At 42.1% G+C, this 70292-nt stretch overlaps 6 protein-coding genes, 1 long non-coding RNA gene and 1 pseudogene across 12 annotated transcripts in view; 5 read left to right on the forward strand and 3 right to left on the reverse strand.

Annotated features, from left to right (window-relative positions):
• Nucleotides 1-630: 630 nt before the first annotated feature.
• Nucleotides 631-7461, reverse strand: LOC123474047. The gene is made up of 3 exons (XR_006648666.1): nt 2585-7461; nt 2430-2513; nt 631-2356 (listed from the first exon to the last, which is right to left on the reverse strand). It is a non-coding gene; the product is annotated as an uncharacterized LOC123474047 (long non-coding RNA).
• A 5030-nt stretch (nt 7462-12491) lies between these two features.
• LOC116926088 (beta-1,4-N-acetylgalactosaminyltransferase bre-4-like) lies at nt 12492-14607 on the forward strand. Of its 4 annotated transcripts, none has more exons than XM_045175863.1 (6): nt 12492-12688; nt 12743-12853; nt 12918-13433; nt 13501-13749; nt 13846-14038; nt 14131-14607. In XM_045175863.1, exons 3-6 carry the CDS (start codon nt 13115-13117, stop codon nt 14522-14524), a joined length of 1155 nt encoding a protein of 384 aa, XP_045031798.1. In that variant the 5' UTR covers nt 12492-12688; nt 12743-12853; nt 12918-13114; the 3' UTR covers nt 14525-14607. The 4 variants fall into 4 exon arrangements, with proteins under 4 accessions (XP_045031798.1, XP_045031801.1, XP_045031799.1 ...); XM_045175866.1 differs by having other exon boundaries at nt 12752-12853; XM_045175864.1 differs by having other exon boundaries at nt 12492-12853.
• A 3514-nt stretch (nt 14608-18121) lies between these two features.
• On the reverse strand, nt 18122-18988 carry LOC123474045 (larval cuticle protein 1-like). Its single transcript, XM_045175868.1, has 3 exons — nt 18752-18988; nt 18542-18657; nt 18122-18447 (listed from the first exon to the last, which is right to left on the reverse strand). Exons 1-3 carry the CDS (start codon nt 18971-18973, stop codon nt 18192-18194), a joined length of 594 nt encoding a protein of 197 aa, XP_045031803.1. The 5' UTR covers nt 18974-18988; the 3' UTR covers nt 18122-18191.
• A 2756-nt stretch (nt 18989-21744) lies between these two features.
• LOC116927483 (larval cuticle protein 1) lies at nt 21745-22600 on the forward strand. The gene is made up of 3 exons (XM_045175869.1): nt 21745-21977; nt 22072-22187; nt 22282-22600. Exons 1-3 carry the CDS (start codon nt 21756-21758, stop codon nt 22535-22537), a joined length of 594 nt encoding a protein of 197 aa, XP_045031804.1. The 5' UTR covers nt 21745-21755; the 3' UTR covers nt 22538-22600.
• Nucleotides 22601-27418: 4818 nt separating this feature from the next.
• Nucleotides 27419-31771, forward strand: LOC116926926 (mucin-2). Of its 2 annotated transcripts, none has more exons than XM_045175797.1 (8): nt 27419-27656; nt 27722-27782; nt 27877-27947; nt 28049-28185; nt 28431-28566; nt 28790-31028; nt 31111-31247; nt 31351-31771. In XM_045175797.1, exons 1-8 carry the CDS (start codon nt 27639-27641, stop codon nt 31504-31506), a joined length of 2955 nt encoding a protein of 984 aa, XP_045031732.1. In that variant the 5' UTR covers nt 27419-27638; the 3' UTR covers nt 31507-31771. The 2 variants fall into 2 exon arrangements, with proteins under 2 accessions (XP_045031732.1, XP_045031733.1); XM_045175798.1 differs by having other exon boundaries at nt 27421-27656; nt 28100-28185.
• A 9470-nt stretch (nt 31772-41241) lies between these two features.
• Nucleotides 41242-44418, reverse strand: LOC123466534. Its single transcript, XM_045176696.1, has one exon. The coding sequence runs from the start codon at nt 44416-44418 to the stop codon at nt 41242-41244; it is 3177 nt and encodes a 1058-aa protein (XP_045032631.1).
• Nucleotides 44419-48811: 4393 nt separating this feature from the next.
• LOC123474482 lies at nt 48812-49894 on the forward strand (annotated as a pseudogene).
• An 11282-nt stretch (nt 49895-61176) lies between these two features.
• The window catches only part of LOC116928928 (sodium/potassium/calcium exchanger Nckx30C), a 15328-nt gene continuing 6212 nt past the window's right edge, over nt 61177-70292 (forward strand). Inside the window, exons 1-7 of one of the 2 annotated variants that reach the window (XM_045176638.1) lie at nt 61177-61334; nt 61516-61863; nt 63964-64868; nt 68637-68718; nt 69075-69188; nt 69605-69714; nt 70239-70292. The exon at nt 70239-70292 is cut by the window's right edge and continues 286 nt beyond it. In XM_045176638.1, coding sequence (XP_045032573.1) covers nt 61328-61334; nt 61516-61863; nt 63964-64868; nt 68637-68718; nt 69075-69188; nt 69605-69714; nt 70239-70292 — 1620 coding nt within the window. In that variant the 5' untranslated portion in view covers nt 61177-61327. Of the gene's footprint in view, nt 61343-61515; nt 61864-63963; nt 64869-68636; nt 68719-69074; nt 69189-69604; nt 69715-70238 lie in introns of both variants that reach the window. The other variant, XM_045176639.1, reaches the window with a different exon arrangement.

Raw genomic sequence — 70292 nt, forward strand, 5'->3', positions numbered from 1 at the left:
AATGAACTATAGATTGTTTTCTGCATAAATATATTGTTATGACCAGGACACTTTGACTTCGCTTCAGGAATCAAGACACGAACACCCAAGACAACCAAAACAACAAGACTCCGTAAATCGAACAATTAGTACCCTGGTCCATTCCGAAGATTCACGGACACCGCTTGATCAAAGTATCAGGGATCAAGAAAAACACCTTCAAAAACACTCACTCACAACACCACCGCCAAAAACGCGTGTTCAATCTCGATCGATCCCCACGCTCCTCCCTCCTCCCAAATGCCCTTTTTTCTTCTCCTCTTCTCTCCTCCCCACGCCAGTTCGTCGTTGGTTTCCTGAAAGCCACGGTCGTCTCGCTCTCGTTGTTTTCTTCTCTTTCTCCATGAATTTGCAGGACCGGATCATAACAATATCGAAAGTAAAACAGATGTTGGTCGTCTTTTATTAACGACTATAACGTGAATCATTCTTCGTTACAGTAAACACTGTGTAAATGTTAACCACATCAGAAAGTAAAGTAAAAAAAAACAAAGAGGCATGTCATAAAGATCGTTGTATATATACCAAGTGTAAGGACGGGGAAAGAAAATAGTTTTCCTTACTTTTAATATTGAATATGGGGAATAGTTGTGTGTGATGATTATGAGTTTATTGTTGCACAAAGTTTTTGCCAAAGACCGAGATAACAGTTAACAAGACGAGTCCGATTAAAAGAGACTTACTGACGAAGACTGCAAAGAGACTCAAAGATGAACGAAAAGCGACTGGAACATGACTGGCACAAGTAGGGCACAAGACTGACACAAGACTGACACAAGACTGACTGCTGATGAAGACTGCAGAAGACTGCAAGAGAGACTGACTGACAATCTGGAAAGGGGCAACATTTATACGAAGGAGCAAGGTCACTTAGGGTTAGGTGTCGCAAAGGGAATTAATATTTTGTGTTTAAATGTAACACCTATGTGGAGAATTCACACGTTTGAAGGCCAGGTAGAAGGGAGATTGAAGGCCGGAGCCATCGGTAGATGAACTATCGGCGGAAGAGGGGAAAAGGGTTGTAAGCTTGGGAAAGGAGAAAGGGATGTAAGGAACGCGGCTTACCGTTCCTCACATAACATCCCGTGCCGAAAGATTGCGTCCTGCAATCTATAAAAGATATAGGTTAAATATGAATCGGGAAAACAAAGGTGCGACATTTTTTTTTGAATTTTTGAAGAGGGGACGTGTTTTCCGCAGCGGCGAGAATCAAGAGGTCCAAGAATGCGGAGATCCACCCGGTATCTGTAATGCCAGAAACGTCTGTAACATAGGCAGGTCCAGGGCTGAAATGTCCGTAGATGCATGAGCGTTGAACTCGACGTGGTCTCTTCGGATTCAGACGTCTTCTTCAGTTCGTTAGCTCTTGTGGCTGAGAGGGGGTGTCTAAACCTAGTACACCTTGCTCTCAGAAAGGGGAGAATGGTGACTGGGACAATGTCTATTTCTTAGCACATCATCGCGGCAGTCGAAGGATAATGAGGGATGCACTCCGTCTGGAGGAGGATAATTGTATATAATTTTTGTTGATTTTTGTGTGTGCACCGATGAAAACTAAATTTGATATTAGACCTTTAAAGTTAGTTTTAAGGCTTAGGTTGCTGTGAAAAATAAAATAGTAAAGGGAATTAGAAAAAGAATGGTGATGTCAGCGAAGTCATTTTAAACAGTAAATGCATTGATCGATAGTCCGTGGGTGAATTTCCTTTCCGTGATGGGTCAAATATCCGTGGATAAATATCTTTCCTTGATGGCTGTTGAGTCACTTGTGCTGATGAACATGTTGGTGATAGTAAATTGTGTTTGGAAGTACGATGAGAATGACGAAAACTTGGTCAAGAATCGGCGATTGGAGATGGTTGGTGACGTCGTCTTAATTTCCAATTTGGATTAAGCATAGAGGTATGGTTGAGATAAGTGGTATTTTTCATCTTTACATTGGGCCTTGGGTGGTTTAATGGATCGCTGAATCGCTGAATACAGTAGTGACCTTTTAAAGCTGTAAGGTTCTTTTCAAATTTCTTGAATTGCTCCCAATATTTTGGTAGAATGGACTTAATAAGGGTGTTGGAAAGGTGGTTGTTGAACTGCTTTTTGATGCATGATGGTCTGAAGTTAACAGCAGATCAAGCGGTTGTTCTAGTAAAACAAAGAGCCGAACACTTTAAGGTAGTATTTGTTGGTGAATAGGTAGTATCTTTGATATTGCTCGGTTCTCGATTTCAATGTGTTTGAATTTCTTCAGTTGACGAAAAAAAGCTATTTATCTTGATATTCTTCGGGAAGACTTGATCCTTGTTTTCGTAGTAAGAGATGGCTTGTTGAATATAATTAACACAAACAAGGGATTAGCCTTCATTAGGGCAACATAGTATTTGTATTCAAGTTACCGTCTCTTGGTAGATCAGAGGTTCTATCAGTGCCGTCTCGTCACAGCGAGGGTGAAATGCTCGATACAGCTCAAATGCAATATCCTGGTTAGAATAATAATAGTGTCAAACACGGGAGTGAGGACATAAACACACAGAAGAAGAATCAGACTTACAGTCGGGAATTATATCCAAGATGAGAAAGTATGAGTGAGAGAAATAGAGACGAATAACTTCCCAACAAGGACAGAGGAGAGAGAGTATATAAACGTTTCTTGATGTGTAGCACAAAAGACGCAGAACGATGACGACACTAGAAACGCACGATTGACGTTTGTGACGTCAGGTGGGAGAGGAAAAAAAGACGAACGGGATGCGGAGATATGTTTTGTTGTGTGAATTCTAACACTTCCCCTCAAACCAAAACATGAGGCGATACTTCCCCTTAATCCAATATAGTGGCACGGCATAAAAAAAAAAAGGAATAAAAAAAAATTATTTGTTGTTGCTGTGATCCGCATGTTCTGTTGATGTCGTCCTAATCTTGTGGGACTGGAACGACGCCGATGCGAGATCGATTCAATCTAAGCTCTTGAGGCTTTAGGGGCTTCGTTAGCAAGTCTGCCAATTCATCTTTGGAACGAACGGATAGTAGCTCGATGACTTTGGCTTATACTGCTGACGAACATAGTGGTACTTTATATCGATGTGTTTTGTGCGATCATGGAAGACGGGATTCTGTACCATGAGCATCATACTCTTGTTGTCGCACAAAAGAGGTGTAGGTGCGAGTTGTTCGAAACCTATTTCTTTCAGTAGGCTTCTTAGCCAGGCGATCTCTCTGGAAGCGTGTCCTGCCGCGTAATATTCCGCTTCTGCAGTTGAGTTAGCGGTAGGTTTCTGTAGGTTGCTTGTCCAGGAGACGGGCCCTCCATTAAAAGTGAAAATTAGCCTGGAGGTTGACCTCCTGGTGTCCGGGTAGCCAGCAAAGTCGGAGTCGGAGTAAGCGACGAGAAGGTCCGCCGAATCCGTCTCGCTGTAAAAAAGTCCGTGATTGATTGTGCCGATAAGAAAGGATTCGTTTCACCGCTGACCAGTGAGCGTTTCCGGGATCTTGGTTATAGCGGGAGGCGGCGGTAACGGCAAATAGGATATCGGGCCGTGTCTTCTTTGCTGCGTACATGAGCCCTCCGACGGCTAACCGGTATGGAGTTGAGGAGAGAGGTGTTACGCCACAGCGTAAAGGGCAATCAATCACTGATAGGCGAGACCCAGGGTCGGCTGGAACGCTTTTTGGGTTGCAATCTGTCATTTTAAATTTGTGTAGGAGAGATCGGATGTAGTTTGGCTGGGGAATAAAAATCTTCCTTTCTTCTCGTTTCCTGGTGATTTCCAGCCCAATGAAGAGGTTGGCTGGCTTGGATGTCATCTCGAAGAATGTCTCCAGTTACTGGATGATCGCAGTAGCCCTTTCTTTTGTCTTGGTTGCTTAAATGCCGTCATTCACCCAGATGCCTAGCAGGGTGAGATCATCGGTTGTTTCGCCTTGGTTGAAATATATACATGGGTCGGAAATCGAACGTTTCATGCCGAACTGTGTGATGAACGAATCGAACTTCTCGTTCCATTTCCTTGCCGACTGGACGAGACCATATAGGTGTTTCTGTAGGCGACAGACTAAATTTTCTTTACCGAGTTCGACGAAGCCTTCGGTCTGCTCGACGTATAGCTCCTCGTCCAAATCGCCGTATAGGAACACGGTCTTTACGTCCAGTTGAAATAATTCGAGATCGTGGACCGCGGCAATGGAGTACATGACGCGGAAATAGTCATGTTTTAATACAGGAGAGTAGATTTCAGATTCCTTGTAGTCGATGCCAGGACATTGAGAATAGCCCTTAGCGACGAAGCGGGCTTTGTAGATTTTCTCAGACGCCTTGAACGCCGGCTTGATCTTAAAGGTCCACCGAGCCCATATCAGCGAGCGATTGGTGGGAAGCGACACGAGGTTCCATGTATGATTTTTTATTAGCGAGTCTTATTCCCTCTGGGTGGCTGCCTTCCATTCTGAAACCTTGTTGCTGGTCATGGCATCCTGGTACTGGTCCGGCTCTTCCTCCAGGGTGAGAGCAGTATCGACTGTGAAAGCTGCGTGCATGCTGATGATGTGCTTTGGTTGTGGCACACGGGAGGAGCGACGAAGGATTGGAAGTGGGGAACTGCCAATTACTTGAGATTCTTCCTCGATGGTTCGAATACGCACTGATCTCCGCTTCTTTGCTGGCGGTGTGGTCGGCGTAGTTTGTTGTGCGTCTTGATATGGGAGCGATGGCGATGGTCTGACGAGGTTGACGTCCGTTGCTTGCCCGTGGTTCGCGGCATATTCGAGATCACATATTGCATCATTTTTCTGAGAAAGAGTCGATGATTCGGTTTCTGGATGCGCCGAATCGTGGTTGCATGCGCCATTCTGGGGAAAAACTTCTACGTTGCTTTGCACGGTCATTGGATCGGAAGAAGATAGATGGGGTTGGTAGTGACTTTGAATTGACGTAGTATCGCGGCTTGTGTTTACCTTTTTTGATGACGGGTCATAGTAACGTTCACCTTTTTGTGTTTCAGAGTTACCTACGAAATACACGAGAAGTCAGATGTTCTCGAGTTTACCTTCTCTGATTAGTTTTGGCACCAGCACGTAGAATTCGGAGCCGAATATACGCAGAGTTGACAGATCGGGTTTTACATTATACCAGGCTTCCTGTGGAGTCATAGTGGGGCAGGTGCTGGATAGCGACTGGTTTAGGATATAATCTTGTGATTGGCAGCTTCCGCCCCGAGGTTGATGGGCAGAGATTTGTTGGAGGCGAGGAGTGTTCTGACACCTTGAAATAAAGTGCGGTTATCCCTCTCTGCTAGTCCATTCTGCTGCGGTGTGTGGCGGATGGTGGTCTCGTGTCTGATTCCTTTCTTTCGAAGCCACGACTCGAGTTCGTTTGACCCGTATTCCTTTCCTCCGTCAGTTCGGATGCATGATACCAGCTCCCGAGTCTGTGGGTGAAGTCGATTGATAAAATCTCTGACCCATACGGCAACCTCCGACTTTGCCTTGAGGAAATATGCGGCTCGATAGTCCCTGCAGCCGTCTCAAAAATTGGAGCAGTACAGAGCTCCTTCGATACTTGGGACTTGGGCAGGGCCCCATACGTCACAAGAGATTAATTGACCAATGCGGGAGAATTTGGGTGTGGAGCTTAGGTTGAACGATTTCCGCTTCAGTTTACCCGCGGTGCAATCATGACAGCTCTCTGTTGGGAGCTCAGCTCCGGTTGGGAGGTCGAGCCCGACTACTGCGTCGCTGTGTGCCATTTTGATAATCGTTTGGTAGTTTAGATGTGCAAGGCGTTGGTGCCACTCTTGAATGGAATTAGGAGATGATTTCGTGAGAGCTGAGAGTGATGCGACGACTGGATGTGGGTTGGCATCTCTGGTATTCGTATTAGAAATATTGAGTCGGTATAGAGTTTCGCCGACGCGTTTGCCAGTAAGTAGCAGGTTTCCATCTCGAACGACGTTTACGTGAGATTTGGTAAAACGTATCTCTCCTCCTTTGGCTGTGATAGATCCAACGGAGACTAGGTTAATTCCGAGACTGGGAGCGTATAGAGCGTCGAGAAGAGTGATGGTTTGATGAGCTCCTTCCGCCAACGACGTGATAATGATGTTTCCTGTCTCGAGGATCTCGACATGACTTTGTCCAATTCCACTTATCCATCTTAGTCCCGGTTGGATGGGTTGAAAATTAGTGAATAGTGAGCGTTGATGGGACATGTGTTGGGTGGCGCCTGAGTCCAGATAAAAATCGCTGTTCGGGGGAGCGTGAGATGATAAACATGCTGAGTGAGCGACGAGACCGACGATCGGGCCGGTGAAGGGTGTGTGTTCTAGTTGAACGAAATTTGCGGTCGGGTCTCTCTTCTCGTATAAAGCTGAGTTGGCTTGAGTATTCGCTAGCGTGGCGTCATCTAGCTTCTTGAAATGACATTCTTTTTCCCAGTGGCCGGAAATGTCGCAGTAGTTGCAGTTACCATTTCTTCTTGGGTTTCCTTGATTTGACGACTCGAAGTGAACGTTTCGACCACCAGATCCTCTCCTTCCTCCTCTGTGTCTTTGCCGTCCTCCTTGTGGTGTGTGGTGGGTAGGGTCTCGAATTGTTATTTGAGGAACTTCGGTTAGAGGGACCGGGAGCAAAAGATTGGGGTGAGTTTGGTGGTCCGCCCCAGAATGCTTGGTTATCTGAGCTGCTACTACCGTTTCCACGTCGTCGTTTGTTTCTTTCTTCTTCGTTACATAGCCTTGTCTTTAAATTTGCCAAAGTTCTGTCAGCGGCTGTAGTGCTTTCCCAAGCGGTGAAGAAACCGACAAAAGCGTCTGACAGGGATGTAAGAATCTTGTTGCAGATGCTTCCCTCGTCTGTTGGGCACCCTGCATCTGTCAATTCCTTTGAGAGAAGTTTTATTCTTTCCACGTGAGCTCTTACACCGTGCTCAGCGTTGAAGGTAAGGTTCAGAAATTGCTGTTGGATAGCATGCCTCCTCTCAATAGAGTTTCGCTGGTATTGGCTTGTGATTGATGCCCATATAGCGTTGGAAGTTTTGCAGGTCAGCAATGAACTTTGTTGTTCTTCGAGGCATGTATTAAAAAGATAATGGATAGCCAAGTTATCATCCTTTGACCATGCGTCTATCTGAGCTTGATTGGTGACTTCTCCAGCTACTCGGACCACTGCTAGTCTTGGTCTTGTTCTTTCTACAATGGGAACTAGATCATGTTCTCGTAGTCTGATGAACAGACTGTACTTCCATATGTTGAAGTTCTTTCCGTTAAACTTTACAGTTTGAACGCTGCCTTCTCTTGAGGATATTGAATCCATCTCGTTGTGTTATGCTATGCAGCACGTTAGGGTACAGTATCCTGCACAAAAAGGTGAACACCGATTTATTTTGAAAAAGCTATCTGTGGGTAGAAAATATTAATAGTTTAACTTTTTAAGGAGAGGTAGGGTGGTTTTGGCGCAAAATCATTATAAAGCCACGAGGCCGGGTAATATCAGTCAAGACACCTTTTTTTTTGCCCTAGGTATTAAATGTCTGGAAAAAATGTAGACTGTATCATCGGTAGGCTCCCCTACCCCCCCGCTAAGTAGAACAATTTTTGCGATACAAAATAGAGTCTTTCCATTACTCGTTATTGTCATTATCGGTCGGGTAATCGGTAGCATATGGAAACACAAAATTATTTTTATCAGTATGCTAGTTATCTGTTAGTAAATTGTTAGTAGCTTATTGGATGGAACAGAAGAAGAATTAGACTTACAGTCAGGAATTATATCCAAGATGAGAAAGTATGAGTGAGAGAAATAGAGACGAATAACTTCCCAACAAGGACAGAGGAGAGAGAGTATATAAACGTTTCTTGATGTGTAGCACAAAAGACGCAGAACGATGACGACACTAGAAACGCACGAGTGACGTTTGTGACGTCAGGTGGGAGAGGAACAAAAGACGAACGAGATGCGGAGATATGTTTTTTTGTTTGAATTCTAACATGGCTATTAAATCTTCTTGAACAACCGTTAAGGTAGCGCATTTTGTTAAAGATTCGTTTTCCTCCAATTTTGTCGAGGCTTCCTTTGGGGATTGATCTCCTATCGTTGTTGGAAGTTCAATGGTGATGGAAAAAGATTCGCTGGTGCCTATGCTTGTGTTATCTGGCGTTTGTTTGGCACTGATGATTATAGCTGGTTCTTGTGTAGAAACTTGAGTTTCAAACTTACGTGTAGAAATGTCTCTAAAATTTTTTCCAAATTTCTTCAATTGACGTGTAATTTTTTCGCTCCATACTGTCTTAAACATCGTCGTATTTATCTTGATAGTTTTTTGCATTTTGAATTAATTTTTCAGTAACGGATAGATGGCGCTAAAATGTTGCTTTCGGTTAACGTTGGCACTGGTTAAAATCTTTTCGGGGGTTCGGGGTACAAAGTTCACTGTCACCAAATGTAAGGACGGGGAATGGTTTTCTTACTTTTCCTTACTTTTAATATTGAATATGGGGAATAGATGTGAGTGATGATGATAAGTTTATTGTTGCACAACGTTTTTGCCAAAGACCGAGATAACAGTTAACAAGACGAGTCCGATCAAAGAGACTTACTGACGAAGACTGCAAAGAGACTCATAGATGAACGAAAAGCGACTGGAACATGACTGGCACAAGTAGGGCACAAGACTGACACAAGACTGACTGCTGATGAAGACTGCGGAAGACTGCAAGAGAGACTGACTGACAATCTGGAAATAGGCAACATTTATACGAAGGAGCAAGGTCACTTAGGGTTAGGTGTCGCAAAGGGAATTAATATTTTGTATGTAAATGTAACACTTATGTGGAGAATTCACACGTTTGAAGGCCAGGTAGAAGGGAGATTGAAGGCCAGAGCCATCGGTAGATGACTTATCGGTGGAAGAAGGGAAAAGAGTTGTAAGCGTGGGAAAGGAGAAAGGGATGTAAGGAACGCGGTTGACCGTTCCTTACACAAGTAAATAGTCATGGCGGTCGGCTTTGTATAAAACAACGCATATGTTTTTCTACAGTTATTTTGAAGGTTGAAAATTGATTTGGTGATCGTGTAACATTTCGAGGTAGTTTCGACATATTGAGCATGCCACCGACGTAAAAAATGTATATACTATAAAACAAAGTGACGGCTCTTGTTTGAAATGGGATGTAAATATCCGAGAGGGAAGTGTAACGATGTCTACCCTAGCATTTCGAATTCCAGCATCCCCGCCGGGCTGTTTGTATCCTACGTGGCTTGAAATTTCCGAAAACATACTTTTTGGGCGGTAATTTACATTCTCCGTAGTTGACCGTGCCTGATACTCGTCTTCCATCTGGAAAAAAGCTTTCATCAGATAACTATCGAAATGAGATGCAAATGTACGATTCCTTCACTGTTAAAAAGGTTACAAGTTTTTCGTGGGTTTTAACCAAGAAAAAATTGTCACCGATCGAATTAATCGTATCCGCTACGAAAAATTCGTAGCGGATACGAAATAACTGGGATTTTAAATACATTTTTTTTGTAACACGAAATTGTTGGGGCTTAAACCCCATAAATTAGAACCCAAAAAATCAGTGTTTAAAAATGTATTACAAATAGAGAGAAAAGAAACTAATAGTACATAAAAATATCGTAAAATATAATTTTTGCTCATAATATTATTGTGTTCACGGACTTTCAAATAATTACAGCAAAAGCTTTGCACCCCAAAAAATGTTTAAACCCTTCGAATTCGTCGTAAATTAAAAATTGAAAATTTTACAATATAAATTTTTATCAATCGGTGATGTTCGAAAACAAAATTTTAGGACGTAATATCAAAATCAAATGTTTCAAAATCTTTTCAAACTTTTCGCAAAATTCTTCTACCATCCACGCACTTAAATTGTATTTTTTAAGATATTTGGAACTTATGTTGTATTAAACGTAGCTCAGTGGTAAGACACTGGGCTGAAAATTCAAGGAAGAGATCCAAGGTACAGTGGTTCGAATAGCGTTCATGATATCTATTTATTGAAAAACAATGAGATAAAACCCCAAAATTTGGTAGTTTAATCACGATATAATAGCAAGGTACAGTATAGACCAAGATCGGATGCTGAGTTGCCAAGGCTGAATTCCGACCTGGGGTATTTGTCCTCTCGGGCCCTATAGGAGGGAAATGAAAAATAATATATTTAATTAAGTTGTAGTTAGTCTTATTACAAAATCTTTTGGAATCGTGTGCTATACCTCTGTGCTGATATAATACAAAAAATTTTATCTCCAAAAAAGCTGTTATTTTTCCAGGAAACTTTTTGAAAGGTACTTGTTTACCTTTCCACAACACCCCCCCCCCTCCCCGTATTACAACTGTAGAACAAGAAGCAGACGTTTTTCTAAGTAAATTTCTTTTTCCTTATGAATAAGTCCTTTAGTATAATCAGATAACTTAAAAAGACTAATTGTGTCAAATAGAGAGGAAGAGGAAGAGTAGATGGGGTGAGGAACACACAGGGCAGGGTTGGGTAAGTCTAGACATTTTTTTTATGCCTTAAGTTATTACGCTTTAAGGAAAGTAACTGGTCGGGACATTTTTGCAACCCCCAGGGTTGTGTGTTTTTTTTAACGACAGTTGGAAATGCTGGACTTAGGCTGTGTAATATTTCTTTCCCAAATAAATTAGATAGCTGCCTGTGCACGATTATATCGATACGGATGGCATATGTGTAGAGCCTCTGATTGCGACGCCGTAGATCAGTGTTCGATTCCTCATAAGAAATTGCGAAATATTTGGTATCATTATAGCATTCTTCATTCGAATTTAATTTCTTTAGAACGAAGGAGATTATTATTTTTCAAATTATTTATTAAACAAAAAAAGCACATATTGCTCGATGAAATTTGTTTTATATATGAACGAGAATTTCTCGTAAGGTAACCATAGTAATTCATCACCTCATCTGGAATCAAACACCGATCTCAAGCATCACCTTCAGAAAGACTACACCTACGCCATTGACAACGACGTAAACATTCACAGGCAGCTGGAACACAAGCTAAATTGTTTCGTTAAGCAACATTACCAAGCCCAAGCCCTAAATTTCCAACTGCCGTTTTAAAAAACACACCACCCCGGGGGTTGCAAAAATGTCCCGACTTGTAACATGCCTTAAAGCGTAATACCTTAAGGCACTTTTTCAAAATGTCTAGACTTACCCAACCCTGCCTAGTCGTATCCATCACCCCGTCTACCCTCCCCCTTAAAGAAAAACAAACAAAAAACCCACTACCCCGCCAATAGGTGGCTTTAAAAAATTTAATCGGTGTTCGGATTTTTGTGCAGGATACTGTACACGATCGCCGTATCACTCTCTGTAAGGGAAAACGGCGGGTGTTTACTAAGTGGTTCCAGGATTCCCCGCTAGGTTTGCTAGTCAAGGAGGACGGTCGTCTACAGGGGTGATAGGGCAAAACACCTTTTTTTATTTTTAGAATTTTTATTATCAGTTCGTGTGCTAGAAAAGTAAATCCACTAGGGCTCCTTTTCATTCCCGATTTTTTGGGACCAAAATCAAAATGACGGTCAATTTGAGAATTTTTTATTTATGTTTTAAATTCAACCTATTTCGAAAAATTGCGTCGTTTGTGGCGTTGCCTTATTCTTTTTGTTTTTTATTTCAAAGCAGAAACATACCGTATACGGTGTCAGCCAATACCAAAAACGTCTAATCGGCCGAGTCTATCTCCCGCTCTCTGTCACTCACAGCCACTGCCTCACTGGTCGAGTCATACAATAAAAAACATGATGTAGAAAACTAGGCAACGCCGCAAACGGGAAAACACAATTGATTGGAAAAAAAACCCTATTGACTTAATAAGAATTTGATCTTGATAAATGTCAACATAAAGATAACAGAGTAGCAACGGCAACTTCGCGCTCATTTCAGAGCGATAAAAAAATGCTGTCTGAAATGCAACGTTTCATGATGAGCTGCATACTAACAAAAGATGGCGAAAAAGATGGGGTATATAAGAATTTTAAGAAACGCACCCGAAAATCAGAATTAAATTCTGAAATAATTCACGGGATATCGGAAGGGGATCTAGAAAATTAAGGTGCACAATTGATGAAATAAAGTTAACTACAATTCCCGCTAATACGTGTGTGTGAAACACTTATTCAGTACTAAAATGCGAAATAGCTGAAAATTTTTTTTCCAATACTTACGCCATGGCCATAGCGGTTAAGACCGAGCATCGCGTACTGGATTTCTCTCAGCCTTATGGCGATGATAACGGTCTTTACTTCGTAGTCTGTGGTCCGACCATGCCCACCGAGTTGCAGGTTTCCCCGCCCAGCGGCGGTGTTCTGGCGTAGAGCTAGCAGGATTCCTATCTGTGAGCTGTAGACACCCCTTAGGCGACAGAGATATCATCAAGTCCAAAAGTATATCATCGATTCAAAAATTATCATTACGGTCGCGTGCGGATCATCATTCGTTTTGGTCGGTACATTTGGCTTGCCATATATGCATGCACGCTGCATTAGGGGCATCATTTGTGCAGTGCAGTGCAGTACAGTGCATGTTGACGAAGATAGCCTACGCAAACATTTGGCGGTTGTATTTACACAGCCCACAAGATAACAATATCGACTGAATAGACATCACATCAGGTAGATTAGATATCTAGGTTTCAACATAATACCGTTATTTTTAATGCGTTCTAGATGTCCTAGATCCAATTGGCAGACAACCGCCTTTGCAGCAGTTTAATAAAAAATAAGATCAATGGGTTTGTTATATTTATCTAATAAGATCTGATATTGGACGAAACTAAGGTAAAACCAACACCAATATAAAACCAAATGATCGCCTCTCAATTGTCTATACCATTGATAATAGCGGGAGGTATACGTACACACTCCGGGGCAACTCCCCAAACTCCATTTTTCTAGAAAACCAGCACGCAAAATAATGCCCAATAGATGGTGGGTTGGGAAAAAAAACGTATCCCGAAGCAGATACGAAGCTATCGTGGTCGTCGTTGGTTGTAGCGATTCGGTAGTCTCATAGCAAACCTACCCTACCAAAGGACGGACATGGCCAGCATCTCCCACTTGCGGGTCATTGCTCGGCCCTTGCTAGTCATTTCCACCTTCACTTTGGCTGTGATAGTTTGGTTAAACTTAAATGTAAGCAATGTTACCAATTCTATTTTCGACTACGGTAATCCATCAAAAATTCAGCTGACTTTAACTGATTCAGCAAGCCTTCTTGAGCCAATATCGCAAAAAACGCGTGGTAATAAACAAGATCAAAATCTAAGTGAAGTGGCCGTGAATGAATCCTCCCAGCCGTCAGTTGCTCATCAGTCGCCTAGTGTTACGCAACTATGTCCTCTTATTTCCCCTGAATTAGGTAAGTAAAAACAGCACGTTAGTTTGCAGCGTCAAAGTGTGGCAGATCATAGTTTTTACGGAAACAGTTGGCTGGACGAACATTTCCCTGGAGAAGATAAACACCATTCGAAACGAGGCTGAAATGGAATTGATAGAAGCTGGACTCGAAGCTGGTGGAAGATATCAACCAAAAGATTGCCAATCACGACATAAAGTCGCTATCGTCGTGCCGTACCGAGACAGGAAAGATCATCTGACTGTTTTCTTACGTTACCTGCATCCTTTCTTGCAGCGACAGCAACTCAACTATGTCATTATCGTTGTTGAGCAATCCAGTCAGTAAATTCAAATATTCGCCTATTTTGATGTTGTGTTTTGCTGAGCCCTCGCGGTGGTACATTTTTGTTGTATTTATCTTTATCTGCGAACAGACAGTTCGTCGTTCAACAGAGGAATGTTAATGAATATCGGTTTTAATGAAGCTCAGTTGCAAGAAGAATTTCACTGTTTCATCTTTCACGATGTCGATTTCCTACCGGAGGATGACGGTAATCCCTACACCTGTCCGCAAGAAGGAAAACCCAGGCAAATGTCATTCTCCATAGATTACTGGGACAATTACAAGTACGTAGTCTACTGTACTAGATATACCCAATGTTTTTGCTGTTATTCTATTCCACAAATTTCATTGCCTGATTTCGTTTGTTTTTTCATAGACCGACACCTGCCAGCCATTTCGGAGGAGTTACTGCTTTTTCTACAAATGATTTCCGAAAAATCAATGGCTTTTCCAATTCTTTTTGGGGCTGGGGTGGCGAAGATGATCAGTTATATCAACGTGTACGGTTCAATAAGCTAATCGTGACTAGAGCTTACGAGGACCAGCCATCGCTTGTCCGTCTCGTTCGATACAAAACATTGTCGCACAAAAAAGCTGAGCCTAATCCAGAGCGGAAATTAGTGCTGAAGGAAGGCTCGGTGCGATTTCAAACAGACGGTCTAAACGATCTTCGATACAATAGACTCAGTTTTGAATTGAAACCCCTTTATACTCACATTATTGTTGATATTCAACCGTATGGTGGCCGTAATATGTCAAGCGTATTGTAACTTGTAAGAATCCCTGTAAATCTTAAAATTCGCTGTTTCATTTGAATGTTATGGAAATATAAGCCGGTGATTGTGTTCCTGAATTATTTTCATTTATTAATTTTTTTTTTATCCCATTTTTTATTTCTTATTGATTCCGGAGCACTTTGGCGTTTTATAAAAGCTGTGAAAACTCTTTCGAAAAGACGTTTGGAGACTGTGCAACGGTTAAGAATCTGTTGCAAAGTTTATAATACACAACAGCGATGGGTGGAATGGAGCGGCACGGAGTCGGAGAAGCGATCGTTGACATTGAATGCACTCTTATTCAAGGGCAAGAACACACAGATGGCGATAAAGAGCATCAACAAGTCACGCCCGAGTCACGGCGCATTTATAAACATTTCAAGAACAAAATAATAGTCTACACTGCTGATACCGAATTACAAAATCCGTGACACTTTGCAAAGGAATCGTACATTTGCATCTCATTTCGAAAGTTATCTGGTGAAAGCTTTTTTCCAGATGGAAGACGAGTATCAGGCACGGTCAACTACGGAGAATGTAAATTACCGCCCAAAAAGTATGTTTTCGGAAATTTCAAGCCACGTAGGATACAAACAGCCCGGCGGGGATGCTGGAATTCGAAATGCTAGGGTAGACATCGTTACACTTCCCTCTCGGATATTTGCATCCCATTTCAAACAAGAGCCGTCACTTTGTTTTATAGTATATACATTTTGTACGTCGGTGGCATGCTCAATATGTCGAAACTACCTCGAAATGTTACACGATTATCAAATCAATTTTCAACCTTCAAAATAACTTTAGAAAAACATATGCGGTGTTCTATACAAAGCCGACCGCCATGACTATATTTACTTGGTATATATACAACGATCTTTATGACATGCCTCTTTGTTTTTTTACTTTACTTTCTGATGTGGTTAACATTTACACAGTGTTTACTGTAACGAAGAATGATTCACGTTATAGTCGTTAATAAAAGACGACCAACATCTGTTTTACTTTCGATATATTTATGCAGAAAACAATCTATAGTTCATTTGTCGTCTTTCAATCAGACAAGAGACGCGGTTGGTGAACGACAGGTCTGAACAACGCTAAACCACCATGTAGCAATGTCAGGATAGAATTTTTCTTCATATTTTCATCAATTAACAACCGACAAAGTTGAGATATGCCATCAACAGGTGCTGTGCAGTCGACAACGTATTTCTGTCTTCAAGCAAAGTAACTCAAATAGAGCTTGTCGTCGTTCATCAATTTATTGAGATGATTCGCCATGCACACTGCGTGGACTATCTAAATCTCTGGCGTCTACGTACGATCCGACTGGAAGATATGAAGATTAATCAGCATCAGCGTAAACCCCCTGTACCGTGATCCGTCGGTCGGTACAGCTTCTCTGTCACATCACAATCAGTGCACAGAGAGCTCTCAAAACTCAAGTAGAAATCGTAATAACGATAAGCATGAGATCGCAATCGACTCGATTCGCACAACGATGACTGTCGCTTCCACATAAGCCGTAAATATCAACCGGAATGAAAAGCGATAAACTGTAGATCATTGATTCACGCCGGTTGTCTGTTTTACAATTCGTAGCGATCCAGGCCAAACCACACTGTTCTTTTCAACGACAGATAAATTTGAAATGGATTTTTTGGAGAATGCAAAATGTCCTCAACAACCGGACAACCATTCAGATGCGGGTAGTTCAAACTGGATCGGGATGGTGTATAGGCTATTGTTGATGCATTTCACGCGACCGTAAGATGATGCTGGCATCATTTTAGTTCACTATATGATCCATCGTCATCAAAAAAACAACTGCACTGCTGTGTTCGATCGCAGCGGTCGAAATGCGCCCTCCGAATCCATATTAAGATTCATTCTTCCTCAAATAGGTGGTTCAATTGCAAAATAATGATTTTACGATCAAGATGCTTGGAGCATGCCAACGCTTCTGTCGAGTCTTAAATGGCTCCAACGTGCTAATCGTTTATTAATCGAATAGGTGTTACGCGTAAGATATTTAATCTCCTCACTTAAAAACTATACCTGTCCGTGGAGGGACAACAGATGATGATTTCAGTAAGCTGGTACTACCAGCTTCGTAAGTTTCTATTATTTGCTACCAGGCTGGTAGCAAATAATAGAAAGCTATAACTGCCCCGATAAAGCTACTGGCCAGCCAACAAATGGCAATGTTTCAATCGCCAGCCTATGTGTTTGTATATTTTCTCTGTGTTATAAATGTGTATCATGGCAGAAGAGATGCTGCATTCTTGGTGGTTGAAGTGCAACTGAAAGCCAGACAACAAACAACCGTAAAATACAATACAAAAACCTGTATGGTCATGCTGGACGGCTAGAGTCGAGTCAAGGCGTAAAACACGTAGAGCAAGTTTTTTTTCTTCTTCCATATAGGTTGTATTTCGTAGTTCTTCGGAGGATGAATGGTAACTCTGCATCTGATCGTATGCAAGATCTGGCTACAAAACCTAACCCCGAATTGCAACATGATTTACTCGCTAAATTAGTGTCGATTCAACAAGAGAGGGTAGGAGCAACTTGATTCGAGCAATCGCTTTCAACGAGTTCCATTCTATGAATTGAGGTTAGGCTTCCTCTGTTGACAAAATAACGCACCAACTCAGACCCCAATAACACGGAAAACACCACGGTCTTCGAACTTTTAAAGACGTTGAAATGCGGGAGCCAGTTGAAAATAAAAATCAAATTTTCAAACATCAGAGCAATAGCACAACTAGGAATTTATGACCCATGCCCATGAACCTTACGACTTGGCGTACGCTGTTAAACACGGGGAATCGTAACTTCGTAAGTCAATTCTAGTGACTCCCAGAAAAGCGACAGAAAATTAACAACTAGCAGTTACTGTGTTCAACTGCCCGACGGTCGCACTCAGATCTTCACTTACACAGCCGATAGTTATGGCTACACCGCCGATGTTAAATTCGAAGGTAAAGCCAAATATGCCGAATACGTTCACCCTAAACACAATACTTCCTCTGCTCCAGCCTACCAGGCACCCACTGCTCCCGTTTACTCTGTTTCCAGCCTAGAGGGCTCCCGTTCCCGTTTCCTCAGCTCCTCAGCACAGAGCCTCCCTACACCAATCCTACCTACCCTGTTCCAGTCTACATATACCTTCCAGCACTTATACTATCCCCATTGCTCTCTCAAAATACTAGATCCTAAAATATTTTGTCGACCAATTCAATATATAACATCCGTAGGAGGTCTGATCCAACAACACAAAACTAATTTATTTCTATCCATCATTTTTGGCTTTGCTGAAAGTACGGACCGCAATCCTTTCGTTCAATGCAAGCTGTCCTTTCTGATAACAAATGTGCTATTCTAGTTTCCTCAATTGCCTTGGCAAATAATTATATTTATCACATTTTGCCTACTGCTCAATTTCCGGTCCTTTCCAGAGCCAAAAACCGCATCGAGACATGCTACAATTCGTAATTTACCTATATACAGCGGATCTAATAACGCTATAATAATTTTTTAATGGTCCGTCAGTATCAACCAGACTTTCCAGTTTAAATACAATCTTTGTTTCTGGGAATGCAACATTTTCTATTTGTCATTGTATGTACATATTGAACGTATTGTGAGTTTTCATTTTTTAAAGAACACCGGCAGCCTTCAAGTCCGCAAGCATCTTGACGACGTGTTCCGGCATCGGTGGAGGTGTAGGCAAATGGTCTCCAGTTGCCTGGAATCCATTTTCATCAGCGATCCAACTGACGGTAAGGACAACGCCATCGGGGGAGGTGTAGGAGTAGGATCCTTTCGAAACAGTGCCAATGTCCTCGGGTTTAGGACCCACCTGTTTCTGACTGCCACTCTCCGAAACTTTGGTTCCATCAGCGCTTTCAAAACTGTTAAAACGTTTAAATGTATATATGATTGAATCAAAGCAAATGGTTAACGGTGTAGTGGAAGAGTGAAATGACGATTGCGTCATCAACATACGCAAAAGAATAACTGCCATCGGCGTTCATTTCGCTATTCGATGACACAATTTCGATGGGCTTCTTATCTTCTTGTGGTGCGGCGAGGGCCACGGCCATTAAAGCGATAGCGATGATCTATTCAAACATTATACGAATCAATGAAGCAATAAGTTTGTTATAAGATAATAGACTAAAAAAAGAAATAATTAATAACTGGAGGTCTACTCACGAATTTCATTTTTGCTTGAACAGGTGAATTTCTGCTACTCTTCTGGATAAACAGACGAAGTGTTTGATGCTGGTTCCCACATTGGCATCTTTTTATATTCGGCAGTTGTGTGAAAGTGCCTAGAAAACCTTCCTCAACAGCGAACATTTCAAGAGAACGTTCATCTTTAGCTCCGAGCACCGGAATATGCAAAAACAAGTGAAAGTAAAAACTACTAGACATTGAAAATACCAGTATTTGTATGAATTGCATCCACGAAAAAGCCAATCTTTTCTGAAACTATCTGAAACAATGAAACAAAGATGATGCATTCATTCCTGATTTTAATGGAAGGCACCCATTTAAGGCAAGATATACTATAGAGTTCCGCTTATAGAATGGCTGGTTAACAGAAAAAGTTAGATATAGGCTAAGCGGTGAGAACCCTAAATTGGCTTATCGTTAAATTTTTTAAGGCGAACAGATTGAAGATAGATCAATGTGATACGCTATAGCTGCCAAATACTTTTCAAGACTCAACAACTTACTTTTCACTCGCACCTGCAATATCACTTTGCATGTCATTAAGTTGTTGCCTCCGTCTTTTGCAGCAGTAGTGAAGCCACAACCCAATAGGTTACGTGGGTACTGAATAGTAGACTAACCTTCTCGACTAGTTCGAAATTTAGCTACGGGGTTGATGATTCCATCCAACGCCATTTTGTGGGAAAACTGAAAACCCATAGCTAAATTCCAAGGAAAACCCTGAGTGATCGTAGTGAAAAGCGGGACGAACCGGGATTTTAGATGTAAAAATTTTAATCCACATTGAGTCCTATAAACATTTAGCAATGTCCGCCATATGCCATATTCTTCATTGAAGCGGATTTGCCCGTCGTCATTGCTTATTTCTGAAAATTACTGATAATCATGCAATTCCAGTTGATTTTGACATCAATCAGTCATTCAGAGACATTCATTTTTTCTTACCAACTGGTGAAAACTTAAGGCAAGAAACCAAATGTGCTGATGCGATCAGTCGAAAATAGTCTGTTTTATTAGGCATTTTTTTCTGTTTTTTTTTTTTTTTTTCCTAAGGGGATCTGATAGAAGATAGAATAGCCTAATGTGGGACACTACCAAATACCATTCCAGTCTCAACAACTTACTTTTTCTTCCCACCTGGAATAAAACGACAAGGCTTTACTTATATTAATGCAACAGTGGCCTCAAGGTGATATGGAAGATCCTTTATTGCATGTTATTAAAGTTGTTGCCTACATCTTATAGCAGCAATGAAGTCGTATCATATTCGTCAGTGCTGAATCTATGTTCGACATTCAAAGCACTTAATTAAGTTTTTGTTTAGTAGACTAACAACGTTGAATAATATTCGTTACTATTTTTCCTATAGTAGCCTAATGTTCATTTACGAAATTGTGTAATCGTTCTTCAGAATTGAAATAAAATTAAATATTACGGTGGAGAATGTATGACTGCGTTATCAACGTGCTGGACGATTGCAAAGCTATCAGCTGATGTCATCTTAGATCGGATCATTAGCTGTAGGTCTACTATATACAGGTACGATCCGGTCCTCTAAGCAAATCATTCTAGTGGCTAGCGCAAGCTTTTTTCTTTTTCCCAACAATTAAATTTTATGGGGGTGTACCATTGGGTTCATCTTTTTCGGGGTCCTACACAACTTGCGCCCTGCTAGGCTACCATGTTATCGTTTGATTATGCCACGTTATTCATGGTATGTTAAAATTATTCAAGCTTTTGTTCGCATCGAATTCTAATATAAGAGTTCCACTGCACTGAAAACTTGACATAATGCGCATGCAGTTGCAGTCATTTTCAGTCAGCCAGTTTTTTTATAATAGAGTTGGCTAACGTCCGAAGTTGCCAGTTCGATTAATTGTGAAAAAAATTGGACACAAACTAGTAACAGTTTTTGCATGGCGGCTTACGGAGTTTCGCCCGTTGTAGTTTTAGTTTTAATTTTTTCCATTGAAATTATCTTTCTTTCCATTCATAATTGGATCACGAAATTCCTTCGTTATCAGGTAAACGTGTTTACTTTCTGTAGCAGACAAAAATGGATGTTGTAGAGGAAACTGGCGGGCTGATAAGGGAGCCCGCCAGTTTTTGTCTGCTACAGAAAGTAAACACGTCTACAAAAAAATTAATAATAAATAAAGTACAGTCTATATCGAGGTCAAATAAAAATTACAAGATTACCTGATAACGAAAGAATTTCGTGATCCAATTATGAATGGAACGGAAGATAATTTCAATGGAAAAAATTAAAACTAAAACTACAATGGGCGAAACTCCGTAAGCCGCCATGCAAGAACTGTTACTAGTTCGTGTCCAATTTTTTTCACAATTTCCTCGAACTGGCAACTTCGGACGTTAGCCAACTCTATTATTATAATTTTTCTTAGATTAGCTACAAGGAATGAAGTTATTATAACCCACCCCCTTTTTATGATGTAATATTCAATTTATTATAAGCATCTGAATGTGCTAGAAACTTAACTAAAACAAAACCAAGACCCCCGGAAATAAAAAAGAATAAACTATTGCACAACCGTGCACAACGGAGAATGACCCTATCTGCCCTCAATTAACGTCACCGTTAACTGACGTTTCCCACCTGATTTTCCAAAATCCGAAAATGTGCAGCGCACCCCAAACCTTATCTCATCACCATATATGGCTTCCTATCGAAAACCATTTTTCTTTTGTAACATGCTGGCTTTCAATAAAAGACAAGAACACTGCGCGATTGAGTTAATTAATTTAAAAGTGTTCAGCACGTTGAAAACCAACGCAAAATGCATCCAGCGTAGGCTACTCCTATGTTGGTCTATATAGCCTATCCATTTCTTTTCAAGATGACAAAAAGCTGTCCAAATGAATAGTAATCATTTTTTAAGTTTAAATACCATGACCATTTTTGTTTTAAAAAAGATTAGCTTTTTCATGGATGCAATTCATACAAATACTGGTATTTTCAATGTCTAGTAGTTTTTACTTTCACTTGTTTTTGCATATTCCGGTGCTCGGAGCTAAAGATGAACGTTCTCTTGAAATGTTCGCTGTTGAGGAAGGTTTTCTAGGCACTTTCACACAACTGCCGAATATAAAAAGATGCCAATGTGGGAACCAGCATCAAACACTTCGTCTGTTTATCCAGAAGAGTAGCAGAAATTCACCTGTTCAAGCAAAAATGAAATTCGTGAGTAGACCTCCAGTTATTAATTATTTCTTTTTTTAGTCTATTATCTTATAACAAACTTATTGCTTCATTGATTCGTATAATGTTTGAATAGATCATCGCTATCGCTTTAATGGCCGTGGCCCTCGCCGCACCACAAGAAGATAAGAAGCCCATCGAAATTGTGTCATCGAATAGCGAAATGAACGCCGATGGCAGTTATTCTTTTGCGTATGTTGATGACGCAATCGTCATTTCACTCTTCCACTACACCGTTAACCATTTGCTTTGATTCAATCATATATACATTTAAACGTTTTAACAGTTTTGAAAGCGCTGATGGAACCAAAGTTTCGGAGAGTGGCAGTCAGAAACAGGTGGGTCCTAAACCCGAGGACATTGGCACTGTTTCGAAAGGATCCTACTCCTACACCTCCCCCGATGGCGTTGTCCTTACCGTCAGTTGGATCGCTGATGAAAATGGATTCCAGGCAACTGGAGACCATTTGCCTACACCTCCACCGATGCCGGAACACGTCGTCAAGATGCTTGCGGACTTGAAGGCTGCCGGTGTTCTTTAAAAAATGAAAACCCACAGTACGTTCAATATGTACATACAATGACAAATAGAAAATGTTGCATTCACTGTTAAAAAAGTCATTCGTTTTTCGAACGAAAAAACCTTCGAATTGACAACAAACCAGATCGAAGGTTAATAACCTTCGAAAACTGAATTAGTTTCCACGTTTCGAATTACGCCAAACGAAACTTCCATTTTTCGAAGTATTTTACCTTCGAAAAATGAACAGCGGTTGGAGAGTACTTATACTTAAATACCAAAAAAAACAATCTTCGGTGGGGATTGAACACTGTAACTCTTTACCACAAGATCGTTATTTACCCGCTCTAACCACTTAGCTAATTGTTCTTATAAATAACAAATTATTTTGCTATGTATATTGGGGATTCGAATAAGGACTTAGAAATTTTTTTTTGTTTCCTCACAAAAATGTGAGGTAATTGAGAAATGTGAGTGTGTGAGGTAACGTAGGCGACGAGAAATTGAAATAAAAGTATGAAAGCACTTGCTTTTCTATAAAATACTTTAATGAAAAGTTTTTGTTTTACAAATAAGTATGTAAATAAAAATAAAGTACGTTAACTTAGGCCCTTTATTTTTTTTTTAAGTAGGGGAGGGTGGGGCTAGTTGGTACAATTTTTTTAATTTCTTCTCTGGTTTCTTTAATTTTTCATATTTTGACACCCAAAAAATTGTAAAAGAAAGCTCAAATAACCAGCTTTCTCGTGCTATTTTTTAATTTGATCTACGTTGAAGAATTCATATCGAAAACAACGTTCAAAAAGCTAAAAAAAAATTGCCTACATGCCCCACTAACGGGGTAAGTTGGCAGTGGTAGTGGGGTAAGTTGGCCCCATGTATTTCAAATACGGATTTCAGTGAAATGTTGATGTTGTAAACAAACTAGAATAACATTACAATAAACAAAAATCCTATAGTTATTTTAGAGTGGGAAACTCAGAAATAAGTTGTGTTAACTTACATAAAGATTAATAGCCTTAAATACAAAAAATAAAAAATAATATATATAATTCAGGCAAACATTCCACACAGGTGAACATCGTATAAAGTGAAACACTTAAAATTTGCCAAATTTTGGCCTCTAATGCATACCACTGTTCACCATAAGTCATATCTAGCAAAAATTCGACTTACAATTCCCTGACATTTTGACAGGCCATGTACTATACATATGTATGTATAATGCCTATGCCGACATGCCCCATGTTGCAATGTATCAATTTGCCCCAACCCGGGGTTTATTCAAATAAAAAATTTTATTACTCCTTTATAATTGATTAAAACAAATCCATTGTTACAGTTCGATAGAGGACACAATTTTCTATAAAACAAATATTTTTTAAAAATTATATGCATACCAAGAAAAGATAAAATTGATGAATACCAAGCACGCAACTATTGATGTGGATTTGACGCAAAAAATTTCGTTATTTTTTATTTCCTAAACTATTTGGGATAAATTTATAAAACTTTGCACAAATGTGCGCACGATAAACATCTTTGACTATGAATTATTTCAATAAAACATCTTTCACCCAATTCGTCTAAATTAAGAATTGCAAACTTGCCCTCCTGCCAACTAGCCCCACTCTCCCCTACTTAATTTCTTTAAAAATACTTATCTTAAAATTTTTTTTTTTTTGTAAGTATGTTCAATTTGATAAATATAATCATTTGAGTTTAAGTATGGTAAAAACGAATAAAAGTATGTTATTTTCTTATTTCAGTACGCTAAAATCCCGTTATACCGTCGATATTAGACAGTAGTTTGAAAATCGAAGGTTTCAAACATTCAAATAACGAAAAGGTTTTTTACGTTCAAATTTCGCAGTGTATTTTTTACGTTTTTCAATTTTCGAAACCTCCTACAAATTTTCGAAGGTTGAAAACCTTCGAAAAAAAAACCCTTTTTAACAGTGTTCCCAGAAACAAAGATTGTATTTAAACTGGAAAGTCTGGTTGATACTGACGGACCATTAAAAAATTATTATAGCGTTAGATCCGCTGTATATAGGTAAATTACGAATTGTAGCATGTCTCGATGCGGTTTTTGGCTCTGGAAAGGACCGGAAATTGAGCAGTAGGCAAAATGTGATAAATATAATTATTTGCTAAGCAAATGAGGAAACTAGAATAGCACGTTTGTTATCAGAAAGGACAGCTTGCATTGAACGAAAGGATTGCGGTCCGTATACTTTCAGCAAAGCCAAAAATGATGGATAGAAATAAATTAGTTTTGTGTTGTTGGATCAGACCTCCTACGGATGTCATATATTAAATTAGTCGACAAAATATTTTAGGATCTAGTATTTTGAGAGAGCAATGGGAATAGTATAAGTGGAAGGTATATTATGTAGTCTGGAACAGGGTAGGTAGGATTGGTGTATGGCCTACGTTGAGACGTTGTAGGTCGGAGCAGGGGCTCTGTAATTTTTTGTAGGGTAGTGTAGGGAAAATGGGGGTCGGAGTCTTGTAGATTGGAGCGGGGTAAGCGGGAACAGAGGTACTGGGAGCTCTGTGCTGATGAGGAGCTGGGGAAACGGGTATGGAGACCTTCTAGACTGTAACAGAGTAAACGGGAGCAGCGGGTGTCTTCTAGGCTAGGTCAGAGTAGTCTATAGAACACATCAGTCAAGTCCCGTTATTTAATGGATTTGCCCGTTGACAATCAAGAAATTCTGATTGAGAGTGGTGGCTGGTGACCAAAACAGTCTATTTAACCTGAGGCAGAACTCTTTTAATTGGAAAGAAACAAAACACTTCAATACGATCGTCAATAATACGAAGGCGAAGCCAAGATTTCCGAACACAAAACTGCCTCTTTCACAGTACCTGTTCACTCCATACCAAGATTCACCTCTCCTGCTGCTACCTTTCCTGCTGTCAGCGTTCCTGGTGCCACTTGTAGGCTACTTATTCTCCGCTTCAGTTTTCACCTCTCCGGCTGTTACAGCTCCCGTTTTTACAGTACGTCTTCTGCTTTCATCGCTCCTGCCCGGCCTGCATGACTGAGTATCGCCCCGCCCGTCCTCCACAGCCGAGTATCGCACGTCCTCCACAACCGAGTATCGCCCTTCCTCCACGGCTGAATATCGCCCGTCCTTCACGGCCAAGCATCGCCCGTCTTCACGACTTCCGCTAGCGTTGCTCGCGAATACTACTTTATATATTCTGAAATATTTTTGTAGAAAAGAGAGTACAGTTAAAAATATAAAATTTTATGAAATAAATGAAAACAAAGGTTCAATTTTCGTATTTATTATACAATAGCTGATACGAGGTAACCTACATAGGTGTTAAATCACAAACAAAACAAAAAATCCGAGACTGATAGATATAAGAACGCGCGACGAAAAATTCACTGACCTAGGCCTACTGCATAGGCCTAGGCCTACACAGAAATAAGTCTCTGTCATCATAAAATTCAAATAGATTATTTAGCTTGATCTAACAACGCAAAAATTTCTTTTGCTGATTCTTCGCAAGTTAATAGGGCCTAGTGGCTTTTTCCCTATAAAGTTAGTTCTACTTCCATAAAGAATATGCAAATTGACTCATGGGGTTGAATTCATTTCGATTAGAAAATTCAGGGCTCACGCATCATCAGTTAATGCACAGACAGTTCAATCCCAAGATATTTCGTATGGGGCAATCGAAGGCCAGGCCCGTTCGTAATCGACCTATATACCTAGTGACATATACAAAGGATCGATGAAAATAGTCAACAAACCAAAAAAATAAAAACAAACATAAACAGCCAATAGAGCTTTTACCATTAATCCAATACGTCGGTGCTCAATGGAGAAGAACATATTTATTATTTTAATATAACAACCGATTGTAATTTCCAAATTACACAAAATTGCTACAATGTGATCTGCTTCTATGATTGTGGGGGCCCTGTATTCAGTAGCGAGCAAATGTTATGTGCCTACGCGTCTGAAAAGGTATTTCATGTTGTAATTTGCCTTATAAACCATAGACTAGTCTACTGAACACAGTCCACATATACAAAAACCTTAACTTCATTTTTTAAATTCTCGCAACGAAACAATGGCGGTCCGATTCTTGTGAAAAGCGTTCCGGTGGACATCACTAGCTGCTGATTTGGCTATTCCACCTGCGTTCAGTATACTTCATCATGTATCTCAGCAGAATTTCTAGTTACCTTGGCTGGATCTTTGTATAGAGTATAGTCTATAACTTAAAAGCCAACAATCCCGCGGAGCAGTTTCAACTGTGTGTTAAGTGTTAGGCCCTACCTGATGTTTCAACATTGTTGTCAGAATACCCATAGACGGTTGTCTAAATAATAATATTACACTATTCATAGCAAGGTTTCATGAAAACAAGTGTTTGTAAAAAAATTTAATACACGGTGGCTTGGACGAAGTTGTTTACGTGGCCGCATATCTGGTTACGTCTTTTATCTTATATATGTTTATTTTGATCTAGCAGGAAGTGTGCACTTGTTAAGTTGAAATGCAATAACCACTTGTACATACAGAATATCTATAGCAGTTCATGTGCGCTGTTTCTACAGCCATAAGTAACCTATTCCATGTAGTCTACTGCATGCAAAATGCGCATCACATTTCGTATAGATGGGGCCGTCAGATATGACACATTACAGCAGCCATATGAAACTGCAGCAGTTCTTTTTATTAAATATAAAATGCACTGTCATGTCCCCTGCGTGCTTATCTATCCAACAGAACGTGAAGGCAATGACGTGAATGCAAAGGACGTGTGTTGGTTCTGCAGTCAATCTATAGTATATTTTCCATATGCAACAGGGACGTAGCCTACATACTCGTCGTAGATCTACAGTTCATGTATATGCTCATCAAAGCGGATGTATATACTGATCGGTCTTATTTACTAAGTGCCACAGGTGGTGAAGAACGAAACGCTCCAGCTGTCGTTGCGAGATGTTCGTGTTTGGGCAACTTCAAACAGCGTTCGCAGTTTAATATAAAGAAGCGCCTGCAGGCACAACTATAGTCATTAGCTCAACGTCCCTTGGCTGACTACTCAGCATTCGGGCATAATTCTGTCGAATTTCTAAGTCTTCATTCAAGATGCAAATCATATTTTGGGTACTAAAATTCTACTTTATTATCAAATTTTTCAGTAATTCTAATTTTTTTTTTACGCACAAAAGGTTGTAAGCTTGTTTTGTCTCAGTGGCTATGTGTATTCCAAAGCCGTAAAAACTGAAAATGGTAAACGTTTCTCATATGAGTCGCATTATACTTGTTATAGTTAAAGATAAAATAAATTTTATCAACTTTCATGGTGATTGACTTTCTGCAAAAGACATAATAGATCCGCCAACTATTTCAATCATCGGAGGAACCCCGGCTACCCAAGGCGAATTTCCTTTTCTGGTAAGTTTACGACGCATTTTGTATGTTAGTATAATGAAGTGTTTTTCCTTTAACAAGTAGACTAAAGAACTGATTCATATCACATAACTATTCATATCAAGGCGATTGGATTCTCCTCATGCAAAAAAAAAAAAAAACGTTTTCTTTTGCAGACTGTCCTGCGATTAAGCAACTATTTGTGTGGTGGGACCTTGATTGCAGCGTCCTACGTCTTGACGGCGGGTCATTGCCTATACGAGTAAGATCTAATAATTAGCATTGACCTATAAGATGCAGTATTCCATTGATTTAATTAATAATCTTTCTGCCATCGAGAATATTTCATTATTAATTTTTTATTCCATTATAACTGCAACGTAATTTCTCTAAAATGCAAACTGTATGAATGCAAACATTTATAATTTCTATCAGCATTTTGTTTTCGTAGCCAGACTATATATATATATAGCCTGTATATACATATTTTTTTAAATCTGAGTTTAGTTTTCCTTCTGGAGTAAATATGAGCAACTTCTATGTACTTATCAACACGTTGTCAATAAATGGCGGTGGGTCTGGCTATGTCCTAAGGAAAGTGTCATCATACATAGTACACGAAAACTATAGCAACACTACCTATGTAAGTAATGTTTAATCTATGGTGTAAAGTTACTGGTACACAATTTAACACCTGTAAATGGCCATATTACCAAAATAATATGAAAATGTTGAAGTGATGAGATCGAAAAAAAAAATTGTTGTAAACTTCACAGTATTTTCAATTACAAAAATGATTCTTTGATTCAAAATAGACTGCATTTGAGAAGTATCGTCTAACAAAACATCCACATTGAATTATTTAGGATAACGACGTCGCCATCATAGTCCTAGACAAACCAGTTACAGGAATCCCATTCGTTACTCTTCCTACCCCATACACAACCGTGATATCCACGGAAACAACAACAGAGTTAACAATGGCACCAACAACGGAGCCAAGTACTGAACCAACAACAGAGCCGACAACTGAGCCAACCACCAAACCAACAACTGAACCAACCACCGAACCAACGGCGGAGCCTATAACAGAGCCAATAACAGAACCAACAACGGAGCCGACAACGGAGCTGACCACGGAGCCAACGACAGAGCAAACCACCGAACCAACAACTGAGCCAACCACCGAAAAAACAACGGAAACGACAACAGAGTCAATAATCGAACCAACAACTGAACCAACCACCGAACCAACGGCGGAGCCTACAACAGAGTCAACAACCGAGCCAACAACGGAGCCAACCATCCAACCAACAACGGAGCCGACAACAGAGCCAACTACCGAACCAACAACCGAAACAACAAAGGAACCATCCACCGAACTAACAACGGAGCCGACGACAGAGCCGACAACAGAGCCAACAACAGAGCAAACCACCGAACCAACAACTGAACCAACCACCGAACCAACAGCGGAGCCTACAACACAGTCAACAACCGAGCCAACAACGGAGCCAACCATCGAACCAACAACGGAGCCGACAACAGAGCCAACTACCGAACCAACAACCGAAACAACAAAGGAGCCAGCCACCGAACCAACAACGGAGCCGACGACAGAGCCGACAACAGAGCCAACAACAAAGCAAACCAACGAACCAACAACTGAACCAACCACCGAAACAACGGCGGAGACTACACCAGAGTCAACAACCGAGCCAACAACGGAGCCAACAATCGAACCAACAACGGAGCCGACAACAGAGCCAAGTACCGAACCAACAACCGAAACAACAAAAGAACCAACCACCGAACCAACAACGGAGCCAACGACAGAGCCAACAACAGGGCCAACAACAGAGAAAACCACCGAACCAACAACTGAACCATCCACCGAACCAACGACGGAGCCTACAACAGAATCAACAACCGAAACAACAACGGAGCCAACCATCAAACCAACAATGGAGCGGACGACAGAGCCAACTACCGAACCAACAACGGAAACAACAAACGAGCCAACCCAGAAACCAACAACGGAAACGACAACAAAGCCAATAACAGAACCAACAACGGAAACTACAACAGAAACAACCATCGACCCAACAATGGAACCTACGACAAAGCCAACCATCGAACCGACAACAGAGACGACAACAGATCCAACAACGGAGACGACAAACGAGCCAACAACGGATCCAACAACCGAGTCGACAACAGAGCCAACCACAGAATCAACAACTGAGCTAACTATGGAGTCGACAACAGAGCCAACAACTGAGACAACTACCAAACTAACAAATGAACCAACAACTGAACCAAGTACCGATATCACAACCGAAATCCAAACCTCAACAAAATCACCAACCACAAAAATTACGACAAAACCAACAACCACAAAAACTACTACAAAAACCACAACTAAACCAACAACTACAAAAACGACGACAAAGCAAAAAACTACAACAAAACAAACGACGACAAAGCCAAAAACTACAACAAAACCAACAACTACAAAGTCTACAGCAAGAACTACAACAAAACCAACAACCACAAAAAAAACAACAACAAAACCGACAACAAGAACCACAACAAAACCAACAACTACAAAAAAAACAACAACAAAACCGACAACAAGAACCACAACAAAACCAACAACCACAAAAAAAACAACCACAAAACCGACAACAAGAACCACAACAAAACCAAAAACGACAAAGAAAACAACAACAAAACCTACAACAAGAACAACAACAAAACCAACAACGAAAACAACGACAAAACCAACAACGAAAACAACAACAAGAACAACAACAAAACCAACAACAAAACCAACAACGAAAATAACTATAAAACCCACGGTAAAACCAACTACAAAACCCACGGTAAGACCAACTACGAAACCCACGGTAAGACCAACTACTAAACCCACGGTAAAACCAACTACAAAGCCTACGGTAAAACCAACTACAAAACCAACAAAAGCCAAAATTACGACAAAGCCAGCAATAAAGGCAACAACCAGGAAAGGAATTCTGCGAGACTTCAGTAGTTACGGGAATATGCCAGGTGTCATCGCTGGATGGGGTAGGACGGCTTCTCCAGGTGAACTCGATTATTACCCCGAGGTATTCTCATATTTTTTGCTTAACAATTAATACTTTTTTTCCCATAAAATAATTTATAGTCGGGGACGTTTCAATGATATTGCTTAAAGCTAACACTACAGTCCTTACTGATGAGGTGTGCACAAGTAAATGGGGCAGCAATTACATAGCGGCTGATATGTTGTGTGCTACCGACACACTCACATCCACTTGCCAGGTAAGATCTCTGACTCCAGTTGTCAGTAGAATTGACTAGAAAACATGTTTTATAAAGCAGTTTAACCATGGCGATTTTTTCACCTGTTTCGTAACTGAACTAGGGTGACAGTGGTGGTCCAATTTTGGTTGATGGAGTCCAAGTTGGCATCACTAGTTGGGGCTCATTACCCTGTGGTGCATACCCTAGCGTGTTTGCGCGAGTCACCAAGTACCTTAGCTGGATCGCCAACACTTTAGCTAATAACCCCCCTCCTTAATTGGGATAGAGTTGAGGCAACAGTTGACTCAATCAACATCAGCCAAGAAATTTCAACCCCCCCCCTCCTCCCTGCAAAAAACCTAAAAAAAACACTAATAATAATAATGTAGTAGTTTTTTTTAAGCCAAGTTTTAATATTACATTTTTCCTACTTTTCCAATAATCATGTCAAAGTATTTTTAAAAATTACTTTCGTGTGTCGTGGTTTATGGTAAGGGTTTATAATAATCAAATGGTAGCCCCAATACATTATTTGGCCTCAACAACGGATCTGATTATTGAGTATTTCACGGCAGAATATATGAAAAAATAAAGTAGAGGAGAGTGGGGTCAATTGAGACACAGGGCAATTGAAACAAAAATTGTTTCTCTCTCCGTATAAGAGGAATTTTCTTTAAAAAATTAGGGTTAATAGAATGAAGGGGTTTACAAGTTTAGACAAATTTACGAATTTTTTTATTCAAAACTTTTAAAGATATCTCTCTAAAACATTTTTTTGTTCTCAGTCTGTTTATTTTGTGTTTTCAAAATTTTGGTTTTGACCCCTAAAACGCTACGCTTTAGTAATAAAATTGGTTTTAGACGATTTGAAATTCATTTTTCTGCAACTTTATGTCATTAAATTTTTCCCTGTATTCTTAAATAATTTTAAATAATTAAATGTGACGATGACCCAATTGTGGGGCAATTGAAACACTTTGTTTCTATTCCCTGTCTGCTACTGTGTGCTTGTTTTCTGCAATCTGGCCACAGTGTACTTGGTGGAGCACGGGGAACATTAACAGATTTGTTTTATTTTATTTTTTTTATATTTGTGTTTTTACTGGCATTTATGTTCATTAGCAATGCCTAGAAATCGAAATAGAGAATCAAAGAGAGGTAAAATACCACTTTTAGTGATGGAGGAAGCTGCAAACTTGGTTAGAAGTGGGAAAGGGTACGAAAGGATTGTTGCTGAAAGCTTCGGTGTTTCAGCAGCTACATTGTGAAGGTTTGTTGCAAGGATAATGAAAGGTGAACAACCACGAAGTCGATATAACCCTGCTACAAAGGTCTTCACAGCCGAACAAGAAGATATCATTGAAAAATATGTAATAAGTGCACAGAAAAGGTATTACGCGTTAAGTAGCTTAGATCTCAGAAATCTGGCATATGAAGTTGTTCAAAAATACGAAGTGAAATGTCCTACTGTTTGGGAAAAAGGTAACTTGACATTGATAACATAAGTCCTAGGTAAATTTATATCTGTAAATTATACACATATATCATCTACATTTATATTGTCACGTGGTCAATGACCACGTTATGTGATCCGGTTAGTATTCAATACTACCGGACGTGTGACGTCAGTGTTTCCCCCGTATATAGTCCCCCCGTAGTCGTGTATCGGGTCTCAGTCTTAGTCTTGTTAACCGTGAATACAACGCATTGCTACATGGTGGAGATGCAGAACCTCTGGTAAGTCTCTTTTGTGGTTGTGTTTCTGTTCGATTCTGTGGTGCGGAGGCGGTGGCTGTCAGGGACCCCTGAGAGTCGACGACCCAACTGGTCTTAGCACCTTAAATTATTGGGGTACGGGGTCACGGCTCCGACCGTAGGACAATCGGGGGAAGCATAACGAAGGAGAGATGCCGGGGGGAAAACGGTGAAAAGGGTTAAGGCGGTGCAGACGGGTACATTGAGGGAACGTGGATAGTGGAAACCGTGAGCCGAAGTGGTCGGCAAGAATCGGGGCAGTGAACCGTGAGCCGAAGAGTTCGGCAAGAAGCGGAGAAGTGAACCGTGAGCTGAAGTGTTCGGCAAGAATCGGGGCAGTGAACTGTGAGCCGAAGTGTTCGGCAAGAATCGGGCAGTGAACCGTGAGCCGAAGTTTTCGGCAAGAAGCGGAGAAGTGAACCGTGAGCCGAAGTTTTCGGCAAGAAGCGGAGAAGTGAACCGTGAGCCGAAGAGTTCGGCAAGAAACAAGCGGTGCGAGGATTGCGGGAAGTAGATGATAGGAGAGGAGGACGTAAGGAGCGGGGAGAGAATCCGAGACGCTCGGGGACGGTTCGTGGCACGGGGTAGTTGGGGGATACCCGAGATCGGGAGTGCATCCCGGGGGCGGGCGAGGACGCGCAGTCGACCGTTGAGGGAAAGCGGAACGGAAGAGCGAGGAGAAATAGAGGACGGGGCTAACGAACCCCAACAGGAGCAGCAACCGGCATCCGTTCGGCAGGAGTATCATCTCACATTCAGTGAGGAGGAAACTGAGCGGTGGGAGGACGCTGAAGAGGAAGAAGGATCGGGAGAAAACGGAGAAGAGCAGCCGGAGTGGGATTTCGCGGATTTGAGAAGAAGATCTTCGAATATCAGTAGCTACATCCGGGGATTCAGAGCAGCTCAACAGCAAGTGGATGCAAGGCACGCGATGACCGCGCGGATAAAATTCCAATCCCCACCCACCTTCGGGGGGAAGAACGGGGAAGACGTCGTGCAGTGGATGCATCGATACGAAAGAATCGGGAGATATAATCGATGGGGAGATGACGAACTTCGCGACCACGTGGAGCTGTCACTGTCCGGGGCAGCGCAGAAGTGGTACCCATACAAAGAGGCCGCGGGACAACTAGCAGCCGAATGGGAGGATGATGCAGGACCGCCAGTTGTACCAGGAGTTAAAACACCGCTGTTGGAGAAATTCAAGCCAGTCAATCAGAATCGATTCAATGAAGTAAAACTTAGAGAACGCAAACAAGGGATCGAGGAATCCACGATCGAATTTTTTTACGACATCCTGGATTTATGCCGCAGAGTAGACCCGAATATGACCGAAGCTACGAAATTGGCGCACCTATGGAGAGGACTCAAGCCAAGTTTACTAGAGAAACTCTGGAGTTTGAAACCCAACTCGTGTGACGAATTCCTTCAAGAAATTAAGCGGTATCAGGAAATGACTTCCCGAGCAAGACACGAGGAATGGGCGATGGGCGTGGTCGGAAAACAAACACCAACGACGGAAAGTGAGAGAATAGATCGAATAGAAAAATTACTAGAGGGACTAATGGGAGCCGTTGCATCAAGGAACGCATCGGAAAAGCTGAGAGTCAACAGTATCGGTCGGATAACCGATCAATACTGAAATGGACTTCGGATGGGAAACCTATCTGCAGCAGATGTAAGACGGAGGGACACATCAGGAGGGAGTGTCCAACAAGAGCAAAGGGTCAGGGAGACCTGAGGGGTCGAACGCCGGACGGAAAGGTCGTGTGCTACGCGTGTGAAGGGATAGGACACATACGTCGCGACTGCCCGAGCTCCCAGCGAGAAGGAGGGGCACCACAACAACAACAGCATTAGCAGGTGCGATTCGCTGGATAGGGTAAGCAAGTAATTGGTCTAGTAGGGATAGAGCATGTAGACCCGGAGGTGCTAGCATGGCCGATTCTGAAAATCGACATCCAGAGGATGGTAGTACTGGATGTGTTGTGCTGGGGAAAACGGGTGGCTGCCGTGATAGATACAGGGGCGGTAGTGTCCGTGTGTTCGCCCAAATTAGTGAGAAAACTAGGGATAACAGTGACACAATGGCGCGCAAATCGTCTAGTATCAGTTGACGGCAAGGAGATTAACTGGGAGGAGCCGCAAGGCTGTCAAATCAGATGGGAGGATGACCGTCGAGGGGGAGGCTTTGGTTCTGGAGGGCGACATCGGCTTACTTCTGAGCAAGGACATGTTGGAAAAACTTGGAACGCGGATGAAGATTGGAGCGCTACCGGAGATTTTCATTGGAGACATTGCCATCGGAGCACTGGTGGAAGAGATGATGGAGGAAGCACCGAAACTAGTAGTCCAGAAAGGATGCTGGATCCCACCCCGATCGATGAAGGTGGTCGCAACTCAACCACTAGATTTGAAAGGGTTTGGCGAATGTGCACTGGTGGAACCATTCCAAGCATTGCAGAGGACGAAAAGGGTGTCGACGGGAAAGGTCCTGGTTAGTGGCATGGGAACAATCGGACAGATGGCGATAACCAACTTATCGGACCACCAACAATGGATCGAAGAGGGGACGGTGTTAGGAATAATCGAGCCAGTGACCGAAATCAAGGAGGGAGACACGCCAGTAGCCGTCGCGACAGCAGGGGCAGAGAATAAAGCGCTTCGGGAGCATGAATTTGAAAGCAGGATTGGAGAAGGATTAATGCCGACAGACGGAGAAAAGATGCGAGAAGTGTTAGTGGTTAGTGGACTGTTTTTCGTGGCCCAGAGACCAACTAGGACTGTGTACGGCAGCAGAGCATACAATAGACACCGGGGAAGCAAAACCAATTCGACAATCACCCCATGCTCGGGCATGGAAGGAGAGAATCATTATAGAAGCTCAGTGCAAGGAAATGGAAAAAGCAGGAGTTATCGAACCCTCGAACAGTCCATGGGGAGCGGCTGTGGTCCTGGTCAGAAAGAAGGACGGGACGTGGAGATTTTGTGTTGATTACCGGCGCCTAAATGCAGTGACGATAAGTGACGTGTATCCGCTGCCGAGGATAGAGGAGACTCTGGCACGATTGGAGGGTGCAGATTTCTTTTCAATCATGGATTTGCAGTCAGGATACTGGTAAGTGCCCATTAAGGAAAGTAACCGTCCAAAAAAGGCGTTCGTCACAGCGGATGGGCTATACCAATTTAAGGTGATGGCAATGGGGCTGTGTTCGGCACCCGGAACTTTTCAAAGAATGATGGACATGGTATTAAGTGGTCTCAGATGGACAACGTGTCTAGTTTATCTGGACGATATTGTCGTCCAGTAGTGTACTCTCGGTCGTTGGACGAACACGTGCAAGGGCTGCGCGGGGTACTGGGACGTCTGAGAGGGACAAATCTAAAAGTGAAGGTGGAAAAATGTACGTTCACCCAGCCACAACTACGTGAGTTGGGACATATCGTGGATAAAAATGGGGTTTCTCCGGATCCGAAGCAAGTGCAGGCAGTTCGAGACTTCCCGCACCCTCCGGTGGATGGTTCCAGAGCGTCGAAAGTGAAGAACACAAGGGCGTTTCTAGGCATGTGTTCGTACTATAGAAGATTCATCGATGGATTCGCGAAAATCGCCAGACCGCTACACGATCTGGTGGGCGAAAAAAAAAACATTTAACTGGGGAGCAGAGGTCATGGAAAGCTTCGAGTCTCTAAAGAACGCGCTAATGGGAGCTGCGCGAATTTGGCGTACCTGGATATCACAAAGCCCTTCGAAATCCATCCCGATGCTTGCAAATACGGGATCGGGGCGGCCTTAGTACAGAAGGGGGAGACAGGGGAGAGGCCAGTTGCCTTTACCAGCAGGCAATTATCCCGAACAGAGCGGAATTATTCCATTACGGAGAAGGAGTGCTTAGCCCTGGTTTGGGCGGTGAAAAAATTCCACAGCTACATCAGGGGGACAAAGGTGAAAGGTGTTGACGGACCACCATGCCCTTTGTTGGTTAACAACGAAGAAGGATTTGGCGGGCAGATTGGCACGGTGGGCATTGTCCATACAGAACTATCAGCCCGAAATTGTTTATAAAAGTGGGCGGCTCCATGAGGACGCTGATGCACTATATCGGTATCCGATGGATGGAATAGAAGACAATGACGACGAAGAGGACCTGCTACCAGTACACACGACAGCATGGGAGGAGGAGCGTCGTTGGACGAGGGAGATGCAAGGGGCAGTCCCAGGATGGGTGGAGGTACGCAGGCAACTGGAAAGGAGTACAGCCGTGGCCTACAAAAATTTCGTGCTGATTAATGGACTACTGCATCGCCGAACCTTGGGTAAACAAGGAATGAGGTTGCGTCTATGCGTACCCCCGGATCAACGGTTGGAGATTTTAGACGCGTACCATGGCGATCGTTGGGCTGCGCACTTAGGAGTAAAGAGGACGCTGGGGTGGATCGAGGAAAGATACTACTGGCCACACTTACGACAGCATGACTAAACTATGTGCAGGCATGTCCACAGTGTCAGGCAAGGAAAAACCCGCCAGTAGAACCTCAGGGACACATGGAAATCATTCGCGTGGAAAGACCTTTCGAAAAAGTTGGGATGGACATATTGGGGTCTTTTCCCGTGTCGGCGGGGGGGAAGAAGAATATCATCGTTGCGGTGGATTATCTCACCATTTGGGCAGAGACGAGGGCCGTTCCAACTGCGACGGCCTGGGACGCGGCTGAGTTCTTTTGTCGAGGAGATTGTCTTACGGCATGGGGCGCCGGAGGGTGTGGTTACGGACTGTGGAAAATGTTTCGTCGCGGAGTTCACGAAGGAAGTCATGCGTCTAATGGAGGTGGACCATAGAACGACAACTCCTTATAATCCCCAGGCAAACGGCCTGGTAGAGAGACTAAACCACACTCTGGGGGATATGCTATCGATGTATATAAACAGCACACACACTAACTGGGACGACATTCTGCCCTATATTACATTCGCGTACAACTCTAGTGTTCAGGAATCGACCGGAAAGACACCTTTTTACCTTCTCTACGGCAGAGAAGCGCGGTTGCCGGCGGATGTGGTGATGGGAGTACGCGCGACGCCTCTGTCAGAGGATCCTGATGCACTGGCCCGGAATTTGGAAGCCGCGAGAAAGATGGTGAAAGAACGATTGGTACAGGTACAAGAACGACAGAAGCGGTACTATGACGCGACTCGAAGAGCTACATCGGAATTCAGCCCAGGGGAAGAAGATACGATACGGACAAATGCCGCAGGCGGCAGTGGGGGCTCTTCTCCTTCTGGTAGGACTACTGGGACCGCTGATGGGGGTACAACCCAGTCAAGGACACTCCCAAGAGGCTTTTGTGAGGGATGGAGTAATATTCCAATTACAAGGGGAGGTCTTCTTTAGTGACTCGGAATGGGTAGTAGTGACCGATGTCTCGTTCGGACCCATAGAAAGCGCCCTGAACAAACTGCACCTTTGGTTCACCGACTCGGCCAAGAAGAAAGAATCGCAGGCAGAGGAAACAAAATGGAGTGCACGGTTACGGGCGCAGATGGTGGAAAGGGCGACGGACGGGTTGGAGCTATTGGAACTTGTACGTGAACGGTACGACACGCTGCGGGAGGCGGTGGCAGGAGGGCCCAGGAGAGCCAAGAGAGGTATTATCGACGTCGGCGGTACCGCAATTCACCGGTTGTTGGGGGATGGCGACAAGTCAAGATCTAGAAGGTAGTGATGTTTCGTTAGTGTTTTTTCCAAACGTTAGCGTTATCCGGTAAGTTAACGATGTCTGATTTTTCACGTTACGTTAACGCGTTAATTAACGCGTTATTAAAATGTCCCCGTTAACGCAAAATTCGACATATATAACTAATATAACGCATTTCACGTTATCCGTTATCGTTAACGAAACATAACTACTAGAAGGACTTAATGGACAGCTGCAGGCCTTGGAAGGGGAAACGTCGGGGATAGTGAGTGCGGTGGCTCATCAAGCAACGTTAGTGAATGAGACATTATGAGAATTCGGGGAACATGTACTGGCCATGCAGCAGCTGGACAGAGCGCCCCAATCACTGGAGAAGGAATTCAACAAATGGAGACAGAATTTGGTGAGTGCCCTGAACGCCCTAGAAAGTCAAGGGATTATGACGGCGAGGATGGACGAAGCCTTTCGAGCTGCTCAGAGAGTTCTAGACTGGGCCAGCATGACATTGGAGGACATCGGCATTGGTCTCGCCCTGTTGACAACCGTTAATTTACCCCCTGAACTTTTCCCAGCTACTCAACTGCGGTCGGTTCTTAAAGAAATTCGAGCTTCTTTGGCGATGGGTTGGGCCCTAACACCCGCTTTGCAGAATGGTGACCTATGGAGGGCATACCAGGAAGCCCGGGTCGTCGTAGCGGCCACAACAAACGGGCTTCGGCTATTCATTCATCTGCCAATAATTGAGATTACTTAGACATTTGAGTTATATCGAACATTTGTGTTGCCAGTATTTAGTGCTGAAGGTAACGTGGGTCTTCATTACGCATCCATTCCCGCATTTCTGGCGGTAGGACGGGATCGGCAAACATTTATTTAACTGACGGAAGCCGAGGTACGCTCTTGCCAGGGAAGGGCGAGTTCGGTATGCCCACCCAGAAAAGCCATCTACCGGGAAAATTTTAAGAAGACTTGTGTGATGGCGCTGTTCCTGCAGGACACTGACAAAAAGAAAACGGAGTGCGATCATGTTGTAGTAGAATGGAGAGGCCCTGAAGCCATTTACCTGGGCCACCGGAGATGGCCAGTATCAATGAATAATCCACGCTCTCTGGTAATGGAGTGTCCCCAGCAGACAGATTCGAGGGATTCTTCGAGAGCGGAGCTGCCGTTGGTCGGCATTGACGAAATCCCGCACGGTTGCTCCATTCAAACTGATGAGTGGATTTTGCAGGCCAGTAGGCAACAATCATTATCATCCACTAGGAAGGGGAACGACTTTGTGCCACGTCTAAAAGGGGTAAACTGGGCTGTAGCTACAGACGCCCAGAAACAAGAAAGCATGACGGGCGGGAAATCTACGAACTCATCGCTGCAGGCTTCATTAGAAGCGTCCTTGAAACGAATCGGCGGTAGTCTGACGAACGCAGCTAGTTTTGGTAAAACTATCCGTGCTTTGGAAGTAGACGACTCAGAGAGGGAAAAACGAGCGGCGGAACATCATACATACCCATTTGAGCTATGATGTGTGGGAGCAGCGTTGTTTATGGCCAGTGTGGCTGTGTTCAGCATCCAGTGGTGCCGCGGGAGAAAAGGAGACGTTAATATGGCCGACCTTCGGGAATGCCTACGGATGATGGAGGAGTTCGTAGAAGAAGAAGCTAAGAAACGACGTGTGTGGCGGTGGAGTACCATGCATTGTCTCACCGAAATAGACAACCGTATGACAGCACATGAGGAAACTTGCTTGACGACACTGCGTGATCTGGAATCATCCATTGAGCATCTAGCCTAATGATGATGTTTTTTTTGTTTTTTTTTTAGGGGGGGGGGTTCCCCTGTATCATGTAACAATGTTCCCGGTTTTCTTTCGGGGGGGAAGTTATCAATTTAAAACCTACCCTACTAGCACACATTGTCCATAGGACATCCATTGGATATCCGATGGTCCATTTTCCGTTTTTCCGTTTATCGCTAGTTAGGGACATCCCTGTTCTGAAGCTCTGACTAAATCAGTAAGTTTGCTGCCTTGGACAGGGTATATTCTCACCATACAAGGAATAGATTATGGACAATGTCTGAAATTAGGAAGAATAAGTATGGATCCCACAAGCATAGCATTCTAATTAAATATTTACCGGCGTGTGTGGAATTAGGCTTCACACGCAAACAATTGCCACCAAGCATGCAATCACAATCACAAGTTTCACGAACAGACAACACTAAGGCAAGGAAACAATGAAGTTAAGTTCACAGAATAGACAAATTAGTATTACCTAAGTATGATCAGACGTGCACGATTGACAGACAGTAAATTGACTCACAGATCACAACTGAGGTAACAATGGCTACTACTAAACAGTAACTTGGCGACAAGGCTAGTTGTGTTGCCAAGTGGTGAAAATGAAAATAATAATAAATATATATATATCTATAATAGACTATACAGAAGGAAGGCAATGATTAAATAAAATTAAGATGGTTTCGCCGATCCATGCTCCCCCGAGACTGGCAAATCTTGGGCAGTCGAGTTCGCTTCAAGAAGGCATAGTTGCTGAATACCTCACCGGAAGATTCCGTTGCCGATTTTAACGTCTACTGCTCTGACTAGTCCGTCTGCGCCAGGATAGGTTTTGACGATGCGTCCCGTGGACCATTGAGCACGTTTGAGCTGTTTATCGATCTCCAGAACGAAATCACCAACTTCAAAATTCCGACGACGGGCCTGCCACTTCTTTCGACCAGCCAGAGATTGTAGATAGGTCCCTTTCCAGAGGTCCCAAAAGAGATTGGTCATCCTCTGGACGTAGCGGTAGTTCTCTCGGGGTAGGGCATCTTGAAACTCTCCGACTGGAAGATTAGCTGCAGGCGGCCGGTTGAGGAAGTCATTTGGAGTCAACGGACGGAGATCGTCTGGATCGGAACTCTCGTATGTCAATGGCCTAGAATTCAACAAACCCGCTACTTCGAAAAGCAAAGTTCTCAGCATGTCTTCCGTCGGGTGACGTAAAACACCTTTTTCTATCTCCAACGCCGCATACAGAGCCTTCTTGACAGATCGAACAAGTGCCTCATGCGCCCCACCGAAGTGTGGTGTACAAGCTGGTTGGAAATGCCAATCGATCCCTTCTTTCTTCATAAACTGGTGCGCCTCCCCAGTCGCATGAAGAGCATCTACTTCCTCTCGCAGCAAGCGTTCGGCTCCAACAAAATTTGTTCCATTGTCTGAGTGTAAGCTGCGTGGTTTCCCGTATAGTCCGATGAAGCGACGTAATATAAATAAGAAATCTCCGGACGACAAAGAGGCAGCCAAATCCAAATATACGGCCCTGGTGACAAGACATGTGAACAGAGCGCCCCATCTTTTGGCAACACGATTTCGGGCATAGATTATCTCAAGTGGCCCAAAATAGTCGCAGGCCGATCGGGTAAAGGGAGGCGCTCCAATTTCCAAGCGGTAAACTGGTAACTCGCCCATGAGCTGCGATGCTGGCCTTGCGTTGTACCGTCTACAGCGCAAGCAGTCTCGCTTCACCCTCTTGACAGCCTCTCTTCCTTCGGTTATCCATAAATGTTGGCGTATCTGGGTCAACAAGAAATCGGTGCCAGCATGTTTCAAATACTCGTGAAAGGCTACTATGATCTTCCTGGCGAAAGTGTGTCTCCCTGGCAGTAATATAGGGTGAACATTATCATACGGCAACTTTACTTTACCAATTCGTCCGCCCAGGCGCAAAAGACCGTCTTTATCGAGAATTGGCGTAAGCGAACGAAGACTTGAAGATGATCGGACATCGTTCCCATTCTTGAGTAGCCCCAATTCTTCGGCATAAGCTTCCTGCTGACACTGCTGAATCAGCTCCAAGTATTCATTCTCCAACCTCAGCAGCGCCGGTATGTTGTCTGGGGAAAGCTCTAACGACTCCCAGTCGAAGTTAGGCCGCGCGGTCATTGAGTGTATTTTTGATGGGCGAATTTCTTCCGTGACTACCATCCAGGGCAAATCTTTAGGCCAGCACCTTTCCGCCTGATAGAGAAACTCAGGCCCGTCTAACCAGCTGATAGGAATGGCTTCACTCTCTAGCTGCGACCTGGTCGCCGCATCCGCCGGATTGATTTTACCGGGCACGAATCGCCATTCTTGTGGTTCGGTAAGCGATTGGATCTCCCCCACCCGATGACTGACGAAAACTTGATAAAACGAAGCAGTAGCACGTACCCAATTCCTGACGGTACTGCTGTCAGTCCAAAAGTAGCGACTGTTGATGACCCGCGTTAAAGCCCTTTTGACAAAGTCAGCTGACCGAGCACCAAGAAGAGCTGCGTTAAGCTCCAGCTTAGGAATAGATAGCGTCTTGGTTGGTGCAAGCTTATTGGAGGCTTTTACTTGCCGGACGATGATACTCCCATCTTCATAAACGTTGCGTATGTAAGTGACCGCGGCATACGCCTCTTCCGAGGCGTCACAGAAGGTGTGCAGCTCCACTCGAGTGACGCGTTCTTCATCCGGAAAGATGCAACGTGGGAACTCTATCTCTTGCAATTGTTGCAGGGTCGAAAACCACTGCTGCCACCAATGACGTTCTTCACCTGCAACCTCTGTGTTCCAATCGAACCCTTTCACGCCCAACTCGCGTAACCTGGCTTTCCCCTTCATGGTGATTGGAGAAGCCGCTCCTTGAGGATCAAAAATGCTTGCCACTTTACTAATCAGTCCAACACGAGTATACACAACATTGTCCAGGCCACTTATTTTGAAACCGAGAGTGTCCTGATGAGGTTTCCAGATGACTCCAAGAACCATTTCTGTTTCATCCGCACCAAAGCTATGCGTAGACTCTTCAATACCGGAACTCACTGCCTGAAGGCTGGAACGAAGATCTGCTGAGTTGGAGGTCCATCCCTGTAGGTGGAAGTCCCCACCAGCAAGGACTTCCCTGACAGCCGTTGCAATCCGGATCCCAGATTCCACGTCTTTGGAGGATCCTAAATAATCATCTACGTAGAGATTTGCTCGCACGGCAGCCGCAGCTTCCTTCATTGTAGGCCCTGCATCATCCGCGGCCCGCCATGTTGTGCGAATGGCGATAAATGGCGAACAATTTACCCCGAACGTAAGCCGAGTCATCTCGCAGACACTATCGGTTCCGTCTTCTTCAGGCCAGATGAATCGATGAAAGCGTCGATCTTCGGGCTGTAGACGTATACGACTGAACATTGCCTTAATATCTGCAGCCCATGCAATTTTCCCTTCGCGGAATTTGATAATGACAGCAGGTAGCGGGTTCTGCAAGGCCGGGCCACTACAAATGCTGTCGTTGAGGCAGCGCCCACGGAATTTAGCAGCTGCATCGAAGACCACACGAATCTTCGATCCTGGTGATTTTTGGACTCCAAAGTGACTAAGATAATAAACGGGTCCAGCACCTGGTTGCTCTTCGGCACTTAGTCGTTTCGCATAACCATCGTTGAAGTTAGTTTTCATCGCGGCACGGTATTCTCGTTCGTATCCTGGATCCCGCTGGAATCGGTTACGGAGACTCCTGTTCCGACTTTCTGCTAGTACCCAGTTGTTCGGTAATGACGGCTCTCCCTCTCGCCATAGGATCGGCACTTCATATCCTATGGTCAACTTCTTGGTTTGGGAGTCAAGCAGGGAAAGGGCTCGTCGGTTCTCCGGGGACATACAATCTACTTGATGCTCTGTACCAAAACTTTCGGTGTCACAGAAAGCCCGCATGGCCGCTATCAACTCTGGACCTACGTCATTTGCCGTCTCTGAGGTAAAGAGCAAATGTACTTTGGCCCCAATGGTCGTATCTTTACCAACGACGCCATCCCAGCCGTGTTCGGGATGCGATTGGCTCGTAATCTTTTCCCTTTCTAGCTTCCATTACAGCCATAAGATGAGGATGGTCAAGGCCTAGCAACACGTCCACTTGCCCTCCACTGCAGCGAAGCGGTAAGTCAGCCAAGTGGTCCCATCGTTTACGCAAGTTGCTCCAGTCAATCAACGGAACAGGCTTCGTCACTGTGGGAATAGTCGACCCCTGAATCACGACCTTCTCACCCGAGCTGGTCTGCAACGTCATTTGTAAACGTTCGGAACTAATCCGACTGTGCGTGCCACCAATTCCGTCAATTTCAAGGGTTTGCTTGATTCCGTCAAGACCTAGCCGGCTGACCAGGCCTTGACGAATTAGGGTGGAGTCGCTACCCTCATCGAACATAACATTTATGGGAACAAGACCACCATCGGCGTTAACGGCGTCAATCCGGATGACTCCTAGTGCTACGGTCCGTGGCACTGAGCGAAGGGTATTTGAGCACGAATTGGAGTCAGCTCTTGAAGATGCGTGCAACAGCGGATGGTGGAACAACTTGCACTCGGGAACACTACACATCTTCTTGAATCTGCAATCTCGCGACGAATGCTTGACGCCAAAACACATAAAGCAGAGCCGATGTCTTATACAAAATGTTACTCGCTCCCCGACGGGCAAGTCTTTAAACTCCGGACAAGCTTCGACTTGGTGCTCTCGTTCGCACTTAAAACAATATCGAGAACTCTTTTCCTTTGGCTTCGGCTTATCCATGGCATCTGCACTTGCCGAACCATGGTGAGTCCGCCCCTGCTGTCTTGGCTTCGGCTGAGCACTGAATCCAACGTTTTTAGTCTTCAGGTTTGCACCGGAAAGTTGGTCGGAGGCGATGGAATACGCGTTTTGATAAGCCGCGGCTCTTGAGCAAAGCCACGCTCCAAACTGATTCAACGTCCGTAGATCCATGCCGGGCGCCAAACGGTCATCTCGTCCATTGTTCCACGCCAACCGGTCATTTAAAGTTAACCGCTGGGAAAGCTTTTCAATAATGTCAGAGTGGTTGGTTTCTCCTATCCTACTCAAGTCGAAAAGGTGTGTGCGAGCACGCTCCGCAAAACGTCTGAAGGCCTTCGGGTCTCCTTTGGGCATTTCGAGTCTTTCTAAAGCTTGTTGGTGAGCTGCCCGCATCACATCTCTCCGACCAAAGTTTTCTTTCAGACGAAAGAGCGCCTCCTTGTAAGCCTCCTCTCCTCCACCGAGCCCGTACACGACATCGGCCGCATCGTCTTGCAGTTGCCGTTTAAGAATTGCTAATTTCTCGGCAGGTGATCTCGATGACTGGTGGACCAGTGCGTGAAAGAGATCCACCCACCAAAACCAGTCTAGCGATTTGCCCGAAAACACCTCCAGCTCAATCTTGACGGAAGAACGGTTCTCTGGCTCCGCGCGCGTCTTTGGCGTTTGGTCACGACCGGCTCGATAAGAATCTATCCAAGCATCAGGTGTATCTTCCGGTTCTGCACTAGGAGCTAGGGTTCTTGCTGGTCGATGATAATGATCTAACCATTGACTGACTTCGCGATTTCTTGACCACCCATTATCGGATTCTGCGGATTCCAACTGGCTACCCCTTTGGATGGGTCGAATTGGCTCAGTAGTTGGTCCAACAACACCCTCTATCTCTCTACCAGAGTCTTCTACACGTTGTTCTGCAATATTCGACGGCAGCGGTTGCTCTGCGCGCGATTGATCTTCTTGGAAACTCTGTTGCCGGAGGCGTGGGCCTCTGGGCTGACTGACAACTGAAGGGGCATCATTGACTCGTTCCGCGATATACTGTTCTGCAAGCTCTTCAATTGTACTCACTTGCGATATGTAAAACAGATGCCTTCGTTGTTGCTCATCAAACTCCTTCTGATCTGTTAGTTCTTCTGCCAGCTGGTCGTTTAGTTGCTCGGCCACCGCCAGAAGTCTTTTAGCTTCGCCAAGCGTTGCCATGATCTCTCTTCTGGAGCCCTTCTCGGCTATGCGTTCCTCCACAATCTTACAAGTGATGGTAATCTGACGCCGTGTTGTCATCTGCTTCCTCTTCCATGCCCCTACTTCAACTGGGACTGTTGTTAACACAGTGTCAGTGGTCGTACTTGAAGTACTGGGGTGTCCAAGAGTTTCTTGTTGTGTTTGGGGAAATGTGACATTAGCTTCTGCCATGGCAAGACCGATTACTTTCCACCCAAGCTTTCAAGCAAACTTCTCAGCTCCGGTTCGAAGGACCAATGTTCTGAAGCTCTGACTAAATCAGTAAGTTTGCTGCCTTGGACAGGGTATATTCTCACCATACAAGGAATAGATTATGGACAATGTCTGAAATTAGGAAGAATAAGTATGGATCCCGCAAGCATAGCATTCTAATTAAATATTTACCGGCGTGTGTGGAATTAGGCTTCACACGCAAACAATTGCCACCAAGCATGCAATCACAATCACAAGTTTCACGAACAGACAACACTAAGGCAAGGAAACAATGAAGTTAAGTTCACAGAATAGACAAATTAGTATTACCTAAGTATGATCAGACGTGCACGATTGACAGACAGTAAATTGACTCACAGATCACAACTGAGGTAACAATGGCTACTACTAAACCGTAACTTGGCGACAAGGCTAGTTGTGTTGCCAAGTGGTGAAAATGAAAATAATAATAAATATATATATATCTATAATAGACTATACAGAAGGAAGGCAATGATTAAATAAAATTAAGATGGTTTCGCCGATCCAATCCCATGGACGTCCAATTTCTTTCATTTTACGAGTGATTGATTGTGATATATCCTGTGGTTGTCCATCTGGTACCGATCTTGCATGAACCATTAAACGATAGTATTTGGACGTCCAATCATGTCCAGTTTTAGTATGTTTCTTTCAGATCCGATTTCATTCGTCCGAAGGATGTCTAAGACGGACAATAAATATGCACAATCCTTTAGACAACACTCGGACTACATTTGGACTTGTATCTTTAAATAAATTTGTAATACGCCGAACGCATGTCATTTGTTTGGTGGCAACTAGATGTAATTCAAACGACAAATTGTTTCTTTGGTTATTACAATTGAAATAGACTGTGGTTAACAAGGGGACACACAAAGTACTTTCCATTATTGGGAATGGTTATAGGAATACGAAATGCCTTGCATTTCACAGAAGTTAATGGAAAGTATTCAATATAAATTTCTCGACAGACAAATGTAATCGCCGACGTGTTTGACGAGCACCAACCTCCTCTTTACGTTTTTCTTTTTTGTCGCGACGATGCTAAACACCGTTTTTGAGACATATTTTAAGATCCGATAAATCACCCACTAATTTCAACTTGATTCCAACTAACATGGATACTTTGAACTGCCAAACTTTAATATTAACTCATTAAAAGTAGAACAACTTGCAAATTGAGAAATTCAATTCAATCTTACAGCAGCAGACTAAAGAATTTCCATCAGGCAGCGAGGCACGTACTAAACAGCAACCTAAATGTCTATATTTAATGTCGTTTCAATTATTTCCAATTTAGGATTTTAAAAATTTCAATTACATATTAATAAAGACAACAAATATTATATTCACTTACACTCTGATAAACACTTTGTGATCCATCAGAGTCGCTGCATAACATTTTGATTTCAGAGCGATGGTGTGTTTAGGGATTCAACGACAGACAAGAAGGACACATGATAGGGAAAGACAAAAGAGAAATGCTGATCGTTGAAAACAAAATTGTGTGCTGACTGCAAAACTACTGGTTTACGTTTGTGCTGGATATTTAATGTAATTCAATTATTACGCTGTGCTTTTGTGGAAGTGAAATTCATTTTTGGTATCCTGGTATTTATAGTTTTATATAAAATTTCATGTGTGCTTTACTTCTTTTTTGTGTTGTCCTGTGCTTAGAAATTTGAAAGCACGTGCTGGTTATTGAAATCTAAAATGCCATGCTTAACTTTTCAAAATCGTCAATAATTTTTATTAAAGAGAACGGCCACAAAACATTTTCAATCAAGATACTCATGAATTGTTATATTTGAATGAAATGAACTATCTTTGAAATTTTTTAGAAAGGTAACGGTCACAAAAAATCTGTTGTGACTGGTCATGCTTTATAGAATCTTAACTGAAATTTTGTGGTATTGGCCCGTGTTTGAATGTTTGAACAACATGTAACTTATATTGAAAAACTAACTTATCCTATTTTGTTCCTATTTGACACAGGTTACCTCGTGTTGGTTTTTCAGAAAAATTACTCAACGTACCATGGCTTCTACTGTAATTATAATATATGCAATTTACTACTTTTTTTGTGTCTATCTAACATGTTTCGTCATTTAGGTTACAGACGGAAAATTCTGGCTGGTGGATTTGTCAGCTGCCGAAGGGCCTTACGTTGCAACTGTGCCTGATTTCTGTCTCATTGAGGGCAACACAAAGTGTTATTATCCAAGATCAAGGGGTGATGTTGCGGCAATGAAGAGGAAATTCGTGAAATCAAATTGGGATATTTATGGATGCAAAACTCGCAAATCTTTCAGTAACTTATTTAATATTACACTTTGTTCCAAGTTTGTTTTAATAATTGATTGTTTTTCAGATTCTTATGAAGAATCTCACTCATACATGTTGGAATGTATGGTCCCACTCAAAACCTTGCTCAGCAGACGTTCGTCACTACTCCTGATATCCCGCCTTTGCTTCTTTCTAATGCGGTTTCCCAAACAGCAACTAATTTAGCTAATTGGAATCATCAGCCGTTTCCCTATGAATCGACTACTGCTCTGCACCCAACTCCAGTGTCGTTCCCTATTTACGCAAATCGTGTGGGTCTGGTAAAACAATTATTTTTCGTTTATTAAAATTTTTTGGGCCATCAATGTTGTTATCTAACGTTTTCAGGGTTAACATTTTCAACCTGAATTAAATCATCGTCAATCGACCCAATCTAGTGCTGTTTTGGAACAAGTTCAACCCATTCCAGTGATCACTCCTGGTTTAGCTGATCAATTAAACGAATTGTCAGATGGTAATACTAATTATAATTGATTATAATTGTTATTGTGTTTTATTCATCTATTAATTGTATGTTTAGGTTCAAAATCAGTTTTAGCAAAACTTGTGAAAGAGGTGCTTAAACTTCAAGAAAACATCTCAAACCTAATGACCAAAATGGTGGTAATTGAAGGCAAAATAGATATGATGACAAAGCCAATTGAATCTCAAGCCGCCAAACAACGAGAAATTGGCCCTGATTTTATGACGGAGCCCCTTAAGGAAATGGAGGATGTCAAATTACTTGAACAAACTTTGTTGGATAATGACAAGTACTATCAACTGGTAAGATAATAAAGTTATTTAAACCTTTTCATTTATAAAATAATCATATGTAAACATGGGAACCTAAACTTAACTGGATAAACAGGGATCTCCAGAAGAAACTTTGTACGTGGCACAAGACTGCTTTGACTTCAATTGTGAAGCCACTCGAGGTGAGAAAAACCTACATGCCTCATTTTTGTCCTTATCTTCATCGTCTTTACATTATATTTAGGTTTAGTTCTCTTTAGGGTTGCTGTTAAGCTAAATGTGTCATGCCAGTCATACCATCAAGCCCGTCTTGTTTCGTTGTGGAACCCCAGCTTCAATATCTTCAAGAGTTATGGCAGAATCAAGATTTTGGTGTGGCCGTCAGAGATTTGACCAACGCCCAACGCGTACCATTTTTTAAACGTTATTTTCACAAATTGTGATTACGTATTGTATTGTGTATCGTCCTTTGTATTGTGTGGGTATTGTGCTCAATTAATACATTTAAAATGTAAAACTGATATCCTGTAGCTAATTTATTTACGAATGGTGTTACGGGTCGACCCAAAAGATACATCCCATGGACGTCCGTTAGGACTAATATAGTATAGGGGTGTGACCAAAATAAAACATCCTGTGGACGTTAGTTTTAGACATCCCATGGACATTCATTTCATCCATCCTATGAACGTTCCTTTCGGACGTCCTATGGATGTTCACGATTTACATCCATGGGAGAGGACATTAGTATATCCTGTAAAAATCCATAGGACGTCAAACTGGGATATCCTACTGGATCGGAACTGACATCCATGGTATATCCTATGGATATCTCTGTGCTAGTAGGGTAGTAGGACTTATATACGTCAACGTAGTTTATAAATTTTTTGTTGTTTGGGGTTTTTATTTTGTTGTTTGTTTTTTTTGTTGTTTGTTTTTTTTTGTAATGCATTCGGGGACGAATGCAGTTAGAGGGGGGGATGTCACGTGGCCAATGACCACGTTATGTGATCCGGTTAGTATTCAATACTACCGGACGTGTGACGTCAGTGTTTCCCCCGTATATAGTCCCCCCGTAGTCGTGTATCGGGTCTCAGTCTTAGTCTTGTTAACCGTGAATACAACGCATTGCTACAATATAGATCGGCTTGCTGGGAGAGAGTGAATCATAGGATTTTAAAGCAGGCATGCATCTTTATCTGTAAGGACTGCCCAAGCAACAAGCTATGCAAGAGCCACCGCTTTCAATAAACACAATATTTCTGTTTTTTTTATAAGCTTCATGCTGTTTTTATTAAACATAAATTAAAGGCTACTGACATCTATAATTTTGACAAAACAGATGTTATCTAAAAAATTAAGCACACTATTTTAAAATATGAATTTACTTATTGTGTTACACAGGCCTCACCACATGTCATAAGCCAGGCAAAGTAATTGCTACCAAAGGGATAAAAAATGTCGAAGCCATGACGTGTGGTGAAAGGGGTACTTTAGTTACGGTTGGGCTGGCGGTTAGTGCATGTGGAAACATAATTCCACCTATTTTCTTATACTCGTGCAAAAGGGATAATCCACAGTTTCTCAATGGAGTACCTTTCGGTTCCGTTGGGAGAGCAAATGGTACCGGATGGATGTCGCAAGATGATTTTCTTTTCTTTATGCAACATTGTGTAGCATGTACCAGAGCTAGTACATGCTAGAGCTACACAAGGTAGGGGAGACCGGGGCTATATGGGACAGAAAAATAAAAACTAACTTTAAGAATTTTTACTGAATAAAAAAATAAATTATCATTAAACTTGTTGTATTCATGTTAAACCTTATCATGTCCTCTATTAAAGATATTTTTAAAATATGGTTTTGTCCAATACACAATTCTCTAGCAAATTATTTAATGAAAGACCTTTTTTTGTTGAACACTAAAACATAACGGGGTTACCTGGGACAGCTCCATAAAATTCTTTTTTATCCTAAAATAATTAGATTTATTTAATATTATTATAGCCATTCGATTACGAATTATATTTCGCGTCGGGTAATGTGTAAAATTTATCGAAAATGAATTGTTACAATTAAAAAAATAGTTTTAAACTTTTTTTCTTCAAAATTTTCCTTTTTTGTTATGGGGGTTGGCTTTAGCTGCAAAAAGGGAGGGATTATTTTTTAATCGATAGTTACATGTTATAAATAGCTAATTGTAATTTAAATTTAATGTAATTTAAATGTACTTCGTCCCAAACAACCCCAGACTCGATGTCCCAAATTGCCCCGCAAAAACCACTTGACTCATTTTACTTATTACACCTAAACGATAACAGCTACACAAAAAAAATCTTAACACAAAAAAAAGGAGAATGAATTTCCTTTTCAATGTTTGCTTTGGTTTTTTTATAACGTATTTAGAAAGTACCCTTTTTTTGTTTTTTTTATGGGAGGGATTTCACTCAAAATGGAATAAACCGATTTTTCCCTCCAACTCCTAAACAAATTATAAGATTTTAATAATTTTTTTTGTCAACGTGTGTAACAACATTTCACATGTTTGGCTAAAAAATTAATATTTTCAAAAAATGGGAACATGCCAAAAACGGCGATGTCCCACCTAACCCCTGTCCCAAATAGCCCCGGTCTCCCCTACTTGCTGTTGTTGTTGATGAGGATGATAACCAACCTTCAGCAGTTAGTGATCGGCCGATACTTACTGCACCACCGGAAAATGGTAACTACTAATCCTAGAAAAGTATGACCAAAACGTAATTAAGATATTTCCTTAGATCTCAATCTGTTAACAAATGAGCCTAACCTTCCTAGTCCAGTATCAAATGACTCAACGACAGTCAAGAATGAAACACACTCCAGTATTGATTTAACTACACTTAACAATAGGGGTGCACAAGCTGATGTAGAGGAATCAGGTTTTAATCCTGAAGATGTAAGACCACTACCAGTTTAGCGCCACCAAGGAAGACTGTGAGGCGTGGTAATAAAAGGACTACGGCAATCCTGACTGACACCCCAGAAATAAATGCTCTTCATGATGCTGAGTTAGCTCGTCTTCCAAAAAAATCAAAGAAAATAATTGACTTTGGTAGTTCTAGTAGCAGTGGTACACCCCGGGGAACGGTTGGATCAAAAAAAAATTCAACGAATTTTTTTAAAAAATCTAAAATACAACAATAAGGAGAATGATGATGTAACATGTATTATCCGTCAAAATACTTTTTCCCGTGACAAAAATGGTGAGCAGTGGGTGAAGTGCACACAGTGTGACAATTGGGCCCACGAAACATGTTTGAGTCATGGAGAAGGTGACTTCTATGTCTGTATATGGACTGGCTTTAAGTTTAACTATGGTTTATTTAGTGTTTTTACATCCTAGTCTTCAGCTAGAAGAATTTTAGTTTGTTTTCGTTGTAGCATCTAGTCAACCAGGCTGATTACCATTTCAGAATTTGTTACATGTTACATGCTGCATTAATAAACTGTGTTTAACGCATTGGAAGTTTAGCAATTTATATATATCTGATAATCAAACTCCTCGTTTGTGAAATGGCATATTTATTTCGCGTTGTAGAGTACTCATTGCTGGTAGTTACTGTGAATTAAATAACAATATCTTTCGTTTTTAGATGTATTTGCCCACAAAACCGTCCACAACACACTAATCAGCTTCGGATCGCAAAAGAAAAGCTGCAGCACTTGTAAAAAGTACGTTTTGGCGACGCAGCGCAAATTTCGGTCGACGCAAAAGTTATTTTGTGCAACTTGCCTCCCTCATGTTGTCAGTGTTCTACGTCAACTGAAAAAAAACAAACGAAAACTAGCAGCAGTGCGTAAACAGCTACAACATAACCAAACACTTTTGAAAGAGTCAGTGGACAGATCGAACGTGAGGAAATGTTATGTAATATCCTAGTAACGTGTTAACGACAGAAGTCCTTAGGAATTAATGTTAATTTAATTTTCGTTTTGTATGTCTGTGTGTGTATGTGCGTGTGTGTGTAAGATCGTGTCAGACGATGGGCAGACAAGTCCGAACTTGTCTGACCTTGGCTAAACTAATACCCTTTGGTTTTGCTATAGGTTACCCTCTATTACACTTCCGCCACCCCATTTACACCTAAAACTAAATGTTCGCGTTAGCGCCCTTCTTTTGTTTTACCCTTTTTCTGCATTTCCGCCGTAGTCGAAGACGGAGGGAGATGCGGCAACGAGGTCACTCTGATTCGTTTTCGTCGTGGCTGCAGTCGCAACCTGTCGCTCCAATTTTCGGTGTTGTAAACTCGTAATCGCGTTTAATACAATCGCAGCGTGGCCCTTTTGGCCACTGAGTTAGCCACATTTTCATCTCGTTTATTTCGGTGGTTAACATAACGTTATTTGCATTAAACTTTTTTGTTAAAGGAATTGAATTCAATTGTACGCGCACTGAAATTGGACGTTGAAAAATTAAAGAAGTAGACGCTGGAGGCTTCGATTGCTATTCTCCCACGCCAGGTAAATGAATTTATTTTGCTTAGGAAAAAATTATGAATCGATTTTGTGTTATCAATAGAACAGAATTCGTTAAAATAATGGTTTTGCACGGTACCTACCAACCAAACGCTGTTTGTAATGTGACAAAAAATTGAACAACGAACAATATTTGCAATGCAACGTTTTGTGACTTTCTTTTAGAATGCCATGTTTGGGAACTACAGTGGATCATTTGATTTTCTTACTTTTCTGGCTAACTGAAACCAATAGTAGGTGTACATAGTAGCAAAAAGAAATCAACAAGTGTCAATACAACCTCCTTGAAATAAAATTAAGACCCTTTTATTAATACGTTAAATTTCTATGTGTTCAAATTTGAAATTAGAACCTGCCAATTTCGGTATACAAAAATTATACACGTTCAACAGCTTATTCCATTATACAAAAATTGGAGGGAAAATTGGATACTTATCTGTCATGCCAAAAAAGTTCAAAAATTTTCGCGTGGTGGCTCTGAGAACGGGTTTATTTTTGAGGACAGCCTTTTATGGGACAACGTCTTATGGCGTTGAGCAACCGTAACAACCCTAGCTGCACCCTCTTATGGAGAACTAACTCCTTCGCGTGAAAAAATAAGTTTTAGTAACTATAATTTAGATTTCCCCCCTTTTCTTTATTTGGGGGTACGTTATTCATTTCTTCATTTCCTTAATTTTTTTCTAGCCCCAATTCTATCTAGTTTATTTTTATTTAATTATTGTTTGCGAGCGGTTCTATTTTGCTCGTGGCCCGCTCCTTTGTAGCAGATAAATTTCTTGCAGGAAACGAAAATTTTCTGCTAGAAGAGACGAACCACTTAAGGTGAGAGCCCATGAGCGCATCCTTGGATGTGTTGCTGCTCTATTACTGTGGGAGATGAGAATAGAGCAGTAAAACATCCTACGTTGCACGTTCTCCACAAATGCGAAAATCTCATTTGTGTCCAAGTTGGTCTGCTGCGGCTGCAGCGTCTTATGGAGAAATCAACTTCTTCATGTTAAAAAATAAGTTTTCATAAATATAATTAAGATTTCCCCCTTTTCTTCCTAGCAGTGGGTACTCTATTCATATTTTCATTTCAAAATATTTTTTTCTAGCCCTAGTTCTATCTAGTTTATTTTTATTTAGCTATTGTTTGTGAATGGTTTGTTGTTCATCCCCTCGTAGCAGACGAATTTCTGGCAGCAAACGAAATTCTTCGGCTAAAAGAGACGAGCAACTTACAAACAAACATAAAATAAAAATAAAGTAGATAGAACTGGAGCTAGAAAAAAAATTGGGAAACGAAAAGATGAATAGGGTACCCACTGCTAGGAAGAAAAGGGGGAAATCTAAATTATAGTTATGAAAACTTAATTTTTAACGTGAAGAAGATGGTTTCTCCATAAGACGCTGCAGCCGCAGCAGACCAACTTGGACACAAATGAGATTTTCGCATATGTGAAAAACGCGCAACGCAGGATGTTTTACTGCTCTATTACCCGAGACACGTAAAACCGTACCGACCTTCCCAAAAAATGGCCAATCGGTTCCAACTCGGGTAGGTTCTTTTCAAGCGGTTCGAATTCGTTCAAAACACCGGTATAACCGATACAACCCACCACAAACTTGAAAAATGGCGGATAAATGAAAAAATATTATTAAAAAAATATATATAATGAAACAATGAAACGGGCCAAACAGGGGATAAAGTAGTGTAATCGGGTTTTGGCACCGGTTTTATTCAAGCCCCCCAACCGACCCAAGGAAAGAACGCAAGAAGTGACAATTTACGCTAATTTAAATTTAAAAAACGCTTTTTCTTAGTTTAATCTTATTCTATAAAATGAAAAAAGATTTCATTAATGTAAAAACATAGTATTTGCATAACTGAAAAAAACAAAAACAGACAATAAGTCTAATTATAAAAATTTACACACAGATGGAGTTTGTGTTGAGTAGAAAGGTGGTGTGTGCAATTGGATTCATATCAGTTAATGGAAACGAATCCATTGGTAACGACTCAAGGTATCCGTTTCGAGCAACCAACGTGAACGGATCTGTTTCTAATCACGGGTGAAGACTGTGTTGTACCCCTTGTCGGAAATTCCGACGGACGAAACTCACAGCCCTCGTCCGAAAGACAGCCCTTTGGCCGAAGCAGCCTAAACTGAAAAGAATGACGTGAAGGTTGAATTCATTGAGGCGGAGCCTGCAGAGTTCATCCCGCCAGAATATTGGTCCAGTTCCCGCAGGGTTATCGGGAAGGTTACCAATAGCGATCAGCCCCGACCCTAATCAGGGTGCATTTTGCCAATCGGGTTTCGAAATTCGGGGCTCAGGGTGGGGCTCAGGGTGAAAATTTTTGAACCACGATCTCAATCGGGGTTGTATCGTGGTGCCTAATCGGGGATGCAACCCCGATTACAATCAATTGATCGACGTAAAAACATAATCGATCGAGTCGAAATCGATTATCCGACCCGACCCAAATTCGTAGTTTGAACTCAGGCACCATTTTTACAAATGGCGTCGGGGCAAGCGGGTTACCCTCGATTTTTTCCCCGCCCTGCCCTGGCTAATGAAATGGCACCCCGATTCAGCCCCGATTGCCTTTTCCCATGGCGGGGTGGGGTGATAAACCCGATCATGGCAAATCGGGGCCGATCGCTAGTTACCGATCGATAGCCGGCAAGGAACATCATCATCAACTGGTGCCCTCTATTCCAAGATCGGACGCTCAAACAAGATCAGACAACGGTGTAGTTTTTCCCATGTAAATAAGGGGCGGTTCAGCCATTGAAATACACTCACTTTTCTTCACCGAACCCTCGCGTTGCGTCGTTTTTTCTCTAACCTCCTCATTTCTCAGAGTCAAGGTCCAGATCCCTGCCGCCGCCACTCTCTCTAGCCTTCCCAACCATCAACCCTTTGCCGTGCCAAGCCCGCAACCTGAGACGATTCCCGCCGCAGCCCAGGATTCAGTTCATCACCGCCACGAGTAATACTCGAGCGGCCGCAACCTCTGCTATGCCCGATAAGGCTAAACAGATATCCCGGCATTGTCTAAGCCCGATACGGTGAAGACGAATACCGAAGACATCAAGTCGTACCCCGATCAAGGCGAAGGCTGTTGTTTCTAAACGTGCTACGGCACTACTCGTAAAACTGATCTGCGTAAGATCAAACCAGTCTGGCAGGCTCACCCCCGTAAGTCCCGACTGTCAATCTGCGCCAGCAGTTAACTGGCCCTTCGGAATATAATTCCTGAAACCCCTAGACTTACAAGTAAAATTTTTGCAACAGAAAACAGAGTCACCTTCCATTGCTATTTACGGTCATTATCGGGTCGGGTATAGTTTGGGTGTAGTCGGGTAGTATATAGAAATACTAAATTCTATTCATCGGTATGTAATTTATAATAATATCATCATATGGAATTCTTCATAACAAAATTCATCAAACATTGGGACTTTTCAACCCTAGGTGTCGCCTAGAAATGATCGGGCAGAATGATCAGCAAAAATTAGATCGGATCGCCGATCAAGATTGAAAAGTTTATTGGAACAGCAAGTCTGCCTTAGACCATGAATAGCGCCTGAGGATGACCTTGGCCATTTAATAATAATTCTTATTTCAATAGTTGCATAAGAGTTTTTTTAAATGGAGTTATATTAAGTTATTAACACTGTTTCAATAAAACTTGTTAGATATCGTCGTGTTGAGATTGTTCGAAGATAGCCGTTCGTTTTCTTGGCTACTAAATCCGCCTTCGTATAAGTGTATCGAACCTGAAGGGTACTATTTTTATTGCCATGCGTTCTCCACCAATAAATTTATAGTTTTAGCCGTTCTTTTACGGTTTTTTACGCAATTAAATTATATTCATTCGCATCATATACCAGGATTTAACTGTAATTGATGACAGATATGAAGTATTCATGAAATGAAGTCAATCTGTAAAAATTAAAATGGGCGCCTTTCTAACAACTGCTAATTGAGTAGAGGTGGCACTAACATGCAATATGGGCTACCACTAGGGATCGAACCCGACCCTAATCGGGGTGTATTTTGCCAATGGGGTTTTCAAATTCGGGGCTCGGGGCTGGGCGTTTGGGGTTCCGATCTCAATCGGGGTTGCCTAATCGGGGATGCAACCCCGATTACAATCAATCGATCGACGTAAAAATATAATCGATCAAACCGAAATCGATTATTATGATGAAAATCGGGGAGTTCGCCTCGGTTGCCCCGATAAAACTCCGACCCAAATTCATAATTTGAATTCACGGGCAAGTGGGTTAACCTAGATTTTTGCCCCGCCCCGGCTGACAAAGTGGCATCCCGATTCAGCCCCGATTGCCCTTTTCCGGGGTGAGGAGGGGCGATTTACCTGAATTTGGCTAATCGGGGCTCTTATTTTTCAATCGGGTTTCGCATTTCAGGTATCGGGGCGGGGCGTTCGGGGCTCGGGGAGAAAATGTTTGTGCCCCAAACCCAATCGGGGTTAAATCGGGGTACAAAAATCGGTATGCAACCCCGATTGAAATCAATCGATTTATGTAAAAACACAATCTTTCGAGTGAAAATCGATTATTATGTTGAAAATCAGGGAGTTTGCCCCGATTGCCCCGATCACAAACCCGACCCAACTTTCAAGTTTGAACTCAGAAGACAACAACACTGGTACTAGTAGGCCAATCACGCCTCTTTTTAAATATTGCGCCTTACTCCGCCATTTTTGCAAATGGCGTCGGGCAATCGGGGGAACCTCGATTTTTGCCCCACCCCATCCCGGCTGACGAAGTGACACCCCGATTTATCCCCGAAGGTCATTTTTGGGGGCGGGGTGGGGCAGTTAACCCGATTCGAGCTAATCGGGGCCGATTGCTAGTTACCGCCCAAAGTAGTCTGTTTGAGGTATTTGAACGTTTTGCTATAGTTATACGCTATATCCCTCAAAAACAGAAAATAAGTAGAGAAAATTAAGACGAATTTAATAGAAACACAATCAATGACATCCAAGCACATTAAGCAACTAATCTACCAAGAACAGCAATTTCCTCCTTCGCCCTCTGTTGAGTGATGGATGCGAATTTGGATCCCGAACCAAGAAAAACGAAGTTGTATAGAATCCCTTCGGGAAACTATATCATCTCATCTAGACAGAATGCCTATCGGGAAACTTTTGCATAAAAGCTCCTGCATATCATAGTAGACCTAGGCTATGTCACAAAAAAAATCTTCTGATTTCAGGTAACACGGTGGGAAAAAAATCTATCGCGTCAATGCTACGCTGGACAAAAGAACACATTTGCGTTTAGATGTGGAAGGAGCGGAGATAAGCAATAAAACGGATAGTTAAAAGTTAAAAAACTAGTTGCCATTACACGCCTTACATTCGAGGCTATGTTAAAATGTAATTACAACGATTACAATTCAAACGTCGTCGTAAGACGAAAGAGGCACGAGGAAAAACAAAACTGAAGCAGTGGTGCATCCGAGTAAACTTTGGTTTCTTCCTCATCGGTTCAAAACAATTCGAATATTGGTAAAAATGCACCAGAAAAAAAAAAAAATAAAATACTCTATGTACCCACTAAATCATTGTTTTGTTTCCGTGGAATCGATTCGACTGGGAATGGCTAACTTAATGTTTTCAACGTCAGTTGAACACATGGGTCAACACGATTGTTGCGAGTGGCTTTTAAGCGTCACCTTAGTTTCTGCACATATAACAAGGCTTTATCCCTTGTGCCGTAATCCACGATCCCGATTGAAGTTTAGAATCAAGCATCTAGAGATCTGCGTTTGAAATAGTTAGCAGTTTTCACGCAGGCTATACGTGCATGCGTGACCTGCATACCCAACGTTCTGCTTGCTAGATATTCTCTATTGATTTTTCCCACTACCCCAGGGCTGTATCTGGTTTTAGCATAGAAACAGAAAGTATCAACCTTTTTCGATCCCGATGCAGAAATCGTTTTAAACAGTGCGGCCATATTGAACACTTCCATCACTTTCCACAACGGCAACAAATAACAGAATGTAAAAGAAAAAAAAATATAATAAATAAATAAAATAAAAAATAACCAAAGGCAAATTCTGTGTATGGGGCGATAGGAGGCCTCAGCAAATGGAAGAATATATTAATCAATAAATGTTTCTTTTTGGTTTCCTTGCCGTGTTTTCTGCCCTCATTACGTTTTTCAATTGAATGAGGACGTCAAATTCAAGGAAACAATGATAGTCGCTGGTACATTTGCGTTGTGCGCTCAGTTGGTCCGCTAAATACTCTGAATTTTGGGAGGCAAACTGGACTCGTCCTACAGTTTCCAAAGAGAACAATATTCTCTGTAGCTTCTGAATTCCATTTCAGTGGCGTGGGGGGAGGGGAGCTTTCCACAGGCTCCACTTGACTGTATCATTTCAAGCAAGTCAAACGAAAGTTGACGTGCATTTCTAGAAACACGACAATCGTCGACATTGGATTAAAGGGACAGCGAAGAAGAGACAACACACTACCGAAAGAGAAGAAGAACGGACAAGACGATGCGAGTGCGTCGACGTGGCCAACCGAACGATTCATCTGACAAGGGTGGAGCCAGAGGACGCAAAAAAAAAATAATAAAATAATAAATAAATATATAAAAAAAAAAGGATAGGAAATTACGGAGCCATGCGCGGAGTTTCGTGCGTACTATAGCAACGCATCAAAGATGGCACACAAAAAAAAAGAAAAAAATATATAACGAATAAAGCGTCGTTGGATTGGTAGGGGAAGGCAATGCACGTTGTTGAACGACGGTGCACGACACTGGGCATGCACCAAGCAGCAGCCATCAGAAATGGCTGACGGCCTTACATTGACCCATTCACCAGCATAGTCAAGTCGGGTTACTTGATTGCGACGGACGCGTCAGTGATCAGTCCAGTCGACAAGGGCTCGCAAGTTTCACCTACACATCAAAGACAATGTGCAGTAAGAAGGTTGTTCTTTGCCAACTACAACTGTATAGGTCTAAGTGATTGGCAAAGATGTTATTCGTTCTCCCGGGACAGTTTTAGGGGGAAAACCAAATTTTTTTGTTTTTTTTTTTTGTTTTGTGTTTGATTTTGTTTTTGTTTTTTTTTTTTCTTTTCTTTTTTGCTGTTCGTTGCAGGCCAATTTACAGCCATGGGTCGATTGGTTCGATCGCGGTTAAAAACCGGCATTAATATGCGCCGCGACTCGTACTTTCTGGTCGTTAGCTGCACTTCGCTTTTACTTTACGCCATTTGTTTGTACACGTTTCTCCATTTGAACGGGTATATCGGTGCAAAAAGTTTGGTACCGGGAGCTGCACCGCCAACCGGGATCGGAGCACGACACAAGGAACAGGGCGATGTTCAAAAGAGCTCGCTTTTCTCAGCTCCATACGTCAAAAGCCAGGCAGAATTCGACGACGGCAAGATCCACGAATTTCAGCACAACGTCGGACATCCAGTCGACTGGGATATGCGAGTCAAAGGTAATAAATAGCCACGTCCAATTTCTTGCAGACAAAAATGATAACCTAGTCCGACTGCGCTATTTCTCCCCTCCACTCTCCAAAATACACTAGGTATTTCACACCTGCTTCTTAGAGCCGAAATTTCATTGCTATAGCCTACTATGTTATTGATGCAGCTTTTTAATGCACTGGTTGTAAGGCTGTGAAGCTTCTGCCTTGTACTGCGTCATCGTTGTTGGTTGTGTAACAAAGGACTCGAGACACGAATTTCTCCTATAGTCTATAGCCTACACCATTTCCTTCTACAATATGTCTCCCGACTGCTGTCCAGTGCAGGAATCTGAAAAGCTTTTCGTGCGTTTGCGTCGAATTGTTTTGCACAGCTCTGAACAAATTCGGTTAGCCAATACTTGGAGCTTCAAGATCTGTAACCCCATTCAAACATTTAAAAGTCCTTTCTTCAAAAAATCCGAGTCTCCATTGCCACGTGCCTTTTGAAACTCAGTAAGTCATATCCTGAAAAAGCGCCAGTTCAACAACTTGCACCTCTTACCAAACCCTTGAACTTTCGTACCAATGCTCACGTACCATAGGAATTCAAATGGCTATTGAATAGACGAGCCAAAAGAAAAATGGCCCTGCCGTATCCAATGGGAAAGACCGTAGTACCGTGCAGGCTATAGACCGCGCCAAGTATTCTAGAGACAGGCCGTTTCAATGGCTATTGATGCGTGTATAGAGCTAGCCCTAATACGTGGTGAATGACGAGCGCTGGCCGCTATACACAAACGATAAAGTATGCTGCAGTTAAGACACTGTTTAGCCATGGCATTGTGTATAGACCTACACTACGGCAATACACGCATGCCATTGCGAACGTGTTTTGCTTTGGCTTTTGGCTCCATCTGTTCTGCCAACGTTTGTGGTGTACGTATAGTACGTGCGTTGGGAAAAAAAAGGACTGAAAGTGGATCGATGAACCGGCCCGGTCTCAACGGATCTCTGACAAACGAATGGCAGCAAGTAAATCGATAGATTTTAGGGGAGGGTCCCCTCCCCCTAAAATGGGTGGTAGGTTTCTCACGTTGAAATCTGCTGACCAGGAAGCGCTTCTTCGACGGATTTAATGGCTATTACTAGCCTACATTTATTTTTTATTTATTTTTTATTCCCTTACCTGTAATCTGTTTTTGTAAGCCGTTATCGTCACCGCTTGTGTCGCAGGGCGGGGAAACGAATTTAGTTAATAGTGGGAAAAAAATCTGTTTCCGTCAAAGGAAAAAATGCTAATCATTGGAGAGTGAAAAAGAACTTAGGAAAAAAAAATAATAATAATACTGGTACTTAAATAATGCCAATAACTTCGGTATATAGGCTACAAAAGGGAAAAGTTTGGAATGGCAAAAGTCAGGCCATAACTAGTGGTCTCGTTTTTTTTTTTTTTTATTTGTAAAGGGAAAGGAAAGCCATTTTTCACGCATGAAAGTAATAGGTCACACACGAGATTTAGGATTCAATTTCATTTTATACATTTTTTTATTATTATGATTATTGACTTTTTTTTTCGTTTATTTTTCTTTTTCTTATTATTTTACTTTCCTTTCTTTGGTGTATTTAAATAATTCAATATTTGATTTTCTTAGCGTTGTATCAACACTTGTCGTGTATAAACAACGTCAAACGATATCTCCCAAGAGGCGAAAGTTCTGATTCAATAAATAGGCCTTACCATCAACTTACAATCGCAAAATGTCTTTTCCAAAAACTTGAAAGAGTCAGAGGACTTTGCCAACTCGAAAATCTATAGGACATCCTTTCCAAAAAGACATCTTGAATCCCCCCTGTACTTTATAGCACCGGGAAAGATCACCCCCCCACCCCCCTCTCCCCCAGAAATAGCTTTAAACAAAAAAACACACAAAAAAAAACAAAACAAAAAAACTGAGGATTCCAGTAAATCCAATATAACGGGAGTCGGTATAAAGCCTTGGAAGAAAATGTCTATATAGCGTACAATGGCGACTTGTATCGCCATCAAGGCGACCTATAGATATAATAGTAGCTATATATACTGAACAATAATACATAATCGATTGTTGTCATTGGTGTGCCCAACAGATTTGGGTGTTCACGACATTGGCGAATACATAAGAACACAGCGCGAGAAACGAGAACACATTCAGATGCTGTTACAGCAGCCTGGAATGCAGACGGCAGCAACGAAACGAGGTCCACCACGGAACGCGGAGCATCGTAGGTCCGTTGCTGGACGAAACGTGAACGAAAAGGCGCTGTTAGGAGAAAGAGAGGCTGGAGGAGAGTCTTCTTGGCGACGGATAAGCCGTTCAGTTAGCCACTCGAACTCCAGTGCAAATCAGAGTACGGAAGTCAAGAAAGCAGGCAACGTGAACGACAGCGAAGAGGTCAAACCTCAGCCTTTGTTTCCTAAAGATCTTTTCACGCAAGAGGAACGTCAACGCGGCGCTGTCATATTCCACGTGATGGGCGTTGTCTACATGTTTGTAGCGCTGGCCGTCGTCTGCGATGAATTTTTCGTGCCCTCGCTTGACGTTATCATCGAAAAACTGAATATCCCCGACGATGTGGCCGGCGCCACTTTCATGGCGGCTGGTGGCAGCGCACCGGAGCTCTTCACCAGCGTCATCGGTGTCTTCGTCTCGTTTGACGATGTTGGCATCGGCACCATCGTCGGCTCGGCAGTCTTCAACATTCTGTTTGTCATCGGTATGTGCGCGTTGTTCAGCAAGACGATCTTGACGCTGACGTGGTGGCCACTCTTCCGCGATTGCACCTTCTACAGCATCAGCCTCATTGCGCTCGTCCTCTTCTTCATGGACAACATCATCGTATGGTGGGAGGCGGCTCTCCTGCTTTTACTTTACGCTGCCTACGTCTCGTTTATGCGATGGAACGAGGATGTCGAACGAGTCGTCAAGCGCTTCCTCTACCGTAATACTATGCCTCGCATCTCCAGCACCGATCAGCTCGTTACAGCCAACAATGTAAGCACTCAGTTTCTTCATTCTTTGTTTTCATACGTTTTCTTCCATTTTTTTTCTTTTTTTGTTTTTTTTTTTAGCTAACGTTTACGTGCGTAACGGGTGCCTATTTTATTTGATATTTTTAAAATTTAAGCATCTAAATTTTCTTTCGATCGGTATCCATATCATATATTAGGTTTAAGAGCTTGAAGTTGAAGACCAATAGTTTAGAGTGAATGCAAAACAAATAAGAAATAATGCCGTTGGACATGTTCAACTGTTATGTATAGACCTGCGAGTTAGCTGGCACTCTCTGTACAATTCTTTTGGAGTAGTATGTATATTCCTACATATATGTGTAGTGAATTTGTAGCTTACAATAGATGCCCTTCGTCGTGCACGCTCCATCACTTTGGGGCTGTCGGCGCGCGCCGCATTCAAGCCGGTTAAGAAGCCAGAAATCGATAGCCTTTGTTGCTCGACTTGTGAACAGTTTCCAGTTGTATTTCACATGAGCAAGCTATAGGGGCATTCAATGGTGAATGTATGAAGCTTTCTGCAAAGCCAGCCGGAAAGGACTGAACGAACGACAGCAGAAAGTCCCTACCCACCCAGCCCCCGCGTCCGTACGCGAGAGTTATGTTGTTGGCTCTGTGCTAATACTTTAGGCAAATTCGTCACAGTCTCTTTTTCCTTCTTCTTTTGTATATAGTTATGATAATATTAGTGTATGCTGCTAGTAGCAAAGTAATAGCATCGCCAGTTCTAAAACAAACTTTCATCGCGCACCCTTTTTTTTTTCTTCCGAGAAGCTGTTCAAGGATTAGCCGAACTATGGCATTTCTTTACTTCAATCAAGAACTTGTAATCATAATCACACTCGTAATATGTTCTAGTTGGCTTTACTAAAAACAAGGGTGTGTAGAAGGAATGCAGTTGGGCAATATATATACAGAATATATAGCACGTGCTAGCAGCCAATTGCTATATTCATAAAGAATATAGAAAACTATCGATTAAACAAAAGGCCATTACTTTTAGTGGGTGTGTATATATTATATACTGTACATATAGGCTGGCCTGTACAAACTCCTGGTTTCCGGCAGTGTAGATATATATACGTGCAGCACTGGCTCTCAACACAACAAATAATGAAGTGCTACAACATAGTCGAATGGGCTCTCGCTTTAGGTTTTCACTTCCAACCTACGCTCACGTTCCATTTTCCCTCTCTTTCTTTTCTTTTATTTTCTTTTCTTTTTTTTTGTTTCCATTTCGATTGACTTTGTCCACGACAAGTTACATTTGGTTTGTTTTGTTTTTTAAGTCTCGGTGGGTTCTTTTCCCCCCCTGGAGATCGAATCGGTTAATCGCAGCAGAAAACCGAAAACCTTTATTCGAATAATAAAAAGAAAAATCTATAAAAAGTTCCGAATTTTTAGTTGATCTCCGCACTCTCCGCCACTGAACGCCAATGTCTTCTTAACTTGAAAAGTCTATGATGAATTCTACCGCGGAAATGTTTTTCAACGGAGCATCCGACTTCCGCTCATCGTCCCATTCCCATTCCAGACCTTTCATCGATCGCTTCGATAAACAGACTGTATAAAGACGACGAAGACGTTCTCTCGTTAAGGGCTGACGGCCAGCATATAATGAAGACATATCAAACGTAATTTGCTGGCCAGCAGTATTTTAGTCGACCGTGAAGAATGTCCCGAAATTTGTTTATCTACTGTATTATTATGGTTCATATGGGAGCGGGGCTTTTGATTAGTGACTGGCTTGCATAGTTCTTTTTTCTTTTCTTTTCTTTTCTTGTTTTTTGTTTTGTTTTTCTTTCTTTCCTTTCTCCTTTTGTGGCAAGCAAGTCGGATGAGAATGTATATAGCCGAGATCCGGCGTGTTTTTATGCGACTTGCACGATATCGTAATCTGATCAGATGACGTGACCACACTTGGCGAGGCGAGAAGCATGCTAAAGGGCCATCAGTTCGTGCCAGCAGCTCGTCCAGTCCTAGCGTAGAGCAGTTGCAGCCGAGCGAACACGCCATTATTTCATCGTACCTAGCACAAGCCGACTCGCTTCCTCTTCCCTCCTTAGCCGCACACGACGCTTCGTCCCTTCCGAGACACCAATCGATCTACGGATTCTACGCCTTTCATGTTTTTTTGGTTTTTTTGGGGTTTTTTTTTTTTTGGTTTTGTTTTTTTCTCAGCGTGTTTGGGGTACCAAGCTCTCTTAAGCTTACGCTGTATAGTAAGACATTTTCTATCTAAACCAGGAACGAATGATTAGTTTTGAACTTTCTTTTCAGTCCGTATATATAATAGCCTATATACGATGTAGACTACAGCTTGTACAACGAAAGGGGAATTTGTTATGCAAAACTTTACCGATTGACTCTAACTGCAGTATAATAATAATAATAATAATGTTGCCTACAAACTCTAGCAGTATATATGGAAACAACTTCAATTTTTCCAAAAGAAACCTTATGAATATATAGTCCTCTGCTTTACATAATATGGGACGGGCTATTCGTTAGATGTTAAGACATTTTCGCAAACAATTTGAGGAACTGAAAATTCGTAAAGCTGAACGTGCATGTATGTCTGTTCAAATTACATTTCAAGATTGGTGGTGTGCGCATCGTTCTTCTCAGCACATTACGCAGCACATCTGCGGGCAGTTTAGCAGGGACATTGAAGACACTCTTCACCGACGATCTACCATTGTCACATTCAACGTGAAGTTCATAGACAAAGTAAAACCACAGACCCCTGGAGATATTGAAATAAGTGGCCGATCGAGATTTCGCGTGAAGCTCCCATCATCAAAATCGATGACGCTAGAACTATATTATATGGTCACCAGCAAAGACATTCGAACAACCTACATCAACCTATGCAAGAGCAGAAAGCCTATATGGCTCAAATTAATGCGCATGCGTTAATAGTTCCTCGTGTTTATAAGGGCTTCGGGCCTCGACCGCGTCATCCATCGCCTCGTTAAAATAGTATACTGTATATAAATATATATTTCTTTTTTCTAAGCCGATTCTGCAGCTATTGCATTAGTATATATGGTCAACAAAAAGCAATCGTTTTCTAGATAACTTTATTTATTCATTTTTTTTTTTTTTTTATGGGAGGGGGGAAGAAAAACCTTGAACAGTAGCTGCTGTGTATGTTTTGGAAAAATTCGATAATGGCAACTCCTCAACCGTATAACTTTTGCGCCCATCGTTCTTGACGTGGTTGACGCCCTCTTTATGGGACGCGATCACGCATCATTTGTAATGCGTGGCTTTAACTGAAAAAAGTAGAAAAAAAACAAGAAAAGAAAAGAAAATGCCTTGTGAGGGCGTTACATATTTTCGACCAAATAGCTTTCTTTTCATCGACTACGTATATATAGCTATAATAAAAGAATAAAAACAAGGCAGCCATCTTGAGACATGTACACCCCAATATTTTGACATTCATTTGCCTCAAACGAAAGGCACATCAATTTTGCTTTGAAAAGATATTTCTGAAACATGTTTGTTGCGATAACTTCATCAATAACTGGAATCTGTTTCCAGGATTTTGATTTTCTTCAAAGAGCAACACACAGAGAGCACAGCTGCAAATCTGTAATGGAACTAATCTATTACAAACATGTGCCGATCTGTGTTTGCTTAATGCTTATGGACAATGTTTATAGTCTATCTAGCCCAGTATAGCTCTGTTCGATCGATACTTCTGTTTCATTTGGGATTTTCTCCTTTTTTTTTTGGTACAAAGGCAAACAATCGAGGTCCTCCTAGTCAAGCGTCAGTAAGCAGCGGAGGCGGCGGATCTTCGGGAACCGCTGGAAACGTTGCCGGTAAGTATAGAAAGCTTTGACCGTATTGTACAGAACGAAATGTTTTCCATATTCTCTTTGGAATTCTGTTTGCCTGCTAAAGAAGGAACGCTGTAAATGGGAATTCCTTTTTGGCATTTTGGCTATCAATTTCACGAATGATACCTTCAATCTAATTGGTAGCTATACTGTATATAATATACCTCCCCCGCACAGCTTTTATATACCGATTTCAGAAGCCTCACTATTCACTAGGCAAATTGCATTATTACATAAGATTAGCGTAGATAAGCTGTGTTTACGATCAAGAACTATGATTTATACGATGTGTCGGAAGTTCATATAGAAATAAAAACAATTTCTATCAAACGATGAAGGTGGAACCGCCAATGACAGAGGCCGTGCTGCAAGTGCCGGCATCCGAGGTTCCAAGTTCCGCCACGGACTGCTCACGTTGATGATTCACAGCATTGATCCGATGCATGACGGAGGTAAGATTGAAATTATTATTTTTTTTTTCAAGCTTTGTTTATTCCCAACGGAACCATAATAAAATATAGTCGTGAGTGCTGATGGATGTTCCAGATAAGCCTCATGCTAAAGATTAAGAACCTATTTAACAATTGTTGTAACCTAACACATCAATGCACGGCAAATACGAATATTTCTAGTTTCAATTTCAATGATTTAAATGATTTAAATGAAAAATTAATCTAGATAGGGTAGACCTACATTGTTGCATAACACGGGCTGAGAGATATAGTGCGTACACGTTACATTATACAAAGCACTGACTCAAGATGGCGCATTGTATGACGGTTTTATTTCATTGGCAACTGAAAGCATTGAAATTGACAACCAAATTGTAATAATTGTTTGCTTTATTAACAAAGACTGTAAACTTTAGGTCATGTTGACGACAAAGCCAACAAACTGCATGCCATCGCCTCTTTGCGAGTATTGCTGGACGCTACGAAGGAGCAGACCGTAGTCAATGGGCGAGATGCAAACGAAGAGGTAAACAGTATATATGTAATTATGTTTATCAAGCTGATGTCGCCATCCCAGATGTTATGGCCTATATTTCATTCACACCAGGGATAAGAACTTAAAACTCTAACCCCCCGCCCCCAGAAAATTAAAACTCTACATGACAAGCTGTTTCCAGCTTCAAGAATGGGCCTAAGTGTTTTTGGAGTGAACATCTAATCATTTCAATTTGATATTCTGTACTTTTCAAACAGTTTTCAAATACGTTTGAAGACCGTTTTTTTTCCCCTGCAGCTGAAACTTTTCTTTGAGAACAACTTTGCGTAATCAAACCAAAACTTGAGTAAAAAAAAATAAAATAAAACTTGACAAACAAATTTCCTTTTATCCTATACGCATAAACCCCCGATCGCAACTCTTATCACTGGCTGTGAATGAAAGGCTTTTCCGCATGTATACGAGAATCCGGCTCATATTATTCATGCAAGTAGGTATAGACTATAGGCTACACATTAAGAATTAATCGCGTTTCGGCTCCGTTCGTAACGCAGCTTTCTTGCAACGCGCGATCCGAGATGACACCCGTCGAATCGTTCATTGTCAGC

This window comes from Daphnia magna, linkage group LG7 (genome assembly GCF_020631705.1).
Source record: "Daphnia magna isolate NIES linkage group LG7, ASM2063170v1.1, whole genome shotgun sequence".
Classification (NCBI taxonomy): domain Eukaryota; kingdom Metazoa; phylum Arthropoda; class Branchiopoda; order Diplostraca; family Daphniidae; genus Daphnia; species Daphnia magna.

What these genes read in the sequence shown, in the direction of transcription:
- LOC116926088 (XM_045175864.1), top strand. Translation starts at nt 13,115, where the DNA reads ATGGCCAGCATCTCCCACTTGCGGGTCATTGCTCGGCCCTTGCTAGTC. An exon ending in TATCGTTGTTGAGCAATCCA is followed by an intron (nt 13,750 to 13,845) that starts GTCAGTAAATTC and finishes ATCTGCGAACAG; the next exon opens with ACAGTTCGTCGTTCAACAGA. An exon ending in GATTACTGGGACAATTACAA is followed by an intron (nt 14,039 to 14,130) that starts GTACGTAGTCTA and finishes GTTTTTTCATAG; the next exon opens with ACCGACACCTGCCAGCCATT.
- LOC123474045 (XM_045175868.1), bottom strand. Translation starts at nt 18,973, where the DNA reads ATGTCTAGTAGTTTTTACTTTCACTTGTTTTTGCATATTCCGGTGCTC. An exon ending in TTCAAGCAAAAATGAAATTC is followed by an intron (nt 18,658 to 18,751) that starts GTGAGTAGACCT and finishes ATGTTTGAATAG; the next exon opens with ATCATCGCTATCGCTTTAAT. An exon ending in GATGGCAGTTATTCTTTTGC is followed by an intron (nt 18,448 to 18,541) that starts GTATGTTGATGA and finishes ACGTTTTAACAG; the next exon opens with TTTTGAAAGCGCTGATGGAA.
- LOC116927483 (XM_045175869.1), top strand. Translation starts at nt 21,756, where the DNA reads ATGTCTAGTAGTTTTTACTTTCACTTGTTTTTGCATATTCCGGTGCTC. An exon ending in TTCAAGCAAAAATGAAATTC is followed by an intron (nt 21,978 to 22,071) that starts GTGAGTAGACCT and finishes ATGTTTGAATAG; the next exon opens with ATCATCGCTATCGCTTTAAT. An exon ending in GATGGCAGTTATTCTTTTGC is followed by an intron (nt 22,188 to 22,281) that starts GTATGTTGATGA and finishes ACGTTTTAACAG; the next exon opens with TTTTGAAAGCGCTGATGGAA.
- LOC116926926 (XM_045175797.1), top strand. An exon ending in ACTATAGCAACACTACCTAT is followed by an intron (nt 28,567 to 28,789) that starts GTAAGTAATGTT and finishes TGAATTATTTAG; the next exon opens with GATAACGACGTCGCCATCAT. An exon ending in CACTCACATCCACTTGCCAG is followed by an intron (nt 31,248 to 31,350) that starts GTAAGATCTCTG and finishes TAACTGAACTAG; the next exon opens with GGTGACAGTGGTGGTCCAAT.
- LOC123466534 (XM_045176696.1), bottom strand. Translation starts at nt 44,418, where the DNA reads ATGCGGGCTTTCTGTGACACCGAAAGTTTTGGTACAGAGCATCAAGTA.